General features: G+C 39.0%; 1 long non-coding RNA gene across 3 annotated transcripts; it reads right to left on the bottom strand.

Moving 5' to 3' along the window:
• Positions 1–24546: 24546 nt before the first annotated feature.
• LOC143669706 (uncharacterized) lies at positions 24547–56509 on the bottom strand. 3 transcript variants are annotated; one of them, XR_013168998.1, is made up of 4 exons: positions 56478–56509; positions 55321–55441; positions 27373–27437; positions 24547–24978 (listed from the first exon to the last, which is right to left on the bottom strand). It is a non-coding gene; the product is annotated as an uncharacterized LOC143669706 (long non-coding RNA). The 3 variants fall into 3 exon arrangements; XR_013168997.1 differs by lacking the exons at positions 24547–24978; positions 27373–27437 and adding an exon at positions 54371–54702; XR_013168999.1 differs by lacking the exons at positions 24547–24978; positions 27373–27437; positions 56478–56509 and adding exons at positions 54371–54702; positions 56103–56470.
• Between the last annotated feature and the right edge of the window lie 15580 nt (positions 56510–72089).

Raw genomic sequence — 72089 nt, 5'->3', positions numbered from 1 at the left:
TTCCAAGGCTGTCTTGCTTCCTTCAAATCTAATGCCACCTATTCATCATAGCATTTATTGAGCCCCTAACATGTTCAAGGCAGTGGATTAGGGGATGAGTGGAGTATACAGAATCATTGTAGCGAGAATTAAATTCTTGTGCACCTACTAAATACCAGGTCCTGTACTATGTGCTTTGGGTCCATGAGTCTGTTCATGCTCAGAGTAATCTGTGAAGTAGGAATGATCAGCCCATCTTATGAAAGAAGAAACAGAATCAGAGTTTAAATAGTTTTTTCAAAGTCATTGTGCCTTTGAAACTATTATGTACCCCAGAAAAGCTATATTTCAATCCCAATCCAATCTTGTGGGGCTGGACCTATTGCTGAGGATGGAGAACTTTGATTAGATTGTTTCCATGGAGATGTGGCACACCCAATTGCGGACGTGGCCTTTTGATTAGATGGAGATTCCTCCAGTAGATGGAGATTCCTCCTATTCAAGGTGGGTCTTGATTAGTTTACTGGAATCCTTTAAAAGAGGAAGCTCAGAAGCTTGGAGAACAGTTGCTTCAGGGTCAATGGAGCAACAGAGAGAGAAGACGTATGTTTGGAGATGCAGAGTCCAGCAGACAGCGCTATGTGCCTTCCCATGAGATGCAAAGCAAGCTGGAACTATAGTTGCATCCCAGAGGAGCTAACTGAAGGCCTACAGATGCTTAGAGAGGAAATCACTGGCATCAGGATTAGAAGCAATGGAACCAGAAACAAGGACCAGCAGATGCCAGCTTCATGCCTTTCCATGTGACAGACATCACCCTTTCATGAGTCATGGTATCTTTCTCTTGATGCTGTAGTTGGACATTTTTATGGCCTTAGAAATGTGAACTTGTAATTTTAAAGATTCCCTTTATAAAAGTCATTCTATTTTTAGTATATTGCATTCTGGCAGCATTTAGCAAACTAATACAGTCACATACTAGTGATTTTTGGAGGTGGAATTCAAACCCTCAACGACTGCTTTAAATTGCACTTTTTTAAAACCACCATTGATTTCTTCCCTGTCCTTAAGGAGCTCATGGCCTCCGAGAAGCAACTAATTGCTGTCTTGTTGCTTTGACATCCTTGTATCCTTAATTGGGAAAATTTTGGATCAAAATAAGTAAATAGATGGTACAATTTCCTGGATTGAGAGGCACATGGGATTATAGATATTTCTTTGTTAGTCATAATTTGTTTTTATTATAGAAGTAATCTGTTCTTACTGAAGACAATTTTGCAAATGAAGAAACTTGTTGATACAGACATAGTTAGCCATAATTCCATCACTTGGGGATAATAATTGTTAACAAGTTGATACATGCCTTCCAGTCTTCATAACATCTGATCATTTGTTCAGAAAATTGGAATTTTATTTTTGGCTTTGTAATCTATTTTTCTAACTTAATGTTATGTCATGAATATTTTACAGATGTATTAAAGAATATTTAAAATATTTGAATATTCATTAAAACACAGGTTTAGTGACTTCCTACTATCCCAACATATAGCTATCCCATATACATACTTTATTGATCTGTTCCTTAATTTCTTCAACTGGCAGGGCTGCCCTGAAATGTGCACTGCATAAAAGCTCCCTGCTGGGGAGGAATGGGGACTGAAATCCAGCTGGTGTACTGCTTTCTAGGCTTGTGCATCCACAGGCTGCAGCTGGTTAGGGTAACAACTTTTTCTAATTAGCACAAAGACTCTGAGAGGCCAGCAGCAGCCTTGATGATAGGTAGTACTCTGCTGAATTGAATACAGAAAGCGCTTGAGTGTTACCTGCTTTGGGTAGTTCTACCAGCAGAATCCATGAGCACCTGCATTAAGTTCTGAGTCTCTTTTGGCAATTTCAGAAAAATCAAATGTTTATATTACTGTAAATTACTATTTTTACTATTAATTCCAATATGCCATTTTTTACTTAAGACTATTATTCTGCAAGTAATGAGATTTTTCCATTTCTCTTTTTATTTCTATAATGCAATGCCAAGGGCATTTTAAATGTGGTTGAAACATACAAATATTAATGATTATTTTTAATAATGACAATTATTATTCATTGAAAATATACTAAAAGACTTTAAGAGTCTACACTATAATGCCAAATCCAGGGAATTAATTCTACTTTTGTACATTTGGGAATTGCAATTGCAATGCTGAACATGTACTATACTTTCTCCAAAACTGGTGTCAGCAGGGATGAAGGTTGTCATAATTTTATAGTGCTCTCCTCCACTATAGATGCTAATGCAGAATTTGAAGGGAGAAAACAGTGGTGGTTATGTTAATAATTTTTAGATTAAGAATTAAAATGACATTTATTTTGGGAAATGTTTCTCTATCTGTCTTCACCACAGGAAACTGGTTGAACTATAAACCACCCAATAAATTGTGCGTGCCCCTGAGTTTTGGCTAATGCTCTAGTCTATTTATTAAAACAAGCATTTACATGATGTAAATCTGCTCTGAACATATCTGAGAGACAAGGCACCCTGGTTTGTAGTTAATGCTGCTGTCCCAGCCAGCATTGGGGTGGGGGGTGGGGAGGGTGGACCTGGGAGTTAGTTCTGTTTTGCTTTTTTTTTAATTTTTAATTTTTTTTTAAAACATAACAGCATACAAACACGAACATTCTTATCATATGATCATTCCATTCTTGGTATATAATCAATAACTCACAGTAACAACACATAATTGTATATTCATCACCATGATCATTTCTTAGAACATTTGCCTCAATTCAGAAAAAAAGTAAAAAGAAAAAATAAAGAAACTCATACATACCACACCCCTCTCATTGATTACTGGTACTTCCATCTACCCAATATATTTTAGCCTTTGTTTCCCCTATTTTTTTCCATACCCCTTATCACTCCCTTGCATTGATTGCTCGCATTTCAATCTACTAAATTTATTCTAACACTTGTTCCCTCTATTATTTATTTATTGTTAATCCCTATGTTTTACTCATAGGAGTAAATATCATACGGAATGTCCATTCCGCAGATAAGAGGAGCATCAGACACAGGGTTTTCACAAGCACACAGTCACATTGTGAAAGCTATATCATTATGCAATCATCTTCAAGAAACATGGCTACTGGAACACAGCTCTGCAATTTCAGGCACTTTCCTCCAGTCTCTCCAATGTACCTTAACTAAAAAGGTGATGTCTATATAATGCATAAAAATAACCTCCAGGATAACCTATCGACTCTGTTTGAAATCTCTCAAGCATTGACACTTTATTTTGTCTCATTTCTCTCTTTCCCCTTTTGGTCTAGAAGGTTTCCTCAATCCCTTGATGCTGAGTCCCAGCTCATTCTAGGATTTCTGTCCCATGTTGCCAGGGAGGTTTACATCCCTGGGAGTCATGTCCCATGTAGAGAAGGGAGGGTCAAGCCCTTCTATTGGGCAAGGTCACTAGGACTAGCACTCAAGGGCCAGCATTGCTTCATGGGGACTCTGTCCCTTACTGCTTTTTCCTGAGTAACATTAAAATTCAAAATTTCAATATTTCTGCCTTTAATGATACCCAAAGGCACTGATAGCGTGGCCTCTTTTCTACTGCTTTCTTTTCTTTTCTTTTTTTGTCTCTTAGCATTTGCTCTTACTTTCCCCTTCAGGGTTGGCCCATTTCCAATTAAAAAGCTGGAAAGGAAGTAACTCACCTTGATTTCATCCTACTGTGAAGGTCATTTACTCATTGTTCTGGTTTGAATCTGTTATGTACCCCAGAAAAGACTATGTTCTTTTAATCCATACTTGTGGGTACAGCCCTGTTGTTGGGTGGGAATTTCTGATTAGACTTTTCCGTAGAGATGTGACCCACCCAATTCGAGATGGATCTTAATCCTTTACTGGAGTCCTTTGTGGAGAGAATGAAAGACAGAAAGAGACAAATCCAGAGAGCAGCGAGATGAAGCAAAGTGAAACATGCAGAGGGAAAGAAAGTGCCCCAAGAGAAGCCAGAGGGACCCACAGGAGCTGAGAGAGCCATTTTGTAACCAGAATCCAGGAGAGAAGGGCCAGCAAATTTTGACATGTGCCTTCCTATGTGATGGATGCCAGCAACCTTTCCTCAGAGCAAGTATCTCTCTCCTGGTGCCATAATTTGGACATTTTCATGGACTTGTAACTAAATTTTTAACCCAATAAATTTTTAACTCCTAATTTCGGGAGTGACGGAAAATGCTTTGTCTATTTTTTTATTCTATACCCTTCTGTACATGGATAATGTCATCATCTGATAGGGCATTTCAGTAGCATTTGTAAATAAATAGCTTTGCTCTAACTCTGTCCCATCCACTTGAGGATGCAGGAAAGCAGATTCAATCACCAGAAAGCCATATGGCCCCATCCTCTGTTTGATGCCAGCATTCATCCATGTAAGTCGATGGCAATCTGACTTCTCAAAATGCCTTCAGGAATTGAAACACCACAATCTTTTCTCATCATCTGCTGCAATGTATAATGGAAATGTGCTTCCACGGAAGATGGAAACCTCAAAAGAAGTAAAAGTTTGGAAGAAAATGTTACTTTTCATAACACCGAAAAGTCCATTTTAGTATTCTTAAGCACTTAAAGACAAATGTGTGAATAGCAATGTAAATACAGTATCTCTGATCAAGTGAAAAAAAAGGAGTGGGGGATAAAAGATGAGGGGTTCTTTCCAGGTAATAACCATTTTAAAAACCAAAAGCTGTTTGAAAAATATATGCAAAAAGGCAAGATGCAGCTGCATAACTTCAAATCCAACATTTTAGCACAAAACCGATCCATAATTTTTTCCCAACAACTGTTTGAGGACTAAAATGTTTTAGTTCAAACTACCACCTGCTCCTGACTGTAGGGTTTACAAGACCCTTAAATTATGACCATCAGATACTGGAATTTATCCTATATTTGGCAAGGACAGCCTGCAATATTGTACTCTGGATTTCTCTTAGAATGCACACATACTCATACTTGAGATTTATTGGAATATTGCCTTGTTGAGTTAGATTCTTAGGCTGATTTTTTTAATATTACTCCTGTGGCATTTTAAAGCTTTTGTGCTTAAACTGCACATTCTTCACCAAGAACAGATATTTCAAGATGAAGTAGGCAGCATTTTATTGCCTTTCAAAGAGATAGGGTAGCTAAATGATGAATGAGTGTATTTACTGTGTAACAGAGAAATAAAACAGGCCAAGATTTTCCTCCTAAAGCTGGATTTTCTTATGCTCCATAAGAAAATGTTTTCCCCTCTTTGGGATAATGCATATATAGTAGAGTATGTTTTTCCCCTTCCTTTTCTTATCTTAGGACCAGTGTAGGACAATTTGGCACTAATAGAGTTGCACATCTTGGTGACTTTGCTTTCTGCTACCCTTTCTTACCTGTTGGCATCTGGTTTATATTACTTCTGAGAACATTTTGGTGGCTTTCTTGAAGCTCTTCCTGGCCCTTCTCTATGTTTAATTTCCCTCCTTGGGCACGCCACTCAGTGACAGCTTTGAAACCTTGATGTTATTTGTTCTCATCCCCTGACCAGCTTGTAATGTTGCCAGAGGTAATCTGATGAACAGCTCAATTTGGAGAGGCTCTAACAGTCAGGGGAAGTGATGGGTATGAATACAGAGATGGCTTAGGATCTGTATTAAGTCAATATATGCAATGGGGGAGGGGACAGGTGCCAGGAAACTTGGGGCCCTATGACTAGGATTATTGGGTATTAAGCATAAAGTGTTCTTAGACTTGAACGAGAACCAGTTTTGCCTTCTCTGGTAATAATGGGAGTGGGGAGCTATCCATTGCTTCACTGGTATTACCCCCTGAAAGGGCAAGTGTTGTCTGTGCTTGGTGGTGCTGCAAAATCAAATTACCAAAGTCTAAAAAGTCCTAAAAGCAAAGTGGAAACCAAAAAGAAGAAGATATGAGTGGTTGGGATTTAAAAAGCAATAGAAAGTAACAGTGGGGTTTCTGATACAAGGTGGTCCATGATCAATTGCTGGATGAGTGCTTTAGACCTTGAATAGACCTTCCCAGATCAGCATGAGCTAGGGAAGGATCTGGGGCTCAGGATGGGAGATTCATGTGGTGGAAGAGACTTGGGAGATTCTGGGAAACAGCACGACAGCAGCAACGTAGAAAGTGCCCTAACCAGAAGTTGAGACACCTGGTTTTTGGTCTCTACTCTGTACCTCCACTCCAGCTTCCTGTGTGGCTTTGGGCAAACCACATAACCTCTCCAGGTTTCCATTTCTTCAACACGAAGTGAAAGAGTTAATGATTCATTCATTCAGGCAGTATTTTTTTTTTAGCACCTGCTTTTTATCAGACAGCTTGCTGAGCTTCATGGATACATAGGAAAGTTTTATGCCCTCAAATAGAGTAAAGCATGGAGGAAAATACAAGTAATTGGGCACTTACTATATCAGGGGTTAAGTTCTATGACAGGGAAGTGCAAGGGACAAGTATCCCAAATATACCAAGTATACCAAGGGGAAGATTTCCAAAGGAGGAGACAGTGGAACTGAATTGGAAAGGTAAATGGTGGGTGGAAGGCAAGGTGAGAGGAGGAAGCTTCTTCTGGAGGGGAGGCAGCACTCATATTTAACCAGAACTTAGAGTTCCAAGTGGTAGAATTACAGAGCTCTGACACTTGGAAAGTTTGAGAAGATCTAGTTAAGTTCTACTGTGAACACCAGTGCTACTTACTAGCTTTGTGACCTGGAGCAAGTTTCTCTACTTCATAAAACCTGGTTTTGAATCTGTACAATGGGATGACAGTGGGTCTACCTCCCTGGAATAGTGTGTGGATTAAATGAGGTGAGCCACGTTAAGCTTTTCATATAGTGCCTAGAATATAGTAAGCCCTTAAGTATTCATTGCTGTGGTATCATTATTACTATATCTTCTGAGCCCTAAGGACCTTCTCGCTCACCAGACTTCTTGCCACCAGTACACACTTTCACCAGTCACCGTGGCCTTCTCTGGGGAGCTGAAGGTCTCCATAATGCCAGCTCTCCAAGACATTGCCGTGGGATTAATTTGTGAGCAGTTGCTTGTACCAGTTTAGCATCTGTTCCATTATCTGGGGTTGCTGCTTTAGGTTCATTTCTTACCAGTGCTTTCACCGTGTTACTATGACTAGACATTTCCTACATGGAATCCAGATAAAATATTGGTATACGTAGCTCTGTCCCTATGAATGATATAATTCTCTAGCTCTATTATTTCGACACAAAGACTGATGAATAATTAGGATGACTGGGAAGCTTTAGGAAAACAATGTGCTTTTTGCTGTTTTAAAAGTTAATTTGGTCATCACATCTGCCCTTGGCACTAAGGGTAACCTTATATCCTTATCCTGTATCCTTCTCCCAAATACAGTCTTTCTTATTTGTGAGGCTTGAAAGGTTCATTCAGCCCTAAAATTTGTTCTTTTAATTCTTTGGTTATAGCAGAAGTTAATTTCTCAAGTCATTCCCATCAGAGAAATGCAGGACTCTAAAAATCTGCCTTATTCCATTCACTTCCTCTGTGTCTGCTGAAAATTTGTCGCTGTTTTTAATCGGGTATATATATTTTAAGGAACTGTCAAACATACTGTAAGTTTTGGCAGTTTTGGGAATGGAATTGTATTAAGCACTTAAAGACCCTCAAAGATATATTCGAGTCTTTATTTCCCAGCCCTCCCTCCCTGCATCACCCATCATACACTGACCTTGAACACTCCTGACTTACTGTTGAACTGTAATCCAGCAGCAGCAGAACTTATGGAATGCTGCAATAGCAAAGAGATTTATAATTGTCGGTGCCTTTCACCAGTGCCATGAATAGCATTAGTTCTGAGTGATGCTCTATGCTTCAGCAATGCACATCTGAGGGAGACTGGAATGGAATCAGACCGCCTGATCCGAGGCCATGTGTTCCAGTCTAGAATTGAGACATACACTGAATTTCTTCCAATGTGGAGAGCACGGTTTTGATATGACCCACCCTTCCTCCTCCACCTGCACCACTGCCTCCTAAATAGACTTTGGTTAAGGGCAGTCTGTTAATCCCTCAACAATGAGTAAGGAAAGCAGTGGAAAATCTGGCAAAATGAATTGCACCTAAATCAATGCCTGGTCTATTGGAAATGGAAGATGTGTAGAAATAAAAAATCCGACTTTCAGCATGTTGAAAACATTGAGCTTTATAAAGAAGTGTTCTTTTTTGCATTGTTCTTTTGGATGAATGGCAGAGGTGTTCAAGACAATAAGGGGGCATGGGTGTTTCAGTGGAAGAATGCTCACCTGCCATGTGGGAGACCCAGGTTCAGTTCCCAGCCCATGCACCCAAAATAAAGTGAATAAGTAAATAACACCAAGCGAGGAAGCACTGTGTGTGCTGGTGACACTAAAACCTTTACTTGCTACTGCACATGGAATAATACTGTGAGTTGGCCATTCTCCCTAGTGGGAGCTGAGCAGGAAACACAGGGCTTAGGGTTTCATCTGGCACAAAATGACTGAGCTCTCACCCCTCCACCCCTAACTCAGAGCCAGAGCCAATTTACCCTTGAGATCTGGTTTTCTATCTCAGTCTCCACTAGTACCCTGCATTTTTCCTCCTTTATCAGCTTGATCCCTAGACCAGAGACCTCACTGTGGTAAGAGACTAGTCTCTCCAGGAGGCTGTGCTTAGCTCTTCTTTGTTACATTTGCCATCTTGCAAACTTGGTGATGTTTGTTGGGAATAAATAGTCAGCCGTGTATTATGTTACGTATTTTTTTTAAAGTTGGCTCCATATTCTATCATGTTTTTAAAAAGTTGTGCTTTCTTTCTTTTGGAAGTTAGGAGGGGCACTATGACCTGGGGTGCATAAAGCCCTTCTACCTCCCCCCATGTTGTATTTATAACCTGTGGTCTTAGTTCATCTCTGTCCAAACCCAACAGGTACCAATTCTGTTCCAATACCCCTAATCCTAACAGTCTAACAATTAGCTCTCCTTGGTGGCTTTCAAGGCCTCTGTGCTTAGAATAAATACTTGAGCTTGGCAGATTACAGCTACCATACTCAATTACTTGTTTTATATTGTAATCAGCATAAATAGGGAGATTTTAAAAAGATAGGCATCTTCTTGGATACCAATTCTTACCCTCTGTAAGACTGTGATTATAAACTTTATATCTGGAATCTAACCTGGAGATCCTGATTCACTGTGTCTGGGATGGGGCCCAAGAATTTGTAGCTTTAACAAACATCTTGAGCGATTCTTATCAGGGAAGTCTGGAAAACACTGCTTTATTGTATCCTGAACTTCTCTGTTCCCTTTCCCATCCTGCTGAACATTTGCTACATATACATGCTAATCCTGCAATGAAGCCGCAAGCTCCCACAGCGGCAGAATTTGAATACAATATGACCATATCCAGCTCCTGCCAGTTTGTAAGTGGAATTGTACCACATCAATTATCATACATCAACAGCTTTTTTTTTCATTACTTGCTCCTTCATTAACTTCTAATTGTGAAATACCTATGATGTCTGTCTGTTTTTTTTAAATCTGGAATTTAGTTCATTAGAAAAACTTGATTGTCAGTAGCTGTTCAGAGAAGTGGTTAAATTTCTTGGTTTTTATTCTTTTTCTTTTCATTTAAAAAAATTGGGGAGGGGGGAGGAATATCTATAGGTCTAGATAAAGAACAGAAAATGCACATGAGTACCTACTAAGGTTAGATATGTGCTAACAATGTTTTAACTTTTTTGACTTATTAGATTACTTAGTCTTAGCAATAGATAAGGTCATGGAGGGTCCTAGAACCTAACTCACTTGGCTAGGGTCACTCAGTAGTAGACCAGGAATTTAACCCCACCCTGCTGAATTCCATGCTCAGGTCTTTCTGGATATCGACCTCTGCCCTGCTGGGTTTTCCTGACTCTTCCTAGAGCGTCAAAGTAGCATGAGGCACGTGCTGCACTCCCAGGCTGGAATGGCCCTTCTTCAGCCATGGCTTTGTAGAGTTGCTGTTCCACCAGGGTGTTGACTCTGGGTCTCCCGATCTTTTGGTAAGATTTAATATTAAACTTCGTAAGTTTAATGCCTACCTTTAACAATACTGAAGTCCTTCAGGTATGAGGGACTCTCTAAAGGAAGTCCAGAACGACAGAAGCCCCAGTTTTGGAATGATTTCCATGCAATTTACTGGATCACATCAGCCAATATTGCAGGTATAAGCTACACTCACTGCTTTAGTTTGCGAAAGCTGACGAAATGCAATATACCAGAGACAGACTCACTTTTAACAATGGGGATTTAGTAGCTTACAAGTGTACAGTTCTAAGGCCGTGAAGATTCCAACTTAAGGCATCAACAGGATGATACCTTCTTCCTGTAAACCAGCTACCAGTCACCTGGGCTTCTTGGTCAGATAGCAAGTCACATGGTGATGTCTACTGGTCTCTCCAGGGTTTTGTTACTTCCAACTTCAGCTTCAGTGGCTTCCTCTCTGTGCTTCTATGTTGCTCTCTTTTAGCTTCTGTCTCTCTTAGTTTCTCTGGGGCCTTTTTCTGTGTCTTCTCTTTCTTTTCTTCTTCTTCTTATTTTAAGGACAAATGCCTTTATGTCATTGTTACTTTGTTTTGTTTTGTTACATATGTTGCATATATGCTCTTTGATGTTATTTTATTTTATTTTTATAGAATATTTATTATGAATGGTCAGTGTTAAAAATGTGAAACATATGGAGGCCATTGCTTGTGAAATCATTGCATGATCTGGCTGTAGAGATGTAACATCTAGTTCATTGCTTTATATGAGTAGGGATTTTCTTCCTGAGCGATTTGATTTGAAGTTTGCTCCCATAATTTACCAGTGTCATAACAGAGAAATCATCCTTTTGTGACTGACTTATTTCACTCAGCATTATATCCTCTAGGTTCATCTATGTTGTCATGTGGTTCAGGACCTCATTTCTGCTGCATAATATTCCATTGTACGTATGTGCCACATTGTGTTTGTCCACTCGTTGGTTGATACGCACTTGGACTGTTTCCATCATTTGGCAATTACGAATAGTGCTGCTGTGAACATCAGTGTGAATGATGTCTGTTTGTGTCACTGCTTTCAGCTCTTCAAAGTATACACAAAGTATTGCCAGGTCGTAGGGTAACTCAATATTTAGTTTTCTAAGGAACCACCAAACTGTCTTCCACAGCAACCATACCATTATACTTTCCCATTAGCAGTGAATAAGTATTCCAGTTTCTCCATATTCTAACATTTGTAGTTTCCTGTTTTGTTTAATGGCAGCTATTCTTATAGGTGTGAAATGATAGCTCATTGTAGTTTTGATTTGCGTTTCCCTTATAGCTAATGAAGATGAGCATCTCTTTATCTGTTTTTTAGCCATTTGTATTTGCTCTTCAGAAAAATGTCTATGAATATCTTTTGCCCATTTTATAGTTGGGTTATTCATTCTTTTGTTATTGAGTTGTGTAATTTTTCTATATACAGAGGATATCAAATCTTTACCCAATATATGGTTACCAAATAATTTCTCCCGTTGAGTTGTCTGCCTCATCACCTTTTTGACAAACTCCTTTGAGGCACAGAAGCTTTTTTTTTTTTTTTTTATATGGGCAGGGAATCGAACCCGGGTCCTCTGGCATGGCAGGCAAGCATTCTTGCCTGCTGAGCCACCGTGGCCCACCCCACAGAACCTTTGTTTTTTTCATATTGAATTGATATTTATTTCAGGACACACTATGTCAGAGTAAAACAAAAATGTCAACCCTTGTTTTTAACAATAATATTGCATTATAAAAGCATTCTACAACTCCAAATTGTGTTTGAGATGCAGAAGCTTTTGATTCTGAAGAGTTCCCATGTATCTATTTTTTCTTTTGTAGCTTGTGCTTTGGGTATAAAGTTCACGAAGCTACCTCCTATCACTAGGTCTAGAAGATGTTTTCCTATATTTTCTTTTAGGAGTTTTATGATACTGGCTCTTATATTCAGGTCTTTGATCTATTTTTGAGTTCATTATAACTCAAAAATTTTTATATTTTTCAGTATGCTTTTTGGAGTCAGGAAGTGTTAGTCCTCCTGCTTTGCCCTTCTTTTGGGGGGATATCTTTAGCTATTTGAGGTTTCTTTACCTTCCAAGTAAATTTCATAGCTCGCTTTTCCAACTCTTCAAAATAAGTTGCTGGAATTTTAATTGGTATTGCATTGAATCTCTGGATCAATTTGGGTAGAATTGACATCTTAATGACATTAAACCTTCCTATCCATGAGCACAGAACATCTTTCCATCTGTTAAGATTATGCCAGTTTGCAACTGTTATGCACCCAGAAAAGGTATGTCCTTTTTCTTGATCCAGTTTTGTGGGGGGGTAACCATGTTTCTTTTAATCCTGATTCAGTATTGTGGGAGGGAACTTTGATTGGACTGTTTTCATAGACATGTGGCATACCCCAGTTGTGGGTGGGACCTTTTAATTAGATTGTTTCGTGGGGATGTGACACACTTAATTGTGGGTATGAACTTTTGATTAGATGGTGATGTGACTCTGTTCATTTAAGGTGGGTCTTGATTAATTTACTGGAGTCCTTTAAAAGAGAAAACATTCTGGAGAAACCTCAGACCTGACAGAGCCAACAGAAGACCCGGGTGTTGGGAGATGCAGAAAGAAAATGCCTTCAGGGGAGCTATTTGAAACCAGAAGCCAAACCACCAGAAAACACCAGCCACATGCCTTCCCAGCTGAAAGAGTTGCTCCAGACTCTTTGACCTTTCTTGATTCAAGGTATCTTACTCTGGATGCCTTAGTTTGTATGTTTTTAGGGCCTTAGAACTGTAAACTTGCAACTTAATAAATTTCCTTTATGAAAGCAAATCCTTTTCTGGTGTATTGCATTCTGGTAGCTTTAACAAACCAAAACAAAGATTTTTGATTTCCCTCAGCAATGTTTTGTAGTTTTCTGTGTACAGGTCCTTTACATCCCTGGTTAAATTTTCTTCTAAATACATGATTCTTTTAGGGGCTATTTTGAATGGAATTTTTTCCTTAATTGTCTCCTCAGTGAGGTCATGACTGGTATATAGAAACATTAATGATTTTTGAACATTAATATTGTATCCTACCACTTCACTGAATTTGTTTATTATCTCAAGTAGCTTTGTTGTAGATTTCCTAGGATTTTCCAACCATGGGATCATTTCATCTGCAAATAATGAAAGTTTTACTTTTTCCTTTCTTATCTGGGTGCCTTTTATTCCTTTCTCCAGCCTTATCATTATAGCTAGAACTTCTAGTACAATGTTAAATACTATTGGTGACAATGGGAATCCTTCTTTTGGCCCCCTTCTCAGGGAAAATGCTCCCAATCACTCACCCTTGAAAACGATGCTGGCCATGGGTTTTTCTTTCATGGCTTTTATGATAGTAAGGAAGTTTCCTTTGATTCCTATCCTTTGAAGTGTTTTCATCAGAAAAGGATGCTGAATTTTGTCAAATGCTTTTTCAGTATCAATTGAGATGATCATGTGATTTTTCCCTTTTGAATTGTTAATGTGCTGTACTGCATTGATTGCTTTTTTTTATGTTGAACTATCCTTGTGTTCCTGGTACAAGCCCACTTGATCATATTTAGTTCTTTTAATATATCATTGGATTCAATTTGCTAAAATTTTGTTGAGAATTTTTGCATCTATATTCATTAGGGAAATTAGTGTGTAATTTTCCATTCTTGTCCTGTTTTTATCCCATTTTGGCATTAGAGTGATGTTAGCTTCATAAAACGAGTTAGGTAGTGTTCCTGTTTCCTCAATTGTTTTTGAAGAGTTTAAGCAGAATTGGCATTAGTTCTTTTTGAAATGTTTGATAACATTCACCTGTGAAGTTGTCTGGCTCTGGGCTTTTCTTTGTAGGAAAATTTTTGATAACTAATTGAATCTCATTAGTAATTGGTTTGTTAAGATTTTCCATTTCTTCTTGAGTTGGTGTTGGTAGTTTGTATGTTTCTAGAAATCTGTCAATTTCATCTAAGTTGTCTAGTTTGTTGGTGTATAGTTATTCATAATATCCTCTTATGCTTTTTAAATTTCTTCAGGATCCATGGTAATAACCCCCCTCTCATTTCTGATTTTGATTATTTTCACTCTCTCTTTATTTCTTAATCAAGCTAGAGGACCATCAATTTTATTGATTTTCTCAAAGAACCAACTTTTGGTTTTGTTTATTCTATTTTTATTGTTGTTCTACAGTTCATTTATTTCTGCTTTAATCTTAGTTACTTCTCTTCTTCTATTTGCTTTGGTGTTAGTTTGCTCTTCTTTCTCTAGTTCCTCCATGTGAACAATGAGGTCATCAATTTTTGCTCAGTCTTCATTTTCAATATAGGTATTTAGGGCAATAAATTTGTCTCTCTGTATTGCTTTTGCTGCATCCCATAAATTCTGATACGTTGTATTTTCATTCATCTCCAGGTATTTATCAATTTCTCTAACATTTTTTTCTTTGACCCACTGATTGTTTAAGAGTGTATTGTTTAATCACCATATATTTGTAAAAGTTCTGGTGTTTTTTGGTGCTTGTTAATTTCCAGCCTGATTCAAAGATGGTGCTTTGAATAATTTCAGTCTTGTTATAGTTATAAAGTTGTGTTTTGTTACCCAGCATATGATTTATCCTAGCGAATATTCCATGAGTACTTGAGAAGAATGTATACCCTGATATTTTGGAGTGTAATGATTTCTATATATCAGTTAAGTCTAATTCATTTATCACATTATTTAAATTCTCTGTATCTTTTTTTGATCCTCAGTCTGATTGCTCTGTCCATTGAGGAGAGTGGTGTATTGAAGACTTCTACTATTATTGTTGAACATCTATTGCTCCCTTCAGTTTTGCCAATGTTTGCCTGATGTACTTTGGCACTCCTTGGTTGGGAGCATAAACCTTTATGATTGCTATTTCATCTTGAAAAACTGTCCTTTTTATTAATATATAGTGTCCTTTCTTGTCTTTTGTGACATCTTTACATTTAAAGCCTATTTTATTTTATGTTAGTATGGCTACTCCTGCTTTCTTTTGGTTACAACTTACATAGAACACCTTTTTCCATCCTTTCACTTTCAATCTTTTTGTATTCTGGGGTTTAAGGTGAGTCTTTTGTAAGATATAGCATGTAGCTGGATTGTATTTTTAAATCCATTCTGCCAATCTATGTCTTTTAATTGGTGAATTTTTTCCATTAGTATTCAGAGCTATTACAGTAAAGGCAGTTCTTATATCTACCATCTTATCTTTTAGTTTTTGTTTGTCAGATCTATATTTTCTTTCCCCCTCTCTCTTTTCATCCTGTAAGTTACCCTTACCAATACTCTTCTATTCTGTGCCCTCCTCCAGGCCTCCCTCTCCCATCTTTTTTTGTTTTTTCAACCCCAACAGAACTCCCTTTAGCATTTCTTGTAGGGCAGGTCTCTTGTTGGCAAATTTTCTCAGCCTTTGTTTTCTGTGAAGATTTTAATCTCACCATCAATTTTGTAAGACCACTTGGCAGGATAAAGAATTATTGGCTGGAAGTCATTCTTGTTCAGAATCTCAAATATATCATACCACTGCCTTCCTGCCTCCATGGTGCCTGTTGAGTAGTCCGAGCTCAGTCTTACATAGTTTCCCTTGTATGTAGTGAGGCTCTTTTCTCTTGCTGCTTTCATGGCTTTTTGCTTCTCTTCAAGATTTGACATTCTGATTAGTATGTGTCTTGGAGTAAGCTAATTTGGATTTATTCTATTTGGAATTCTTTGGGCTTGTTTGATTTGCACATTTATGCCTTTTAAAAGGATTGGGAAGTACCCCCCACACCACTTTTACTCTTCTGTCTGTATTTTATCCTCTTCTAAAGGACTCCAGTAAGAGCATTAAGACTATCCTGACACAATCCTCAACTGAAATAACCTAATCAAAAGTCTCACCCACAATAAGTCTACAAGAATAGATAAAAGGACATGATGTTTTCTGGGGTACATACAGCTCCAAACCATCACACCCACCAAATCGCTAAGATTCACTGTTGTCTGGTGATAGCTCCAGACTCTGAACATCAGTGGTAAACCTTTAGCCTGCAGTGGCTGAAGGCAATGTCTCTTGTGGTCCATTAGGTCTGTTGTCCTGGCTCTGTGTTGCTGCAGAACCTCCTCCCTATCCCCTGCAGGTCAGAGTCTGAACGCTTATGTTCCATGTATAACAGCATTTCTACTGATTGTGAAAACATCTCTGGAATCTGAGCACAGTTGCATGAAGTTCAGAATGTAATGTTCTGGTTATGTTAACTATTGTTCAATTGCTCTAGGAATTACTTTCCCTAATTTACTACTTAGATTTATGCAATGCCAGAACTTCTATTATGCCCTCCCTGCAAAATGCCTACCACAGCTGCCTTTTACTCAGAAACGGATTCACTTTTTCTGTCTCCTTCACGTGCTGCAGTGGTAAAAGGGGGTAGTCTGTCTCACCTTCCCTTCTCTTCACAAAGAGAGCAACTGTTACCCTGAGAGCCTCGTGGAAAATCTGCTGCACTGGACAGAAGAATTTGCCATGTCTGTGTCACACAATCACTCATGGCCTTCTGTTTCTATCTACTTATCTATATTCTGCCTGCTATGACTTTTCTGTCATGAGCTCACCTTGCATAAATCACCTCAAATCTTTGTTTTGATTTGCTCATTTATTCAACTGAGGCATTTTAATAGATACCGTACAAGATCCTTTCTAGCTAGTCATGTGTTCTAGGATTGCATTCATTTCCCCCTCTATTTTCAAATTCATCAGCCTGGGAGTGTCCCTCCTTTCCTCGGAGTTCTGATGATAGAGAACAGACATTCCCAGCAGTATTGCTGTGAGCCCTCCCCTGGCCTCTCACACCAGGCCCCAAACACAACCTTTGCCCCCACGGCCATAGATGACTTCAGCCTTTTTGACCGAGGTGGAGGCTGGAGCTTCTCTTGGGGATGTGATTCAGAGCGACAGAACCAGAACTCAGGATCGTCAAGTACTGTGGTAGTTTGAAGCTATCTATGAACTATGGAAAAACATGTTCCTAAGCTTAACCCATTCCTGTGGGTGCAGACCCATTGTAAGTAGGGCCTTTTAAGGAGGCTACTTCAGATAAGGTGTGTCCCACCTCAGTAAGGAGGGGTCTTTATCCTATTACTGGAGTACTTATTAAGAGAATGAAATTCAGACACAGAGAAAGAGAAAGCCACAGACAGAACCCGGAAGAAAAGGGAGGGGCCAGAAGAGGCTGCCATATGCCTTGCCATGTGACTGAGGAGCCAAGGATAGCTGGCAGCCAGCCTCAAAATGCTACAGTCTTCCTGAAGAAAGAATCATCTTGATGATGCCTTGATTTATACTTTCTTTTAGCCTCAAACCCATAATCTAATAAATTCTCATTGTTTAAGCCAACCCATTTCATGATATTTGCTTGAGCAGTCCAGGAAACCAAAACAAGGTACCCATCTCACTGTGACCACTATTACAAGAGCCCAAAAATACAAGCTGTCCCAATGTCCTTATTTAAGTCCTTTATCAATATCCTACTTGCAAAATGTGGTTAAAAAATCATAAAAACCTAAACTCTCCCTCACATAACTTCTATCTTCTGCTGAGACCCGACATTTTCTTAGACAACTTTTTCTTTAGTTATAATTGGATCTTGAAGAGTATTTTTTTCCCATAGAATTTTAATTTCTTTAGAGAAGACATGCTTCCTTAGCAAACAGGTAATAAAAAAGTTAAAAAATGTTCTCTCTTGCTATCTAAGTAACTCATTCTACCATATTCCTTTGAAGCCTCTGTATTTCAGATGGAGGGTTCAGAAAAATGGTGACATGAAAGTCTGTAGGTTTGGGGGTGTGAAGGTAGTTAGTGGTAGAATTCTTACCTGCCATATGGGAGACCCAGGTTTGATTCCTGGGCCATGCAAACAAACAAGGAAACCAACAAAAACAAATAATCCAATAAAAGGTGTTGCAATAATGGGCTACTCACATGGAAAAAGATTGAAATGGAACCCCTCCATACTGCGTACAAAAAAAAAGAAAAAAATCTATAGGATCACTCCAGGGTAGTTAAACCTGAGAACAGCAGGAGTCCTTAAACACCTGTGGGCCTTGGGTGTTCTTATGGCAGACCAATGGGGGATACTCAGTGGAGCCTCTTCTCAGTTAAAACACATGGGTGTGGTCACTGGGCCTTTCGGTAATGTGAGCACCATGATATTTTAAAACCAAATCTTATTTACCATTAATGTATTGTCTATCCGTTCTTCCCTTCATCTATTCCTGTTTTTTTCTTTTTTTTTTTTTTCACATTCAAATATCATTTCTGAAGTTGTATCTACCATGTGTCAGGCTCTGAGCCAAGCTTTGAACAAGGCAGGCTTTTCTTTTTTTTTTCTGTGAGTTAGAAAAGAGGGTAATAAACTGAGTAGAGTGCAATAAACTGACTAATAAATGAATGGATAATTATAGCTTGTGATAAATGCCATGAGCAAATGAATAACATGACCTGACATTATTAACCAAGCCGGGGAATCACTGGAACGATAATCTGCCTAAACCTTTAGTGTCCTGAGGCTCTACTTTCTTTTCCCTTTGCTCCTCCAAGATCAATCTTTTCCCAATTCTGGATCAAATAACTAATTATCAGAGAACAACTGTGACCATGTCTAGGGGAGCTGATTTTGTCATTGCAAATAAACCAAACCCTCCTTACCCTATTTTAATTAGTATAGCTCTTGCATTTTGGGGTTTCTTCCAAGTAGGCCACAGTTATTTTGAAAATCACAGGATCTTTGCTTTTTATTTGCATCTTTGATATATGTATAAATTATTGTTCAAAATAATTAAAAAGGAGTCTGCCCTTGACATGGCTCCATTCAAATTTATGATGTAAATTCCCTGGAATAATATTGCCAGAGAGGGTGAGAAATAAAACAAACCAACTTCCAATCTGTGGGCTTTCTGAGAACTTGATGTTCTCACCATGGCAAGAACATCTTGTTGCATTGCCCTCCACCCTTCTGTTCTTGGTTCTGGCCTGGCTTTCCAGAACTCCCAGATCTGATTCGGATTCTTCTACTGATTGTTGAACTCTGAACAAGTCATTTACCTTCCATATCTTCTGATCTCGAATTTGCCTCATTCGTGCAATTGTCACCTGGTTTAGAAAAGATAGACCTTCAAAAATGCTATTTGTGAAAAAAAAAAAAAAGCTATTTGTGTGGGTCTATTATTTTCCAGTATTATAAAACACAAGTTAAATTTGATTGTGTATTTTTGTGCTGTCTTCCATTTTCATTTTTGCTGCAAAATTATGAAAAAGTAATGAAATTTGTATGATCAAAAAATTCGACAATAAGGTTCCCCACTGAACATCCATGCCAAAATAATAAATTATAACGAGTGTTTAAAACAACCAGTTGGGTGCAGAGGAAACTGAGTGGCTCTTTTCAAGTGGAAGAAAGACAGGAGATGTTTTCTGTATTAATGAGCAGCTTGACTTTAATTCTATTGGGAGAGACGCCGACGGTATACGAGGCTGTGAGGTTGTATTACATTGGATTGCAACATCTGTCACTGGCTCACACAGCTTTTAATCTTTCATTTCATATTCAGACTTATCAGTATTCATTAAAAAGTCTCCATTTGTGCAAGTTCTTCTGGGAAAAAGTACCCTATCTCGGTGTCTTAGATTATTTTTTTTCTTTAAAAAAAAAAAGTTCAATTTTAAACACATATTTCACCCAGCAGCAAGCAGCATCTGGCAGCAGGAGGTGGGAACATGTCATACATGCTGATGACCAAACAGCTTCTCTCCAGGTGGAATTTAGCGTTGGTAGGAGAGGGGGACAAAATTTAAATTTAAACTCACCGATTTCCATTTTGGTTTCCCACCTACAAGAAAATTTAGTTGTTGGTACAAATGGCATTCTATTAGTTATCGCTTAGGAGTCTTGGCATATTTTACAAATAAGGGAGCACAAAGCCTGAGCCTGAGTCCCTGGATAATAGAATGTGCTGCTGAGCTGGGGTAGCCTCACTTACTTGGTAGTCCAGGCACATGCATAGCATCTAAAGGTCTAAACAGAAAGGTAGGGTGCCCTGCTCCAGCCAGAAATCTAATGATTTTCCATATCTGAAACAGAGAGCTAATACAGCAGGAATTGCTTCCACCAGCTCCACTTTGCAGCTACGGTGTATAATAAAAATGCAAGAAATGTATAATGTGACTCATTGGTGCTTATTTCACACATAAAAAAATTAATATTCCTTCTGTTACCTGTATAATAACTTCCATATTTTATCATACACATAGGCCCCTCCATGATTCAGAGAGGAATTAGTATACATTGAAATTTTTTCATGTAGGCAAGGATAGTATAACAAATCTATCAGATTTTGTACAAATGGAGCCCATGGGCAAAAAAAAAAAACCCCACACAAACACCCATATGAATAAAAAATTAAATATTGAGGCTAAAGTAAAGGTATTTTCATTTAGATGGAATGGTATGACCAGGCTTTCTGCCTCCAGGGAATGGGGAGATGAAAAATAAACTTCTGAAACCTCTAAGTCCCAGGAGAAATACGGCCTTGCAGGAGAACTACCACAAGAGAGAAAGATGCCAGTGGTGGGAGCCATTCTCTCTCCCTCAGCTCTCACCCCTTGCTGGTGTTGAAGGCTTCCTCAAGGCAAGCAACACTGAGGAACCAGGATCAATTTTATCTCTGACTGAAGGCTGTTTGTCTCCTCTCAGAAAACACCTCAGGGTTGTATTCCTAGTGAGGGATGAGAGCCTCGGAGTCATCTCCCCATCCCTTTCAGAAGCTTCAACTCGTGGCTAGAATCTAATAACCTAAGAATGTCTTTTGTCAGCCTGTATTTTGAAGAGACTGGACTTCATCTAGGTTTAATTGCTGCATAAAGTTGAATTTGGCCAGAAAGAAAGAAGCAAATACAATGAGAAAAGAATTTTGCTTGTTCCTGTACATATGCTTCCAACGTCTTTTCCCACTGCTTCAACAACGCCCAAGCATCCGTGTTCATTTAATTGTGCCTTGACTAGGACTGAGTCCACCTGTGAGTGATGGAGCTTAGTGACCCTGTCTGGACTCGCCAGCCTCTAGGAGCTTAAACATAGTTTTAAGTGTGCTGTAAGGGATGGAAAGAGCAAATCTAAATCTAAAGCAAATCATTAAGCTAAAAAACCACATGATAAGGGTGAAGGTGCTTTGAACACCTCTTTTTTCATGTTTTAACTTTTGGTTTTGCAATAATCCTAGGCTTACAGTTTTGTGAGTTTTATGTAGTTGTTCTAGTTTGCAAGCTGCCAGAATGCAATAACCAGAAATGGAATGGCTTTTAAAAAGGGGAATTTAATAAGTTGCTAGTGTATAGTTCTAAGGCCGAGAAATGTCCTAATTAAAGCAAGTCTATAGAAATGTCCAATCAAAGGCATCCAGGGAAAGATACCTTGGTTCAAAAAGGCCGATGAAATTCAAGGTTTCTCTCTCAAGTGAGAAGGCACATAGTGAACACAGTCAGGGTTTCTCTCTCAGCTGGAAGGGCACATGAACACGGCATCATCTGCTACCTTTCTCTCCTGGCTTCCTGTTTCATGAAGCTCCCTGGGAGGCGTTTTCCTTCTTCATCTCCAAAGATTCCTGGCTGGTGTACTCTGCTTCTCATGGCTATGTCATTCTGCTCTCTCTGAATCTCCCATTCTCCAAAATGCTTCCTCTTTTACAGGACTCCAATAAACCAATCAAGACCCACCCAAATGGGTGGAGACATGTCCTCCCCTAATCCAGTTTGACAACCACTCTTGACTAAATCACATCATCCAGGGAGATGATCTGATTACAGTTTCAAACCTACAGTATTGAAAAGGGATTATTCTACCTTTATGAAGTGGGATTTTGATTAAAACATGGCTTTTCTAGGGGGGCATACACCTTTTAAACCAGCACAATAGTAATGAATAGTAATAAATTTGATTGTGGTGAATGCACAGTTTTTTCATAATGTTATGAGCCATTGATTGATTACTTTGGAGGGATTGTGTGGTGTTTGAATATACCTCAGTAAAACTGCTAAATATATATACAACAAATTACTACTGCCCTTTGCCCAGACTCCCTGAGTTTTATACATCTGACATTATCACAGTATAATTTTCAAATCAAGAAGTTTAATTTGATACAATAACACCATCAAATCTTTAGACCTTATTCAAATTTTGCCAGTTGTCCCATTAATGTCCATTTTCTAGATCAGGAACTGATCAAGAATCTCATGTTGCCTTTAATTGCCATGTCTCCTTAGTTTCCTTAAACCTGGAATTCCTCACTCTTCCTTTTTTCTTGTATCATCTTGACACTTTCAAACCAGTTTTTTTTTTTTTTTGCTTGGGCAGGCACCAGGAATTGAACCCTGGTCTGCAGCATGGCAGGTGAGAACTCTACCTGCTGAGCCATCTGGCCTGCCCTCAAACTGGTTGTTTTGTAGGACTTCTCTCGGTTTGGGTTTGTCTGATGGTGCCTCTTGATTAGATTCAGTTGTGCATTTTTGGTGTATATATCAGGATATCACTATGTCCCAATACTGCTGATGTTCAATTTGTTTACTTGGTTAAGGTGGTGCCACCCAAGGTCTTCCACAACCATATTAATTTTTTTCCCTTTGTAATTAGTAAATATCTCACAATGAGAATAAATATTCGGTTCCTCAATATACATTATACATTCACTCACTACTTTTGGTATCCTTTGATGATTCTTACCTGTAGCAATTATTACTGTGCTATTTGCCAAATGGTGATTTTCTAAGGCTATCATTCCTTCTATATTTACTATTTGGAATTGCACAATAAGGAGGAGGTTTCTCTTTTCCCCTATTTGTTTATTTTTAATTACTTGTCTATGGGAGTATGGGTTCATAGATTCTTATTTTATTCTATGAGTTATAATCTATTATATCATTATTTATTTTCTTGCACAAGTTACCCCGTATTTGGTCATCAGGAGCTCTGTAGGGTCCTGTATCTTTCTACATGTCTCATTTTTTTTAGCACTTTCTTATTTTCCAACATCACAAGACGTTCCAGGCTCATTTTGTTCTTTCCCTGCTCCAGCTGTGGAACCAGTCATATCTTTGAGGAGCCTTTTCCCTTTTCTTGGAGAATGGTATTTAAAAACCAAGATCTGGGAGCTAGTTATTCTCATTGCTATTGGGGTGTCACTACTTCAAGGACCTCTCAGGGGACAGAGTTATGTTTATATAATGATACATGTGCATATGTAAGTAAGCACACACTTCTGTTTCTATTTCTATCAATCTATGTAAATATTAAAATTCTGAGTTCATACTATCTCCAATTCCAATCCAAATCCATAGGGCTTATTCTAGCCTTCCTCTCTCTTTCTTTTTTTTCTTGGAACATTTGCATCTATTCAGAAAAAGAAATAAAACGAAAACAGAGAAAAAAATTCATACATATCATACCCCTTACCCCTCCCTTTCATTGATCACTAGCATTTCAAATAAAATTTACTTTAACATTTGTTCCCCCTATTATTTATTTATTTATTTATTTATTTATTTATTTATTTATTTATTTTTTAACATGGGCAGGCACCGGGAATCGAACCCAGGTCCTTGGGCTTGGCAGGCAAGCATTCTTACCTGCTGAGCCACCGTGGCCCACCCCCTATTATTTATTTTTATTCCATATGTTCTACTTGTCTGTTGACAAGGTAGATAAAAGGAACATCAGACACAAGGTTTTCACAATCGCACAGTCACATTGTGAAAGCTATATCATTATACAATCATCATCAAGAAACGTGGCTACTAGAGCACAGCTCTACATTTTCAGGCAGTTCCCTCCAGCCTCTCCATTACATCTTGACTAACAAGGTGGTATCTATTTAATGCATAAGAATAACCTCCAGGATAATCTCTCGACTCTGTTTGGAATCTCTCAGCCATTGACACTTTATTTTATCTCATTTCACTCTTCCCCCTTTTGGTCAAGAAGGTTTCCTCAATCCTTTGATGCTGAGTCTCAGCTCATTCTAGGGTTTTTCTCAATCCCTTGGTGCTGAGTCTCAACTCATTCTAGGATTTCTGCCCCACATTGCCAGGAAGGTCCACACCCCTGGGAGTCATGTCCCAAGTAGACAGGGGCAGGGAAGTGAGTTTGCTTGTTGCGTTGGCTGGAGAGAGAGGCCACAAAAGAGGTTCTCTTGGGAGCCTTCCTCTTTCTTGTTTGTAACTCCTTTCTTTGACAGTGAGAACTCTGGTACTTATTATTCACAACATATTTACTTACTTGATCATTCCTAGAATACACACAAAGTAGCATAACATTTTATTTTTCATGTTCTTGGATTTAATTACCAAAGTGTTTCTATGAGAAATTTTATGTGAACTTTAAAATATCATTTAAAATATCCTCACATGGACTTCTGTGCAACTTCTGAAGAGGTCAGTCAATGTAAAAAGGAAAGTTTCTCTGGAGACCTGGCAAGTTGTTGAGATTACCCTGGGAATGGATGCTATCCTCATTTTAAAGAAAAAACAGAATTGGAAAATTGCATCTTTCTTAGTATTTCCCTGTATTCCAAGATCCTAAATTCTTGGCCCAGGCCCTTTAAGATAGGCTATTGAAAGCACTGTTTCCACATCTGCCGTCATTGTAGAGGAGCTGAGATGTGCTGAAATACGGTCAGTGTAATTTTTGCTGTGTAGGAAATAGCACATAGACCTTGGCTTTCTTTAAGCATAGGATGCCAGTCAGAGACCTGAAGCCAGGTGGTTTACAATCCAGTTTGAATGCCTCCAGGAAATTCACCAAGGTCCTATTGTTTACTCATTGTGGAGTTGATCATTTTCTGCAGGACCAGCTCTAGATAAAGTAGGAACAAGTGAGAAAATTGTGTATTGCATATATAAGCTCACCACTTTATATGCCCAAGATAAGCTGTACTCTATTTCTCTAATGGTAAGCAAAAGTAACTAAAACCAATCAATATGAATGACTTAAAGTCTCTGCCCAAACAAAAATTTTTATATTGATTAAAAAAGAAAGAATGATTTAGCTTCATAGCCATTACAAAATTCTACATTAAAAATAAAAAGCCACAGTAAGGTATAAAATAAATGGATGGGAAAAGAGATACCAGGAGAGTGTAATGTAAAATACAGCAGAATGGCAAGATTATCAGACAAAATAAAATTTAAAACAAAAGGATCTAAATGGGGTAAAATGATATGAAACACAAAAAATACAATCACACAAAACCTATAATAGTCACAAAACTTTATAGGAAAAAAGTGTATATAAGGCAACAGAATATTCAGGAAGCTAAAAATATATAATAGACTTCAAATTTGGTGGTAGATTTTAATATTACTCTTTCACTATTACATAGATTAAAAATGAATGACCATAAAATATGCGATTTTGTTCTTTACAGAGTTTTTTTTCCCAAATTCTCAATGAATCTTTAAAAAAATAATTATGTAATAAGCCACAAAGAAAATCTCAATAGAAAATTAAGGCTATTGTAGGACATATTTGACTGCAAAGTAAAACTGGAAATGAACAATTAGATGATAAAAATTTTCCAACTGGTTAAATATAAATAATCTGCTTCTAAAAATACTTCTTGAATAAATGAGAAAAGCAAATCTAAAATCCAGACTATTTAGACATTATTAAAAATAGAAGTAGCACACATCAGACCCTAGAGGATACAGCCAGAGCCATACTCTGAGAACACATTCATAGCCTTGAATTATTTTGTGGTCAAAGGACAAAGATGAAAAATTAACTAAATCTTAAACTCAAGAAGTTATTAAAAATCAAAATAAAAGACCAAAATAAAATTGGAAAAATAAAGAATTAGAAAGCAAAATAAATAAAATTAATAAAGATTTATAGCTGTTTTTTTTTTAAAATAAGAGAGATGAACTGGTGGTAAACCTGGCCCAAGGAAATATTTGAGAAGAAATAGGCAATACTATATTGAGAGTAAGAAAGAGAACTATAACCACAGATATAGAGGTGTCTAAAGTGATGGAAGAGTGATATTTATGCCAAAATTATTGACAAACTAGATAAAATGAATTACTTCAATGAAAATTAAAAATATAAAACTTGACAAGATAATGTAGGAAACCGAAATATACCAATAGTCACAGATTAAGCCAAGAATTTTGTCAAAGATTTACTTCCAGATAGTGTTATAGGAGGGTTCTCTCAAGCCTTAAATGATCGTGTAGTCCTTGTGGTTTTAAACTATAGAGCATAGGAAAAGATGGGCAATTCAATTCAATTTTTTAGGCTATCATATTCTAAATAACAAACCCAATAAAAGTTGCAAAAATTGTAGACCAAATACATTTATCAGTATAGATGTAAATATCCTAAGGAAAATATTAGAAATTAAATCCTGCAGTTACTTAAAAAAAATAGCATGTCATGATCAAGGAAATTTTCTTTCATAAATTTAGGAATCACTAAAAATGTCAGAACTGTATTAATGTTATATTTATGGGTGCCTGTGGTAGACAAACTTTAAAATGTTGCCCACTAGTCAGTGTCTACTATTATGCACAGCCTTGTATAATCTAATCCCTTGGAGTGGACTGGCTTGCTTTTAACTAATAAAATTTGGTAACATGGAGGGGATGTTATTTCAATGACAATATTATAAAAGATTCTGACTTGCATCTTGTTAGCACATACTCTCCCTTATCACTTCAGTGATGTAAGTAGTCATGTTGGGTAGGTCCACAGGGCAAAGAATTGAGAGTGGCCTCTGGTCAAGAACCAACTAGAAACTGAGGCCCTCATGCTAATAATCAAAAGGAACTGAATCCTGCCAGCTACCATGCAAAGGGACTTGGAAGTAACTCTTTCCCCAGGTGATACTTCACATGAGACCCCAGCCCTAACCAGCACTTTGCTGTCTCACGAGAAATTCTGAAGCAAAGGGCCCAGCTAAGCCAGGCGTGGATTACCGTGACATATGGGGACAGGAGATAATCAGTGTGTATTGTGTTAATCTGCTAAATTGGTGGTGATTACTTATGCAGCAATAGAGAAGTAAAACAGAGTTCTAACAGTCTTGCAACAAAATTGAACAGCCATTTCTCTAAGGGGACACCTCCATTTAGTAGGCCGCCTATTTCCAGAAAGGATTTTTTACTAGTAATATTTCAGGCCTCTCTCTGTCCCTCCCTCCCATGGCATTTCTTGGCTCTGCCCTTAGAGATGTGTTTTGGCTGTGTTTACCTGTGAGTGAAGCTCCTTTCTGGAATGCTTTCCTCCATGTGGTATCATTACCAGGGCAGCACTTCCTGTGGGGAAGAAGCCTGTCATTATCCACTTATAGCTGCGTGGGTTTATTTCTAAGGTGAAGAATTAGGAAGCTACTTGAGTCCACACATCTAAGCCATATTTTATTATTAGTTTGACCAATTAAGCTGGTGTTTGATCTGCTTCCATTCAATTCTTTTGTGCAGGATTGGTTCTAAACTCAAGATAGGAAACAGGCAGGGTGTTACTCTAAGACCTCAACTAATGCTAATAAAAATTCTTGGTATAGTAGGAATAGAAGGAAACCTATTTAATAAGGCAAAGAGTATATAGCAGGCACCAATAGCAACCATCATATTGAATGGTGACCCATTCAAGGCATTTCTATTGAAGTCGTAAAGGCCCACCTTTACTATTAGCACCCAACTTTGTTCTAGAGATTATAGCCACTGAAATAAGTGAGAAAAAGGAATAAGCAATACATATATTGAAAAGGAACATATAAATATGTTGGTTTTCTAATGATATATTTCATACAAAGAAATTTCAAGAACTCAGCAGAAAAAAATAATGAAACCAATAAATATGGCCAGTAAAACATAGAGAAAAAAGTATACAAAATCCAGTTGCTTTTCTTCATACAACAAATGAAACAGGAAAAAATCCATTCACAATAGTAACTAAACTATAAAGTACCCAGAATATGCTTAACAAAAATTATGAAAAATATTTCTGAAGAAATCTATAGAATTTTCCTTTGAAAACTTATCTTTTGGAAAGGAGAAATACCTAAATAAATGGAGAAGCAACTAGTAGAGGTCAATGACTTAAGCTCCTTGGATTGGAATATGTTAACTACATTTCTCATCAGTTAAGAAACAGAAAACCAAATAATAGTACTAAAGGGTTTTTCAGGAAATGACCAGAAAACATTATTACCACAGTATCAAGTTCCAAATTAAATAAGTTTCTGAATTATACAATACCATTCAATAATTTTTATAATTTGGGGGCTTAAATAAGGCATATGTCACACCTGTTGGCTTGACAATTTTATCAGTCTTCAATGATACTTCCTCAACCCTAAGTATCAGGACAGAATCATTATCGCTGGAACCCTGCAGAATCATTTGTGTGTATTTTCTTTTCATAGAAAATGACCGTGTAGAACTATGTGTGCACCAAAGAGGATATTAAGTAGGTTCAGCAAGCAGCATCTTCACCCAAGCCAAAGAGTGGTTCTCTTCAGGCATCAGAAAGCATCCATCATTTGCACTACATCACCCATGTGAATCAGCAACAGTTTTGAATAGCACCGAACTGCCCTATAGAGGCCAAGTCAATTATGTTGTGAGATTCCAGAAAGGTGCCAATAACAAATTAGTACTCATTTAGAGGGTCTTTGGGCTGCAAAGACCAATGGATTATTAGATTATCTGTTTTTGATGAGGAATATTGCTGCTCAAGCAAATACCATGAAATAGGTTGGATTAAGCAATGGGAATTTATTTGCTCACAGTCTGGGGCTTAGAGAAAGTCCAAATCAAGGCACCATCAAGGTGATTCTTTCTTCCCAAAGACTGGCATTCTGGGGCTGGCTGCCAATAAGTCTTGGTCCTGGGCTCCTCTGTCATAGGGCAATGCATATGGCCGCCACTCCTAGCCTCTCCCTTCTCTTTTGGGTTCCATTGATGTTCAGCTTCTGGCTGCTTCCTCAGTGACCTTTTCTCTTTGTCTAAATTTCATTCAGGGTTAAGACCCATCCTGATTGGCCTGGGCCACACATTAACTGAAGTAACCTCTTCAAAAGCTCCTACTTAAATGGGTTCACACACATGGGAATGGCTTAAGTTTAAGAGCATATTTTCTGGGGTGCATGTAGCTTAAAGCCACCACAAATATTTTGTTTATATCAACAGTGTATATGTCAAGACTCAAACCTTCAAGCAAGAAGATTCCATGATGTTTGATGATTCTCTGGAAGTCAAATATCTAATAAACTGGAGGTTTCTCAAACACATTCCTTTGAAGTAATCCTTGACTCTGCTCTTTTTCTCACTCTCCAATACAATCTCCTAGTATATCCTGTTGGCCTTACTTACAAAATACATTCTGAGTTTGACCACTTCTCACTACTTCCCATTCTGACCTTAGCCACCATATTCTCTCTTTTCTTCTTCTTCAAATTAGAATGTGCACTTTATTGACAAGGAAACTGAGGGTAGAGGGAACATAAAAACACATGAACACACTCACATACACATACAAAGACATAGAAACACATGCGCTTATTGAGCACAGATGACTTATTTTTTAAGTAATTCAAACCAAGCAATTGATCCGCTTGATCAGTGAGTGGACAGAAGCCTTAACAGGCCCATAGTTTTTCGTTTAAACCATGTCTTTTTCAGTTTGCCTCAAACACATCACTTTGCCAAGTGTTATGGTCAGACCTTTTAATAAAGGATGACGTCTTTGCTTTTTTTTTTTCCTTTCAATCTACTCAATTTATTTTAACATTTGTTCCCCCTATTATTTATTTGTTTTTAATTCATATGTTTTACTCATCTGTCCATACCATAGATAAAAGAAACATCAGACACAAGGTTTCCACAATCACACAGTCACACTGAGAAAGCTGTATCATCATGCAATCATCTTCAAGGAACATGGCTATTGGTGCACACCTCCCTCTAACCTCTCTAATATGTCTTAAACTAAAAAGGGGGTATCTATATAATGCATAAGAATAACCTCCAGGATAACTTTTCAACTCTTTTTGAAATCTCTCAGCCACTGACACTTTATTTTGTCTCATTTCTCTCTTCCCCATTTTGGTCGAGAAGGTTTTCTCAGTCTCTTGATCCTGAGTCCCAGTTCATTCTAGGATTTCTGTCCCACATTGCCAGGGAGGTTTACACCCCTGGGAGTCATGTCCCATGTAGAGAGGGGCAGGGCAGTGAGTTCATTTGCTGTTTTGGCTGAGAGAGAGATAGGCCACATCTGAGCAACAAAAGAGGGTTTCTGGGGGTGACTCTTACGACTAATTTTAAGTAGGCTTAGCCTATCCTTTGCAGGAATAAGTTTCATATGAACAAATCCCAAGATTGAGGGCTCTGCCTTTGATTTGGTTGTCCCCACTGCTTGTGAGAATATCAGGAATTCTCCACATGGGGAAGTTGAATTTTTCCTCTTTCTTGCCATTCCCTCAAGGGGACTTTGCAAATACTTCTTTATTCATTGTTCAAATCACTCTGGGATTTATCAGGGCATACCCTGGACAAACCTACAAAATCTCATGCCCTATTTAAGGTTCTATGTACTTATGGGGTTCAGTAAACCTGTCCATATAAGCTATATTAGGAAATGTACTAGTCAAATTATAAATTTTTTACCAAATAAACATTTTTTGCTTTAGTCTCACACAGAAGTTGAAGTTCTAAAATATGAATGACCATCTATTTTCAACACCTGCAACACTGACATTCCTTTGTTCTTCCTCATGCAAAAACAGTTTTTAATTTGTACATTTAGTCACTATCATTGTATGCTCTAGGCATTCCTAGATTATACCATCTCAGTCGTTATTATCTACATTTCCTTCTGGTTTCATATGTGCCTCCAGCCCTCCTCCCTCTATCCTTCTCACATTCAGCTTCATTCAGTATACTTACATTATTGTGCTACAGTCAGGTAGTTTGTGCTATCCATTTCTGAATTTTTACAATCAGTCCTGTTGCACAATCTGTATCCCTTCAGCTCCAATTACTCAATATCTACCCTATTTCTATCTCCTAATGACCTCTGTTCTTAACTGAAATTCAGCCACCATTCTCTCTTGTCTCGATTATTTCCGTAACCTCTAAATGATTTCCCTGCTTCCACCACTGCCCTCATCCTTTAAAATGAAAGTCATAGCATGCTGCTTCTTTGCTTTAAACCCTCCAATGACTTTTCACTTTACCCAGAGTAAAAGTTAAAATCTATACACTGGTCTATAAGTAGGGTGACTGTGTAAGTTATCCTTTATACAATCCAATTCTGTGAGTCAAAGGGAAAGCTATTTAAAATTATCCGAGGATAATTAGGCATAAACTAGACTATCCCAGACAAATGAGATGTGTGGTCACCCTACTATAAAGTATAATCTGCATGTGGGCATAATCTGTCTACCCCACATCTGCTACTTGTCAACCCTCAGCACTTACCAATATCTCACCCTTCACTTGGGTCTCCTAACTGTTCCTTGAGCATGCTAAGCATGCTTTTCCGTCACGTCCTTTGTATTTGTTCTTCTCTCTAATTGGAGTGTTCTTCCTCCAGACATGGGCATATTTCAACCTCCCCTTTCTTGTATTCTCTGCTCAAATATCCCCTTTACAAGTGAGGCTTCCCTTGACTATATTATAAATTACAGCCGTCCCATTTCTCCTCCTCACAACCCAATGTTCCTTATCCCTATCACTCTGCTGAGTTTGTCTTTGGTTTTATTTATCACCATCTGTCATACAGATATTTGTCTTTTATTGTTTATGGTCTGTTTTCTCCCACAAGAATGTAAGCTTCATGAAAGCAGAGACTTTGCTTTGCTTACAGTTTATTTTGCTTCAGTCCCTTGACAGCCTTGCATCTAGGAGGCACTAAGTGGGTATCTGTCGAAGGAATGAATGGGTGGTTAAGGTGAAAACACATATAAATCACAGCATTCCCTGTGGAACAGAATGAAATATTTATGTTTAATTCCGTCATGTAAAATATGAATAATTTATCAGCAGAAAGTATGGCCATATTATGTTTGTAACATAAAATCATAAACACATATGTTCCCAAACAACATCATCAACAAAAATAAAACCCAACAAATGATTGAACTAAGGATGATGAATTATTTCCAGATTTTTATGCTCATATTTTGCCCTCTTTTTACTCATGTGAGTACTCAAGATTTTAGAAATCCTGGAGAAAACCATATAATTTTGAACATCCTATCCATTAACTTGACTGTTACGGTAGAACGAAAGCCATTCCTAGATCTGTCACAGAACATCCGGGAATGTTCTGCTGACTTGGAGCTTTACAGCTGGTGTAATAAATCACAACTAGTTCAAGATAAACAGGCATTGCAGATCTCCTTTATTACATACATAAGGAAATTGGGATCCAGCACGGTTGTGACTTGTCTGAGTACACGAGGTTTCGGTAAGAGTGGACTGATTTTTTTTTCTGTGTGTTTACCATTTCTATTTTTTCTTTTGTGAATTTTCATTAATCTCTTTTTGTCAGTTTAGCTATTAGGATGTTTCATTCTTGAATCATCACAACTCTTTCTATTTGTAAGAGCTTTTATCATGTTGTAGATGGAGATTTGTCTTTTACATTTGTTTCTGATTATTTTTTGATACATAGAAGATGGACATATAATTTGCTTTATAATATTTTAAATATTTTTAAATTTTATTTTATTATCTTTAAAAATATTTTTATTGTGAAATATAACATGTTTAAAAAAGCAATACATTTCAAAGTACATTATGCTTTTTTATATTATAAAGCATTCTGTGCATGAGTGTGTATAGGAATGGGTTGTGTGTGCATATTTGTGTGTGTCTCCGTGTAGGTCTACAAGTAGGTATACTGCCATGGCAGTCATAGTGTTCTGTGCTGGGAGGCAGCCCATCCCAGAAAATTAGGAATGATGGGTTTCATCATCACATACTTTTTAATTTTTTTATCACCTTTCTTGTTCTGTCCCTTTTCCTTTCCCTTCTCCCATTCAACTTCTCCTCTCCAAGTTCCTGCTGCTGAACAAGTTTATAGGAATTAGGATAGATTTGTTATGAGATAAGTTTACTATAAATTACATTGTGAACATCCTAAAGGCAGGTATGATGGTTAATTTCATGTTACCTTGGCCAGGTTATATTGTCTAATTGTTTGGCCAAGCAAGCTCTGGCCTTATTTTGCTGTCAGGATATTTTGTAGATAGATTTGCATCTACAATCAGTTAATGGTATCTATGGCTGACTGCATCTACAATCAACAAAGGAGATTGCTCTCAGCAATGTGGGGAGTCTCCTCATTCAATCAGTTGAAGGTGCTAATAGCTAGAGTTGAAGATTTCAGTAGTCAGAAAAGAAGGATGTATGCCTCAATTTCAGCCAGCCAGCTTCCCCTGGGAAATTCAGACTCACCTTCTCCATCACATGTATCAGAATTGCCAGCTTGTGGCCTGCCCTTCAGCATTTAGACTTGTCAGCCTGCATATTCTTCATAATAAATCTCTTGAAATATGTATGTATGTATCCTTTCAGTTCTGCTTCTTTGGAGAACCCTGACTAATACAGTAGGGAATATATTTTATTCATATTTGAATCTTCAAGACCTGGAACACAATATCTACATCTACATTGTTGAATGAACTAACATAATTTCAAATTTGAAGCAAACTAGGAATTTCTCTGAGAGCACTAACAAGGTTCTTCATGTGTATACTTGACCCAATTATAATCAAAGTTGAGAACTTTGATTCAGACACAAACAAGAGTAGAAAATAAACAGTAAAATTAGCTTAAGGGGGATATTTTGTAATTTCTTTTCTAAAACAAATAAAAGGAAATGGCTCTTCTGTACTCTTTGTGCTTTCATATTGATCTTTAAGTAGGATGTTGACCAGTTCATCTCTGTAGGATCCTTCTGGATTTCTGATTCTATCCAGTTTGTTAGAAAAGACTGAGTGAGGCAAGATGAATCACAAGGGGATTTGTTCAGTCTTTACAGCACTCTCTTTTCTATCAGAGCATGTTGCCCCCATTTGTGGGCCTGAATCTACTTCTGTTCCTTCCTGGTAGTGGTCTTGACCATAGAGGCCAGAGGTGGAAGTTTTCACTACTTACATCAAATCTGTTTTTGCTGGTGACCCACCTTCCTTTGTGCACTCATCTGACAACTCATGTCTTGACCTGTAGTCTCTCTCTCTAAATCATTGTCTTGCAAAACTTGGGGTTCTGCAGTCTCTTTACAAGTAGAACTCTGTATTGCTCTCATCAGCCCATAGAAATCTTGAATACACCCTCTTCCCCACACAAGGGTTGGGTCTATGCAGCTTGCCATGTTGTTAGTCTACTGTCGACTGCCTGCTTGTAATCTACTATTGACTGTCTGCCCTTGGACACCTGAAGTTGGGGAAAGGATAGGCTTGCCTTCATGTCAATCATCACCGGCCCCAACACTAAACCTGCTGCTTGTCTGGTTTGGACTTTGGCCTGGGTTTTCATGTTTTCTCTACCACACTTCACCCTGTGCCAGTTTGAGAGTATTATGTACCCCAGAAAAGCCATGTTTTAATCCTGATCCAATCTTGGGGGAGCAGCCATTTATTTTAATCCTGATTCAATACTGTAGGTTGGAAATTTTTTATTATATTATCTCCATGGAGACGACACACCCAATTGTAAGTATGATCTTTTGATTACATGGAGAAGTGACTCCACCCATTCCAGGTGGGTCTTGATTAGTGTACTGGAATCCTTTAAAAGAGAACATATTTTGGAGAAAGTCAGAAATGACAGAGCCAACAGAAACCTCAGAGCAGAGCTGACATAGATGCTGACACTTGAAGAACAGAGAGACATGGGTGTTTGAAAATGGCTGGAGCCCAGCAGATGTCACCATGAGATGTCAAGAACCCAGAACATGGAGAGAGCCCAGGGAAGCCGTTAGATGAAAGCCAGTCCCGGATAAGCAAAATGAGGAACCCCCACAGGAACACTGGCTGAAAGCAATAGAGCCCAGGAGTAAGGGACCAGCAGATGCCAATCACGCGACTTACCAGCTGACAGAGCTGTTCCAGAGCCATTGGCCTTTCTTGAATTAGGGTATCTTTACCTAGATGCCTTAGTTTGGAAATTTTCATAGGCTTAGAACTGTAAACTTGTAAGTTATTAAATCCTCCTTTTTAAAGCCATTCCAATTCTGGTATATCACATTCCAGCAGCTTGCAAACTAGAACAACCCTCCCCGACACTTGCAGCAAATTTTCCCATCATCGGCCAGGGGCTTAGGTCCAGGCTGGTTGTGGTGTCTTCCAAACTACCCCATGAGGTGTGGCCATGGTTAACTGGACTATGTCCTGAGATGCTGTAGCAAACAAACTGAAGAAATATGACATCAGCAAACTAAAAAAAATCTACCATTGAGAGGATGCATAGTCTACAATGAACAAGATGATTTGCTTTCATTCTCTATGGTGAACGTACGTGATTTGCCACAATCTTCAACACCATTTATATCTTCTCCATTTCTTTATCAAAATCTATTCCTCTTTCATTTCAGGTCTTCTAAAGAACCATTTAGCAGAGTAAAAGGATAAGCAATTTAGAATGCTGTCAGGATGCCAAATTCTTAGCAAAGCAGGGGGAGACATATCACTCAGGCTAGGATCTAAACTCGTGAAATCTCAAAGTAAGATTTAACCCTGGATGAACCTGGTTCTCTTTGCCTGTGTGTTTGTAATTGCTCATGCTTTCCACGTTTGCAAACAACAGACCAAGATTAGTTATTATAAGCTGAAAAGGAACTTATTGGCAGAATATGGGGTAGCTCAGGGAATTAACAGAGAGGACAGAGAATCAGAGAAGTTTGGGGTCTATGTCTGTCCTGGTAGCATTACACACCCAGTGGCTCTCAGAGAACCTGGCACAAGGAATGAGGAGCATTTGTTGAATGAAAATACAAAGAACTGTCCTCTCCCTTACTGGCTGTGTGATCTTGAGGAATGAATTTTACTTTACAATATGAGTAGAAGAAATGTCCCACATTTTATTTTTGAAAATTAAATTTATTCTGCTACTCACCTCACTAGGTAGGCAGGAACTTTTATTTGCTTTTTATGGTAGTATTTTTTGTTGTTTTTTCATGGGCAGGCACCGGGACTCAAACCTGGGTCTCCTGCATGGTAGGTGAGAATTCTGCCACTGAGCCACCATCTCACCACCCTTTTTATGATAGTTTGATGGTTCCTTTCTGTCCCACCCTACAGGGTGTAGTGAAAGACTAGGGTCTTATACCCTCCAAAATCTTTGGGGAGGGCTTTGGTTCTTTGACCACATTGAGAACTAGGCCTACACTAAGGATTGTTTCTCATTGGGGTTGGTACCCTTAGCCTCCCCAGGAATATCTGAGAAGCATGCACATATGAGGTCTTGCCATCCCTGTGTGGTGGAGTAAGGTTCAGCTGATTCTCATAATTCAGGTACTCTTGTGTCTTTTTCAAGCTTGAGGAATCAAATCTCTCTCCTGTGCTCTTTGCTTTTACTCTGTCCAAGGCATTTACTTCTCTAGAGACATCTCTACTAGCTTAAGCTTTCCAAAATCAAATTCAGCAAACTCTGCTTTCAACTTGGCAACACAAACTCTTCTGAGATGAAGGGAAGCAATGGTCAGACTTTCTCCAGGTCTTCACTGGGAAGGACAAAATTTAGTGTGAATGAAACACAAATTAATATTTGTGTAGATTGTATTATTGTTCTCAGGTAGTCACTTATATTTCTGCAAGAGGATTAGATATACCCTCCCATTGCTATATGACTTGCAGTGCCTTCCTGCAGGAGGGATATATTCCCTGCCCCCACTGATGCTTTGCTTTGTCCTGTGGGATCTGAGTAGACATGACTTGATGTACTGGTCTGAGCGGAAGCTTCAAGAGTTACTGTGTTTCCTGAGACTCAAAGTTACAGCACTGAAGCTATGAAAGTCAGCATTACCCCATTCAGCAACTGTTTAAAAAGCTGAAAAAATTATCAGACTTCATCTAGAGATATGAATGAAGCTGATCTGAATAGGACTAAGGTAAGTCAGAATACTGGATAAAGGATGATATTGTCATTTTCAAACTTCAACCTCTTGCAGGACCAAAGGGAGAGATGTTTATTTGGTGCAAAATTTATATTTTGGGTAGCACATTATTTAATTTAACTTGTATGGTCAGTTACTTGGACACCATAATTATATGGAATCTTGAATAGGGTGTGAGATTTTGTCAGTTTGTCCAAGTTAGTAGGATGCCCCGATATATTCCAGAGTAATTTGGGCAAAGAATAAAAGAATAAAAAAATATTTGCAAAGTCCCCTTGGGGAACTGGGGACAAGGGAGGAAATATTCAACTTCCCCATCTGGGGAATTCCTGATACTCTTGCAAGCAGTGGGAACAACCAATTCAGTAGCTTGAGCCCTCAATCTTGGGGCTTGCCCCTATGAAACTTTTTCCTGCAAAGGAGAAGCTAAGCCTACTTATAATTATGCTTAAGAATTACTCTCAGATATCTTCTTTTGTTGCTCGGATGTGGCCTCTCTCTCTAAGCCAACTTGGCAAGTGAGCTCACTGCCCTCGCCATCCCCATCACATCGGGACAGACTCTCAGGAGTATAAATCTCCTTAACAACATAGGACCTGACCCCTGGGGATAAGTCAGGACCCGGCATCATGGAAATGGGAAAGCCTTCTTGACCAAAAGAGGAAGAGAGAAATGAGACAAAGTAAAGTTTCAGTGGCTGAGAGATTTCAAAGAGAGTTGAGAGCTTATCCTGGAGGTTTTTCTTACACATTATATAGATAACACTTTTTAGTTTATGGTGTATTGGAGTGGGTGGAGGGAAGTACCCGAAACTGTTGAACTGTGTTCCAGTAGCCTTGACTCTTGAAGAAAATGTGTAACTATATAGCTTCTACAATGTGACTGTGTGATTGTGAAAACCTTGCATCTGATGTTCCTTTTATCCAGGGTATGGACAGGTGAGTAAAAAATAAATAAAATAAAAAAAGCAAATAAATAATAGGGATGATAAAGGGTAAAAGCTGGGTAGATTGAAATACTGTGGGTAAATTAGAGGGAGGGGTAAGAAGTATGGGATGTATGAGTTTTTGTTTTTTTCTTTTTATTTCTTTTTCTGGGAGTGATGCAAGTATTCTAAAAATGATTATGGTAAAGAATAGACAACTATGTGATAATATTGTGAGCCATTGATTGTATAACATGGTTGGCCATTATGTGTGGATACTTCTCAATAAAAATGTTTTTTAAAAAATGGGGCAGACAAATAACCCTAAAGAGTAGGAGAAAGATAAAAGGAGATGGTGGATTTATACAGAGAAAGTAGAATTTAGCAAATGAGTATGGTTGCTGAATCATTACGTTGATATTTCTTTTAGTCTCCAGTGTCTTAGAGCAGCTACCAGTAAAAAACTAAAATTGTGGAATTGTAACCCATACAACTTGTTCTACAACACATTGTTGCAGTGTGCTTTGAAATGCATTGCTTTTTATATATGTTCTTTTTCACAAAAAAGGGAAAAAAAGAGGATTTTGATGATAAATGCACAGCTATATGTTCAAGTTTGCTAGCTGCTGGAACGTGATATACCAGAAACAGAATGATTTTTAAAGGGGGGAATTTATTAAATTTCAAGTCCACACTTAAGGCTGTGAAAATGTCCCAACTAAAGCAAGGCTATAGAAATGTCCGATCTGAGACATCCAGGGAAAGAGACCTTGGTTCAAGAAGGCTGATGACTTTCAGGGTTTCTCTCTCAACCGAAAGGCACATTGTGAACATGACAGCATCTGCTAGCTTTCTCTCCCCATGGGAAGAATCAAAACACTCCCAGCCAGCAATACTGAATGAAGATTAAAGGATATGACTTTTCTGGGGTCCACCACAGATTCAAACCAGCACACTGTGTTTCCACCAGCTCCTTTTACTCTTTTCCCTCTGCTGTGAGTTTAGCCTGTCCCAAACAGAGCCTGTTCCTTCAGCCTAGATTCCAAAATGAAGAAGACACGTGGAAAAGACACACAGCCAACTTGCAGCTTGTGCAGAGCCCCGATTGGAGCCAACCCACAGCCATATGTAAAGTGAATGAGAACTAAAGCTTTGCTATGGTAAGCTACTGAAATTTGGTGGCTCTGAATGTTTGTAATCATAGCAGAATCTAGTGAAAACTGACTTGTAAACAATCTAAATAATAATTATCCTTCCACATTGGAAAAGTGACTTCCTTTCTCTGAGCCTCAGTTTCATGACATGTAAGATTCGGTGGTTGGGTAATATGATTTCTTAGGTCCTTTCCAGTTCTACTCTTCTATGATTCAAAATCAATGTGCCCATCTTGCCTATCCATTCTGGAACCATAGGACTTAACCATGAAGCCATCTGGTAACCTCCTGCCCTCTCTTCCCCCATTATAACCTTTATTCACACTTTAAATTTTAACCTAAAAATCTATGACACAACAGGAAACCAACATAGCAGAGTGGAAAAAAAGCTAGCTCAGGGCATGAACAAACTCAGTCTAGTCCCAGGAACCACTTACCATGTGTTTGAACATTGGTAAGCTTCTGTAACCTCTCTGAGTTATTCTTTTTCCCATCTGTTGTACAGGATAATGATAAGAATTTTGAGGATGAAATAAAATAGTACATTTAAGGTTTCTAATACAGGACTTGCCACATATTAAGTATTTAATATATGTTAATTCCCTATTCTTATTCCTTTTAAATGTCTTTAAGGTTTTCTTTACCCAAGAGGATTTGCAACTTAATGGAAACTACTAAACTAAGATAAAAGGAAGAAATTCTAAAAATGCATTTCAGCAACCAGTTTGTAGATGGGGGATGTGATGTCAGGAATTCCTGAGCTCCATAAATTAAATGCATGGAGAGTTGTCACCTCTGTCCTGAATAGAGGGGTATTTGGGATTGCGTAGTGGTGTTTGAGAGCAGGAATAAAGAGTCTATCTGGAAAAGCACATTTTATTGACTTCAAATTATCCCTTGGATTCAAATTTTCATTTCTAACCAAGGAACACCATCCTAGCTGCAGATTGTTTTGCCACATCTGCCTTACCACTTTTTCTGCTCCAAATGAATTGTGCATTTCCTTTGTCCATAAAAGTTACTTTGAGGTTCTTGGGTTTCCAGACTTTTATCTCACAGGTCGAGCAACCTCAGGACATCAGTGATTGCCCTCCAGGCCATAAAGAATGAGATTGGAATCTAATTCTAGATTTTTGAGAAGGCTTCACCATCCCATGTCTACTGAGAATTCCAGTCTGGATGACTAATCCAAAAGTGAATGAAGTCCTGAATGTTTGGGTCAGAAATGGAAAGGGGTAATGAAGGATGTTTTCTTTTGCTCGGCCAGTTTTGCCTTAATTGCAGAGGTAGGGAAGGACTCTCTGAAGATATATAATTTGGTGCAATCCCTAAGTGGTGTGGAGGAGCAGCCAGGCAAATAGCTAAAGAGAGACTAATCAAGACAACAGAACCAGAGCACAAGCCCTGAGATGCGCAATGAGGGACAGAAAGCAAACTAGAGAGACTGTGATGCAGAGAGTAAAAGGTAAGTGCTGGGAGATGAGGACACAGATGAAAACAGGCCTGAGATCATGTGGAGGCTCATAGACCATGGGAGAATAGGAGCATTTGGAAGTTTCTTGGGAGACAAGTCACATGATCTGATTTCCACTCTGAGATTACTCTGCTATAAATGAGAATAAATGGGAGATTGTGCTGGTTTGAAAGGTTTGCATGTCCCCTAGAAAAGCCATGTTTTAATCTAAATCCCATTTCATAAAGGCAGAATAATACCTACTTAATACTGTATGTTTGAAACTGTAATCAGATCATCTCCCTGGAGATGTGATTTAATCAAGAGTGATTGTTAAACTGGATTAGGTGGCGACATGTCTCCACCCATTTGGGTGGATCTTGATAAGTTTCTGGAGTCCTATAAAAGAGGAAACATTTTGAAGAAAGATTCAGAGAGAGCAGAGAATGCTGCAGCACCATGAAGCAGAGAGTCCATCAGCCAGCGCTTTGGAAATGAAGAAAGAAAATGCCTCCTGGGGAGTTTCATGAAACAGGAAGCCAGGAGAGAAAGCTAGCAGATGATGCCATGTTTGCCATGTTCTCTTCTAGCCAAGAGAGAAACCCTGACTGTGTTCGCCATGTGCCTTCTCACTTGAGAGAGAAACCCTGAACTTCATCGGCCTTCTTGAACCAAGTTATCTTTCCCTGGATGCCTTTGATTGGATGCATCTATAGAATTGTTTTAATTGGGACATTTTCTTGGCCTTAGAACTGTAAATTAGAAACTTATTAAATTCCCCTTTTTAAAAGCCATTCTGTTTCTGGTATATTGCATTCTGGCAGCTAGTAAACTAGAACAGAGATGAAGGGGACAAGAGCCCAATTATGAGATTACTGTGGTTGCAGAAAAGAGGGGATGGTGTCTTGGACCATTGTCCTCTTTAACAGAGTTGATGGTGAGAAGTGATCTGATTCAGAATATCTTAGAGCAAGGAATGTGCTAATAGGTTGGATGTGGGGTGCACAAAAAAGAGAGGACATATAATTGACTTCTGAGTTTTTTAACTGAGCAGCTGGAAAAGAGGCCATTTATTGAAATGGGGAAGAGTGAGTAGGAGCAAGTTGTGGCAGAAGGGCATCAAAAGTTTTGTTTGGGACACATTGATTTTGAGAAATATAAGAGTCTAGAGCAGGACCCATAAAATCTTTTCTGTAATGACCTTTGTAGAGCCATGTGTCCCTGTTCCATATTCTCCTTTTTTTTCCCCCAACCCTTTAAAAATATAAAAACCATTCTCAGTTCTAAGGCCATATAAAAACAGACCACGGGTTTCATTTGTTTGATGGGCCATGGTTTGCTGAACACTGATCTAGAGCTTGATGCAGAAGGCAGGGATAGCAATGTGAATTTGGGTACCATCAGTATATAGATAGTCTTAAAAACCCTGGGACTAGAGGGGATCATCCTGGGAGAGAGATTAGATAGAGGAGAGGGGAGGAATGAGGACAAGACTCTGAAGTCTACCACCTTTAGAGCTGAGGCAGAGGAGTGGTCAGGAAAGTACTTGAAGTTGGAGGAAAACTAGGAGAGCTGCATCATTCACATTTCACTCTGTTATTCTGTGGTAACAAATAGTCCCCACATCTCAAAAACAAATACATGCATTTCTCATTCATTTACATGTTGGCTGCAGTTTGGCTCTGGCTCTACCCCACATCTTTTTCACTCTAGACCCAGAATGAAGGAGATGTGCCTATATGGACAGGCTGTGATGGAGGGAAAACAGCAACGGTAGAGCCATGCAAGGGCTCTTTACAATTCTGCTGGGGCAAGCCTCTGTCCCTTCCCATCCCCTTCAATGGCCAAGCCTCATGTTACCAGGGCCGGAGGTGTAATCCCCTACAGGGAGGAAGCAGGGAACTATTGGGAACAATAGTGCAACTATTACAAGAGGTGTGATGTTAAGGAAGCCTATAGAACAAGGTAATCCAAGAAATAGGGAGTGGCTAGCTAGATCAAATGCTGCTAAGAGATTGAGCAAGATGAGGTCAGGGAATTTACTGTTGGATTTGGAACTACAGTGGTCTTTTGTTCCATCAGTAACTCATTCTGCCAAGCTGGCAAGATTAACATGTCCCTTCTGTGCAAGAAGCACGTAGTAGCAATTCTGCTGTCAACTGCCCCTTGAAGAGCAATTTTACTACTTTCATACTCTTAAAATGGAGCTGCTTAAAGATTTGTGATATCTTGGAACAGTTTATGGGCTTAAAATCCAAGGTATTTGGTTAGAAGTACATGGTATCCTGAATTTTGATTTGCACAGTCATGTTTATATGCATTATTAGAGAGGAGTCTTTGGCTAAACATCTAACAAGCCAAAATAGAGACAAAAGGAAGCACTGACTAATAAGTTTGTACTTCATAGAAGACCCTCTACTCTCCCCCTTCCTTTTAGTCAGATTTTTCTGGGCCAACCCTCACACCTTCTCCCAGAACTCTTTGTTTGTCTCAGAAGAATCTGTGTATAAGTTTGAAAATGTGGGGGTGGGAATTGCTGTGGTGAAGCCATAGCAAAGGTGTTGGACTGGAATGCTGACTCCATGTGTTCTTCTGTCCTCCTGTCAGATTGGATAAATGTTCGGGTTTGAGGACACCTGCAGGAATCATTTGGTATTTGGCAAGGTACCTGAAGAATCTGAAATTTCTCCATGTGATTTATATCTGCTTTGACATTTCTGAAGAATTGTTCTTTTAAAATGTAAATCCTAACCCTTTAAAATTTTACACTTTAGAATGCCAGGATTGGAAAGGCTATTTAAAAGGTTTTGGGGGTTCAACTACTAAAAAAAATAATGAGAATCTCTATAACTCTGGCAAAGTTAGTCTCCCTTTGCATATATCCAGAAATGAGAGCGTTCAGTCTTACTTCCCAAGAGAAAAGATGATCCTTCAAATGATGTAACTCTAGTTTTGAAGAAGTCTTTTTTGATGTTCAGTTAAAACTTGCCTCTTTATAGCTTCCAACAAGCTGAAGCCTGTATAGGATAAATCTATCCCACTTTGTACATGTGAATATATATATTTTTTAACATGGGCAGGCATCGGGAATCGAACCCAGGTCCTCTGGCATAGCAGGCAAGCATTCTTGTCTGCTGAGCCACCATGGCCCGCCCTACATGTGAATACTTTTAAGTCCTCTCTCTGTTAGGTTGAACATCTCTAGCTCCTCAAACTCTTGTATGAGATAATTTATCATTAGCTCATCATATGTATCATCCTTCTCCATTACTTAGCAGTCACTCTAGTTTGTCAAAGTTCATCTTAAAAATATGATACTCAACATTCAGCACATTTCTGTAGATATAGCCTTAAAAGGACATTGTGGGTACCCTATAAAGGTTAATAATTTTTTTAACTTATTTTATTTTATTTTTTAAATACCAAAAAACACCAAACAAATGCAGACATTCTTATTTTGATCATTCTGTTCTACATATATAATCAATAATTCACAATATCATTACTCAGTTGCATATTCATCATCATGATCATTTCTCGGAACATTTGCATCTATTCAGAAAAAGAAATAAAACGAAAACAGGAAAAAAATTTATACATACCATACCCCTTACCCCTCCCTTTCATTGATCACTAGCATTTCAAACTAAATTTATTTTAACATCTATTCCCCCTATTATTTATTTTTATTCCACATGTTCTACTCGTCTGTTGGCAAGGTAGATAAAAGGAGCATCAGACACAAGGTTTTCACAATCAAACAGTCACACTGTGAAAGCTATATCATTATACAATCATCTTCAAGAAACATGGCTACTGGAACACAGCTCTACATTTTCAGGCAGTTCCTTCCAGCCTCTCTGTTAAGCCTTAACTAAAAAGGTGATATCTATTTAATGCATAAGAATAACCTCCAGGATAACCTCTTGACTCTGTTTGGAATCTCTCAGCCATTGACACTTTATTTTATCTCATTTCTCTCTTCCCCATTTTGGTTGTGAAGGTTTTCTCAATCCCTTGATGCTGAGTCTCAGCTCATTCCAGGATTTCTGTCCCATGTTACAAGGAAGATCCATACCCCTGGGAGTCATTCCCATGTTGACAGGGGGAGGGTGGCAAGTTTGTTTGTTGTGTTGGCTGGAGAGAGAGGCCACATCTGAGCAACAAAAGAGGTTCTCTTGGAGGTGACTCTTAGGCCTAATTTTAAGTAGGCTTGACCTACCCTTTGTGGGGTTAAGTTTCATATGAACAAACCCCAAGACTGGGGGCTCAGCCTATAGCTTTGGTTGTCCACACTGCTTGTGAAAATATCAAGAATTCAACTTGGGGGGGTTGAATTTTCCTCCGTTCTCACCATTCCCCAAAGGGGACTTTGCAAATACTTTTTCATTCACTGTTCAAATCACTCTGGAATTTATGGGGGTATCACTCTGGACAAACCAACAAAATTTCATGTCTTACCAAGGTTCCATGTACTTATGGTGTTCAATTAAGCTGTCTACATAAGTTAAATTAGGAAATGCTCTAGTCAAAATATAAATTTTGTACCAAATAAACATTTTTTTTTGCTTTAGTCTCACACATAAGTTGAAATTTTTAAATATTAATTACCATCTATTTTCAGCACCCTGCAGTAATGACATTCCTTTTTTCTTCCTCAGGCAAAAACATTTTTAAAATTTGTACATTTGGTCACTATCATTATACACTCTAGGCATTCCTAGATTATACCATCTCAATCTTTATTGTCTTATTAGAAAGGTTAATAATTTGATGCCCCTTCAAACTGATAAGAAATAACTATTTATCCAACTTTTACTTAGGGTTAGCTGAAAAGGCTGTCTAGCAGCAGCTCTGGATCTCTTCTCTGCTGCCCCAATCAGTTTGGTATTGGCCCAGTTGTGCATAATCTACTCAATAAATTCAAGTCCTGTACATAACTACAGCCCCTTCTTTAAAACCCATTTAGTGTGGACTGCTTAAACTTTCTCACCTGGGAGATTTGTGATACTCTCTTAAGTATCAGGGACTCCCAAGTTCATAGGCCAAGTCTTTGTTCTTGAGGGTAGCTCTTATGAAATTCATTTCTGTAATGGGGAACCTAAGCCTACCTATAATAAAGCCTAAGAGTCACTTCTGGAGAACCTCTTTTGTTGCTGAGTTGTGGCTTCCCCTCCAAGCGAACTTGGGAGGTGAACTCACTGCCCTCTCCGCTATGTGGGACATGACTTCCAGGAGTGTAAGTCTCCCTGGCAGCATGGGACGTGACTCCCAGGGTTGAGCAGGACCTGGAATGATGGGATTAACAATGCCTTCTTGACCAAAAAAGGGAAAATCAATGTAACAAAATAAGGTTTCTGTGGCTTAGTTTTAGTGAACTTAGGAGAGTTCAAATAGAGTCGAGAGGCTATTCTGAAGGTTACTCTTATGCAGTCTTCAGCTAGAGATTTCAAATTGCCATGGTATACCAAGCCCCAATCAACAGTATTCCTGAAAACCCTAAAAAAAATACCTAAGGCTCTGTCTGAGATGCCATAATAGTTTCACTCAGTTTACTTTACAGAAACCTAAAACCTCCAGATGGTTCCTATGCCATATAAGCCCTGAAACCCAGAGGTACCAGTCTCTCTAAGAATATCAACTAGTTGCATCCCCCTAACCCATAAAGTTGACACCCCTTCTCAACATGAAGAAGTTAGAATGGCCATTGCCCAAATATCTCTAAAGATTGAGAGAAGGATCAAAGGAGAGGAAGAAGTTGTAACAGAGAAGATAAGATTTAACAAATGAGTATGACCATATAATATCATTATATGGATATTTTATTTTAGAGCAGCTAGAAGGAAATACCTGAAATTGTGGAATTGTAATCCACACCATACTTTGAAGTTTGTTCTACAGCTACTTGTTAAAGTGTACTTTGGAATCTATCACCTTTCTGCATATATATTTCATAATAAAAATGTTTTTTTAAACCAGTTAGCCACCCTCAATTATAATTGAAATACGCTCCTCAAAGAGCTCATCCCTTACTCCAATGAGCTTATCAGAAAGAATCATATTCAATTGAGAGTTCCAGTAAATATTATTTCCTCCTTCTCCTTATATTTCCAGTGATAGTGAGCATCTCAGAGTTTGGAGCCCTGAACACCTGCATGTCTGACCTATCCTTTAATTAAATTTTTTGATGTAGGTTATTTAATTAAATTTTTTGAAATAGGTTATTTTATTAATTGGATCTATTTATAATCATGTCATGAAGTAGTTCTTAGGAGATTGTGGTTGATTTAAGAACAGATTTTCCCCCACATGAATTGCCAAGTAAGTCTCCTTCATTCTATATTTATATGATTTGTTTCTTTGAGCCCATGCTAGTTTTCTAGGGCTAAACATCTGAAATTAAGGTGTTAGCAGGGCCATGGTCCCTCTAAAACCTCTAGAGAAGACTCCTTTCTTGCCTCTCTCTAGTTTCTGGTAGTTACCTGTAATCCTTGATTAATCCTTGATTGTTCCTTGGCTTGTGGAACAATCCAATCTCTGCCACTGTGTTCACAAGGATTTCTCCCCTGTGTCTGTCTTTTGTGTTCAATTTGCATTTTCTTTTAAGGATACCAGTCATATTAGATTAGGGCAACCCTAATCTGTGTATGCCAGTTTGAATCTGTGATATACCCCAGAAAAGCCATGTCCTTTAATCCTCATTCAATAATGCTGGGTGGAGATTTTGACTGTTCCCATGGAGATATGACCCACCCAATTGTAGGTGGTAATTTTTGACTAGATGGCATCCATGGAGATGTGTCTCAACCTATTCAAGTTGTGGTTGCTTACTAGAGCCCTTTAAGAGGGAACCACTTTTGCAAAAAGCAGGACAGCACGAGAGCCACAAGAGCCCATGCAGCCAGAGACCTTTGGAGATGAAGTAAAATGCCCCTGGGGGAGCTTCATGAATCAAGAAGCCTGGAGAGAAAGACAGCAGATGTTGCCATGTTCATCATGTGCTTTTCCAGTTGAGAGAGAAACCCTGAATGTCATCGGTCTTCTGGAACCAAGGTATCTTTCCCGGGATGCCTTAGATTGAACATTTCTATAGCCATGCTTTGATATTGGACATTTTCATGGTCTCTTAGAGCTGTAAACTAGCAACTTAAAAAATTCCCCCTTTTAAAAGCATTCTAGAAGCTAGCAAATTCAAAAAGTATCATTATAACTAATCACACTTTCAAAGACCCCATTTCAAAATAAGGTTCCATTCTAAGATACTGAGGCTCAGGACTTCAATACATCTTTTTGGGCGATACAATTTAACCCATAACAGAGTCTAGATATAGAATTTTACGTTTATCCTAGTTGACTTTCTTTGTAATTTCAACAAAGATTTCAATTTGTCAAAAATATTTTGAATTTGATTCAAACATGTCAGTATAGAATATTTTAAATGATTGAATTGTCTGCTTAGTAAAGAGATAGAAATAGAAAATTGATCAATATATTAAGGAAATTTCTCTCTTCAAACCCTAGAATTGAGCCATCCAAAATGATAGCCACATATGGCATTCAAGCATTTGAAGTGTGGCTAGTTCAAATAGAGATGTGCTATAAATTTAAAACAAACTACTGGATTTCCCTGGGATAAGCTGGGACTTGGCATCAAGGGATTGAGAAAAACTTCTTGACCAAAAGGGGAAGAGAGAAATGAGGCAAAATAAAATGTCAGTGGCTGAGAGTTTTCAAAAAGAGTCAAGAGGTTATTCTTATGCATTATATAGATATGCCCTTTTTTATGGCATATTAGAGGGAAGTACCTGAAACTATAGAGCTGTGTTCCAGTAGCCATGTTTCTTGAAGATGATTGTATAATGATATAGCTTTTGCAGTGTGACTGTGTGATTGTGAAAAACTTGTGTTTCATGCTCTTTTTATCTATGGTATGAACAGATGAGTAAAAAATATGCATAAAAAGTAAACAAATAATGGGGGAACAAAGGTTAAAGTAAATTGAGTAGACTGAAATCCTAGTGGTCAATGAGAGGGAGGAGTAAGGGGTATGGCATGTATGAGTTTTTTCTTTTTTCTTTCTTTTGCTGGGGAGATGCAAATGTTCAAAAAAATGATCATGGTGATGAATACACAACTATGTTATGATATTGTGATTAATTGTATACCATATATAAAATGTTGGTATGTCAAAAATGTATGTTTGTAGGTTTGTTTGTTATGTATAATAAAAATATTTAAAAAAATAAAAATATGCTACTGAATTTTCATGAATAAGTTTAAAAAAGTATGTAAAATATCTCACTAATTTTTAAAGTATTAATTACATATTGAGATGATATTTTAGATATATTGCATTAAATAAAATGCTTTTAAAATTTTCACCTGTTTCTTTTTACTTCTTAAAATGTGGCTAATAGAAAATTTTAAATGACATAGGTGGCTCACATGATATTTCTATTGGAATATAGGTTGAATTGTCCCCTAGCATCCCTATATTATAACTGAATAATTAGAGCAAGTGTGGGTGAGGCAAAAGGTAGTGAAACTTATTTATGAGGCCAAGAGTATTGTGTATGGACCAGGTGAGGTTAGGAGGTAATTGGGCAGCCGAAGAGCAGTGTAAGTATTTGAGAAGCTTGAAAGGAGGCAGGAGGTGAGATATGGGGTCCAGCAAATAGGAAGAGGACACCTAATTCAAACTGCAATTTTCTACAATTCCCATGTGTTCTGGAATGTGATATATCAGAACTGGAATGGTTTTTATAAAGGGGAATTTAGAATTTAATAAGTTGCAAGTTTACAGTTCTAAGGCCATGAAAATGTCAAAATTAAGGAAAGGCTATAAAAATGTCCAAATTAAGGCATACATGAAAAGATACCTTGGTTCATAAAAGCCAATGATGTTCGGGGTTTCTCTCTCAGATGGAAAGGCACATGGTAATGTTTGCTAGATTTCTCTCCAGCTTCTTCAATGGCTTCCCCAGGGCTCTGTCTTTTCTGTTGGCTCTGTTGGTTCTGTTGGCTCTAAAGCTTTTTCCAAAACGGTTCTCTCTTAAAGAGCTCCAGTAAGTAACCCCACATTGAATGTGTGGAGACACATCTCCATGGAAACCATCTAATCAAAGATTACCACCCACAGTTGGGCGGGTCACATCTCCATGGAAACAATCTAAAAGGTCCCTCCCAGCAATATTGAATGAGGATTAAAGAACTTGGCTTTTCTGGGGTAGACAACAGATTCAAAATGGCACACCATGGAATATGTTACCACTGTCTGGGTTGAATGAAAGCTTACCCACATAACTCACACCACAGCAGCTCCCCAAATCTGCCCAATCAGAAAAGTCTGGGCTGTTTCAGGGTAGCAACATGGAAATAGAGGTGTGTGCCCTTTTGTATCCCCTTCTCTCCACCACCCTTTTCCACCAAGATCTTTCCTTCTTTTAGCACCAGGAAAGCATTCTCCAGAAAGTCTGTTTCTGGATATCTGCCAGTTCTTTAATTTCAGATCCTTCAATATTATCATGCAAGTGCAAAAATAACATTTCATCAGAATTCTTTTCTGCCTTAACAGGATCCTTGGCATTTTTTAAAATTTTTTATCAGAGAGTAAAAATCCTAGGTCCTTTCACTGGTAATGGGCTGGAGTCCATCCCAGGCAGAGCAGGTGTTCCCTACTTGGGTGCAGATAAGTGGCTGAGCATCCTGTCTCTCAGAGGGGCAAAATCAAGCTGTAGTTAATGCAGCCAACTGCTGGTATCTGTGGCTCTGATTGAATTTTGGAAGAATAAAGTTGAGGAGGTAGATATGTACACTAAACGGCCCATGTATTTTCATTAACTGTAAACCCCTTGCAAGCTGGAGGTCTTCCTTCCATTTAAGATGGGAGCCATGAGAATTGCAGAGGTTTCCTGAAGGTTGACTATGGCTCTGACGTATTTTGTTTGGATCTCACAATGTTTTAAAAAGTTGCACCAACTGTGGGAAAATCAGTACATCATATAACTCTGGAGTTTGAGCTTCTTTTGAACACTTCAAAGATAACTCTGGGTCAGGTTATCAGTGGGCTGAAGTGGAGTCACAGGAGTTCCACCACCCAAGGCTAGAATCCCCTGCCACACACACACACAATCTGTGTATGCATAAACCAAAATCCACACATCGAAGTTGTCTAGCTAATTTATGGAGTAAGCATGATTCCATCATGGTACATTTTCCTAATTGGAAAGCCAGAATGAAGTATGCCATGAAGAAAGCAGCATGAGGCAGGATTCTGTATGTGTGTATGTTGGGAGGTATAAGAGTTAAGTGAAGTTGAAGGCTGTGGAAGGATGAGATTAGGTTCCTGGATCATTCAGCCAACTCAATGTGCTTCCAAGAGGTAGATCACATAGAGGAGAAAGGGAAAGTGAACGGTTATTGCAGGGAAAAGTCTCACTCGTATTTTAAATTCATCTATATTTTTCCTTTACTTATCCACTCTGTAAAGCTATGAATAAGGAAACCTTGTTAGCCACCAACCAAAAGCCATGCAATTGGTACAGCTTCTTTAAAATAGTGGATTTATCATTTAGAAGCATGTATTTTCCCTACAAGTAAAATGAAAAAACAGTGTAGCAATAGCATGGGGTCTGGGTGAGTGAGAAGAGGTTGTACACTGAGTTGTTGGCCCAGCCAGCTGAATGAAGGGACAATCTGCTCTGTCAGCATAAATGGAAAGCAGATCATGCCCCCATGTACTCACACATGTTGAGGTTCAAAGAGCAGATCAGTAACATGTCCCATGTTGGGCAGCCTGGGGGAGAAGAACCAAAAAAATAAAACAACCTTCCTTGCTTACAACAGTCACCTCCTATGGCATCCCCATATGTTTGGGTGTTATTTTAAAGTAACAATTTAAAAACTAGTGGAAAAAGAACGGTAACCCGAATCTAGCAGAGGGTTCATATTTTTTTAAAAAGCAAATTGTATAAAAGGATATTGTTTAAGAAAGACCTAAGTATCCTTCACATTCCTGAGGTAGAACTTAGATATCTTTTATAAACTTAAATCAGCTCTGGTTGCTGTTTTTGGCCTAGTTTCCCTTTAGAGCAAGAAAAGACTTTTCAGAATCCCTCAGCCTGTGGTGTGTTTTCTCTCTTAGCAATGTCTAATTCAGGAGGCCAATTTTAGCCACAGTGGGCAGATTTCTGAAGGAGGGTCAGGTCTCACATGCCCTAATGACCAGTTTATATTGAGGACCAAACTAGGCCCTTTTAAATTATTGTGCCCCTAGCCAAAAAGTAGTTTCCCATTGACAGTGATGGGAGTGTGAACTATTCATTAAGTCATATGTTTGTCTATTTATTTGGAATGGGGATGGGGCTGAAAGGAAGATCTGTTAGAAACTGATAGATGGACTGAAAATTGTATTTTATGGTAAGTGTGTTCAGTGCTTTTCTCCTGAAAAACAAATTTTATAAATGCAATCTAAAACAAACCAATGGAAAGTAAGCAAGCAAACAAACAAAAATGGCTGTGTCTGTCCCTGATGGGAACTCTCCTAGTTCTTCAATCCAGGAAGTTACATTTTCCTTGCTTCAAGCCAGTCTACAGGGATGGCTCTGAATTGGCAGCCTGCAGTTCTGAAGAAGGAAGTGTAATTTTCCTTTAAGACCCTAGTGGCCATTTATATACCTTAATCCCATGATAGCCTTTGCATTGCTCTCTGAGTTTCATGGTGTTGTTTATCCTTGAACTTTATATGTCGTATGTGTATGAATTTTCTGTCCAGCTAAGTTCATTGAGAGTAGTGGGTGTGTTTTGTACCTTGTAGCTCTCAACATGGGGCTATGCCCACGTGAGTTCTAAGAAAAAGTCTGCTGAACAAATAGCACAGTGATTGGAGTATAGAATCAGTACAGAATGGTGATTATCTTTGCCCTTGTTACAGGTTAGGGCAAGGGATGGGAGACTTACTCAAACAGTAACTCAGTATCAGTATTTCACCTTTATAGGGTAGGCCTTCTAAATACAATGACCAAAGGAGAGTGTGTTCTCCATGACAGTGCCACAGCATTTCTTTTGCTTTTCCTGGTCCTATGTTCCCTTCTTTGTGTACTCCTACACACACACACACACACACACACACACACACACACACACACACACAGAGAGACAAACACAGCCCCATGTAGACTTTGCATGTCACCTCTCTGCTTTACTTCCATATTCTTCTTTACCTTTCCTTCTCTGGAAATACTCATTTTTGTAAAAAAAGTTAAAGTCAGTGCCTAAGGTCAAAAACATTTGGGTGATATTTCCCAAGAACCCCAAGTTGTTGGGGAGTGGGTTGATATTAAGGTCAATTTTTAAAAAGTCTTTTAATTAAAGCGATATCTAGAATTCAAGATCATCAAGGCTTCAAGCTGTACATATTGCTTCAGCTTTTATACTAATATAAATTTTACAAGAATTGGAGGAGCCAAGAAAGAAGGCATCTTTTGGGAAGAGAAAGTCTATTACAGCATGCTCTCTGAATGCCCTAGGCTGTCTGGGACATCCTGAACAATGGAGGCAATTGAAGAAGTTAAATGAATAGGTGATCTTCACATCTTTACAAGGCATCTCCTGGAATACCCCAGCACTGAAGTTTCTGTGGGCCCTGAGACTTCCTTCCTCAGGCACAATTTTCCCATCATGATGGGCCAGAGTTCAAAACCTTTACATGACACATGCCCATGCAACATTTAGGTCCACCTCCCCCCCCCCCCACCTAAAATTCAACAAAACACCACTACTGGTTTTCTCAACATCTATGAGAAAATACTCATTTTTGCAGATACAAACTACCCCATGAAAGAACATAGCCAAAACTATCAGGCTAAACAGAATTATAACAATTAAGTTTTTCAATGTACAGTCCAATACTTTAAAAAATCCACTTCACATTTAAAGACTTATTCAAAACAACACATTTATTCTTTTAGAACAGAAGTTCTCAACCACAGTTTCATATTAGAAGGAACTAAGGGAACATAGGAAAAAATTACCAATGTCTGGCCTGGATGCATCCCCAGTTTCTGAATGACGGGTTTGTGTTGGACAATAATACTCCATCCCAGGTGATTCTAACGTGCAGGTAGGACTCAAGCAAATCGCTCTAAAAATCAATGCTTAGAAAAACTCTGAGAATTAAGTTTATCAAAAAAAAATCATTCTAATATTGAACCTTTAAAATTTCAGATATTCCAAATCTTTGTATATTGTTTGATAGAAAATATATTCCTTACTCCAACTATCTCTCCATCCCTTCAGCCTCCAAATTATTACATCATGTAGAGAGGACAGAAACTACTGAACAATTTCACCACTACTAATCAATGCAAGTTACAAAATGGCAGTAGAGTTTTTAAGGGGGCATTTAAAGTCTCCAGGTTTCCAGTGATCTCAAGTTTCAAATAATCCGTATCTAGAAGAAATTCCATTGGAAAGTGGTGCTCTGCAGACCATATTACCTTAATTAGCAATTTAGCTACACAAGCCCTGTAGAGAACTGGCCTAATTTGGCAGAGCTGGGTTGAGAGCCAGTTCTCTGGAACTTGGCAGCAAGTGAAAGCTCTATGGGTGCCAATTAACAGGAGTTGCCTTCAACCCCTAGCTGCTTAGTGAGGCTGTTTAATGTTTGTTGGTTTTTCATTAAAGATTGATCCGACTCTGCTGATTTCTAATATCCTTTTATTTGGTAAGTCAATCCCAGGCTGGCACTGCCACATTACACAAAGTGTTTAAAAAAAAAAGTCTTGGCTGAGAGTGACTTTCAAAATGCAGCTCTCTAGTTTCAGAAGAGAAGGCAAAGAAGAAGAAAAAAAAGAAGGTGGAGTAAAATGTAAAGCCCTCTCTCAGAGCAGTGAAAAGTTGGTGTCTGTAGCTATCCATGGGCTCTGGGAAAAGGAGATGGAGAAAGGTGAGTGAGAATCTTACCATCATTATACCCATGGGACAAAAATCTTAATGTTATCTTATTTCTACAACAGCTTAAGGGTTATTACTACCGGTCTTTAAAGAGATGCAAAAGAGGGTGGTTTGGCCTTTTGAAGAAGGGAAGTGAGGTCACAGTAGTCATTCAAGCCTCACTTTGACCCTTATTGCCAGCACCTCCACAGTGGCCAGATTGAACAAAATAGAGTCTACCAGCCTCTCGAATAATCTGATTGGCTTAATGCTGTAACCTGCCTAACCAATCAGATGGAGCTTCTCTGAGGCAACGTCAGACTATTTGGAAACTAATTCTTAGGACTGGCAAGATTCACACTGCCAATTAACTTGCATTTAATGAGATACCTGACTAACATTTCTGGCAGCAACAAATAATGAAAATACTTGATAAAAGCTTCATTCATAACCTGTCCCAAATAGAACTATGTGGAGTCAGTTGCTGCAATGGTGCATTGTGGGAACACAGATTCACGGTACAACAAAAATTTTCAGCACATGATCCCTTTACTATTGGTACAGTATGAAGAGTCCAAAAAAAAAAAAGCAGATAATCTGTCACTTACACAGCACAGTGAGTCCAAAAGAACAGGGGAAGAAATCTCATCACAGCTTGTCTCCCACATTGGCTGAAAATTGCCCTGGGTCACGGTTGGTAGATGGTAACTGCACTCGCTCTTCTTGGTGCTGGAGAAGAGAGACAAATCCCATCTGTTTGGGAGTGGTTTTTATCTACTTGAGAATTCCTATTCTGATAAGCATCAGGGGCTGCTTTTTCCCAGTTTCTAGATTTAAGGTCTGGCTGGGACTTTTTGTTAGCTGTAACATCTCTCCCAGGTTATGGAATGGCACACAATAGAAAAGGAGGTAGGGGTAATAGAAAGCAGTAGCATGGCTGCTGAGTATATGCTTGTGACTTCCCCGGAATAGGAGGGGGGATAGGTGAGGGCCAGGTGACGGCTGCTTAACAGGTGTCTTGTGATCTCTCTAAAAGACTGTTCTTCCACCTGTTAAGGCAAAGGTTGTGTCTTAGGTTGTGACTGAGGGGGGCTGATAGTCTAAGGAGTTGTCCCACCTTCCAACATGACCAAGCACATCAAAGAGTTTAAGACCTATAGTCCAATCCTCTAAAGGATAGTTGATATTTTATTTAATATGGCTTATGTTGTTCTTATATTTGAAAAGTCCTGCTCCCAGGGGTTCAACAATATGTCTAGTAAATACCAGATTATTTCAGTTTTCTAAAGCTGCTGAAATGCAATATACCAGAAATGGAGATTTATTAAATTATAAACTACAATTCTAAGGCCATGGAAATGTCCAAATTAAGGCATCAATAAGGGGATACCTTCACTGAAGCAAGTTGATGGCATCCAGGGTTCCTCTGTCACGTGGGAAGGAATATGGCCTACCTCTTCTGGTTCTTTGCTCATAGGTTGTGTTGCTTTCAGCTTCTGATTCCAGTGGCATTCTCTGTGAGCTACTGTGGGTCCTCTGTGAGCATCTGTGGGTCCTTGCTTGTTTCTCCAGGGACACCTCTTTGTGCTCTGTGGGTCTTCTCTTAGTGTCCTGGGCATTTCTCACTCTCTAATGAACTCTGTATTGCCTCTTTCTAAAATGTCTTTGGGCGTGTCTTTTCTCTCTAAATGTTTCTGGGCTTCTCAGCTTTTACTGTCTTTTTAACCTCTCACAAAGGACTCCAGTAAAAAGGATTAAGACTCACCTTGAACTGGTTGGGTCACATCTCCATGGAAACAACGTAATCAAAAGGTCCAAACCACAGTAGCTCTGCACTCACAATGGGTTAAAAGAACTTTTCTGGGATACATAACAGATACAAAACAGCACACAGGTAAACTGGTATTCTTGGGGAGGAGTGTCGTAGTTAATTACATTTGCTTGTTAACTTTGGATTCACTAGAAAATACATGCTAATGCCAGCTTTATTTTCATTATATATATATATAATTATATGACATATATAATAAATAAATGTGTGTGTATATATGTTTGTTCATGTGTGCATATGTATTTGCCTGCCTTATACAGCTTACTCTTAGAAAGCATAGCTCAGAAAATGGAGTTGGACCTTTTGTTTCCTTACCCTAGGCCTTGTGGCTCTGTGGGTTAATTCTACTCATCATTTCTTACGACAGGAATAAAGAAGGTCAAAATTTGACAGATACAGCGTAAAAGTTACTTTTTGTCCTAAAATCCTGATAGAGTTATGTTTTCTAGTTATTTTTCTCTTTCTTCCAAAATAAGAATGCCACAAAACAAACACTATATAAACCTAACCCAGCCATCAACAACTGAGACCAGTGGATGACTGAGCTGCTATAATTTGAGAATTTGCTGCATTTGTTTCTCTGCTTGCCTTTTGACATTTAGTTACTGGACTATCTTCTCATTTCTTGTTTTTGCATGTCCAAGTTGTGGACTCATATATACTCATCTTAAAATGGTATCTTTCTAATTCCTGAAGAACCAGCTTCATTGCCAATCTCCCTATGACTTTTTTCCTGAGAAGGTTGGGAAGAAAGAAGGACGCGGGTGGTAGGATCACTTTTAAACTCCACGACCAACTGCCTACTCAAATCTCCACTTGGAAAACTAATAAGCATTTCAAGTTTAACCAGTTCAAAACTGTTATCCACAAGACCTTCTGTAAAATCAGGTCCCTCCTCCATTTGTCCCCTTCTCAGTGACAGGCAACTCCATTCTCCTGGTTGGTCAAGCCCCAAATCTGGGATCATCCCCAACTCGTCTTTTTATTTCACATCCCTTCCTTTTAGCATTCCCTTCAACATAATTCTAGAATTTGACTATTTCTCACCATCCTTAGTGCCATGGTCTGGGTTCAGCCTTCTGTTCTCACCTAAATAGGTAAATGCTGTCATTTCCTACCAGACCTCCTTGTTTCTGCTCTGCTACCCTCTGTCCTCTCTATTGCAGCCTGAGTGGTCCCATTAAGATGAAGTCAGATCCTGTCACTCCTCAGCTCGAAAACTCCCCTGGGTTCTCATCACACTTGGAGTAAAAGCCCGAGTCCTCACTGGGACCCAGAAGGCCTTGCATGATGTGGCTTCTCATCCTCTCTCTGACCTCATCTCCTCATGTTCTCCCTTACTTCCCTCTTCTCTAACTCACTGTCCTCTGTGATGAATCTTTAACTATGCGAGGCATTTTTCTACTTCAGGGCCTTTGCATGTGCTTCTTCTTCTGCCTGAAATACTCTTCTCCTGGATCTGTGAATGGCTCACTCTCTGACTTCTTTAGGCCTTCACTCAAACATCACCTTCTCCTAATCTCTCCATTGCTCACATTACCTGCTATAATTTTTTCTCCTTAGTCATTGTTGTAATTTGCTAGCTGCCAGAATGCAATATACCACAAATGGAACAGCTTTTAAAAAGGGGAATTTTTAAAGGGGATTTATTAAGTTGCTAGTTTACAGTTCTAAGGCCATGAAAATATCCCAATTAAAGCAAGTCTATAAAAATGTCCAGATTAAGGCACCAACCAGAAGTTACCTTCACTCGAGAAAGGTTGACGAAGTTCAGGGTTTCTCTCTCAACTGGAAGTGTATGTGGCAAACATTGCAATGTCTGCTAGCTCTCTCCCCAGGCTTCTTGTTTCATGAAGCTCCCCCAGGAATGTTTACCTTCTACATCTCCAAAGGTCTCTGGTTGCGTGGGCTCTCATGGTTCTCATCACTGTGTCATAGGCTGCTCTCTTGGAATTTCAAGTCTTTTCCAAAATACTTCCTCTTTTAAAGGGTTCCAGTAAACTAATCTCCCTTTAATCCAAAGTTAATATCTATAATTGGGTGAGTCACATCTCTGGAGATAATCTAATCAAGTTTCTAGCCTACAGTGCTGAATAGGGTTTAAAAGAATCTGCCTCCACAAGATTGCATCAGGATTAAACCTGGTTTCTCTATGATATATAATCCTTTCAAACCAGCACAGCCATTATCACTATCTATTGCACTGTACATTTCACTTATTTGCTTTTTATGGTCTGTCTTACCCCCTAGACTGTAAACTCTATGAGGACCAAGATTTCTGCATAGCTGACACATTGTAGACAGTCAATAAATATTTGCAAATATTTGCTCAGTGAGTAAATTAGCATATATCTATTGAGGGCATTCTCAGTTTAAAGTCCCATGCTCTTTGCTATGAGGGATATAAAGACCTGAAACATAGCTTGTGTCCTCCAGGAGCTCCCTCACCAGTTGACAAGGAAATGAGAGCTGACAATGTAAAAGAGTTTAGCAAGCCTCAACTGAACAATCCAGATAATAATACCGACATTATAGGAGGGAGAGATTAGGAAGGGCATTGTGGATAAGGTAGGCCTTGAACTTGATCATAAAAGAAGAGGAAAGTATTAGATGCCCAGAAGTGGGAGGGCATTTTAGGTGGCTCTGGGCACTGCATGCTGCCTCCTTCAATAACTTTGCAGATAAGACCCTCAGTGCTGCAGGTGCAAATGCCACGTGGAAAGCCAATTGGGTCCCCACCTTGGCCTTTGAGCCATGTGCTAGAGTCGTGTGCATCTGTACTTCAGAGTATCCTGGGCACCTTTGGGCTTGGAAAGCATGTGATACTTCTTTTGCCATCTAAAATCCAGGAGGAACACTCATGCTTCCCTGGTGCTGGCTTCTTGGGGGAGTGCATTTTAGGAGACAAGGAGTTTAATTTAGACAAACATGTACACAACACAGTTCAGTTAACCCAGGAGTTTTAGCTCTATGAACTCTATGAATGACACTTCATCTACAGGCATTTCCAGGTAGTGAGTAGTTTCGTATAATTGATATTTACAGATGACTAAAGTCTATTGTTTTTAAATCCTATAGTGTGCCTCTCTTTTTTTCCCTAATTTTTTAAAACTTTTCAAAAATTGTATATTAAAACATATATACGAAGCAAAGAAAGAAAAAAGCAATAGTTTTCAAAGCACTCTTCAGCAAGTAGTTATAGGACAGAGCAGAGTTTGTCATGGGCTTCCATACCATCATCTCAGATTTTTCCTTCTAGTTGCTCCAGAACATTGGAGGCTAGAAGGAATAAATATTTTTTTTATCATCACAGTCGACTTCTTTTGTGTGTGAAAAATGGCGTATATACAAAAAAGCAATACAATTCAAAGTACAGTGCTACGATTAGTTATAGAACAGACTTCAGAGTTTGGTATGGGTTACAATTCCACAATTTTAGGTTTTTACTTCTAGCTACTCTAAGATACTGGAGACTAAAAGAAATATCAATTTAATGATTCAGCATTCATATTCGTTTGTTAAACCTTACCTTCTCTATATAACTCCATCATCACCTTTGATCTTTCTCCCACTCTTTAGGGGTATTTGGACTATGGCCATTCTAACTTTTTCATGTTGGAAGGGGCTGTCGATAATATGGGGTAGGGAGGTGGAACTAGCTCTTGCCTTGTTTTAAAAACATATCTCCCTGTTGATGCCATTCTTCCCCTCTGAGGACAACATTGCCTTCTCAGCCATGGTCCAGGAAACTAGCCCTCTGACCTTGTGTTTGCTCCCTTAGGGGTTCTATGTGTCCTTGCGGCTATAGTTTCTATTAATGCATGGCCGTAGATTTTATTAATGTATGGCTGGCACACTGCGGGAGGGAAAGGCTGGAGTAGGGAGACTGGTTGACTGGAGCACAGACGTATCAGGTGGGCCCTACAGCCTGGTGGCCCTGACTGCTGGGAGTCCCCGGAGAGAGAACTTCTCTGAGGAGGGAGAAAGTCGACCAGCAAAGCTTGGCCTAGTAGCAAGGCTATTTGCCCTTTGTCTCTTCTTGTCCAACCCCTACAGACAAAAGTCTGAATTCTGTGCAGAGGGTGGGTGAATGATAAAAAATGGAAAGCATTTTCTCACACAACTCTTCAAAGCTACTAGGGTTCCAGAATGTGCCTCTCTTAAGGAACTATTTTATAATACAGGGTGATTGAGGCTAGGTGGACTGTGAGTTGCTTGCTGAATGCCCCCTGAGCCCCATGGATTTTCCAGATTAAAAAGCTGTTTTAGCAGCTTTCTTTTTGTCACTATCATTCATTTCAGCCTGTGAGGTATCATTTATCATTCTTGGTTTTTGCCTCTGATTATGTGTGGATGTGAACTCCAGATGAAGTAATTTATTTTAATTGCTATTTAAACTTAAGCTTTGGTCAAGAGTCTTGAGAACTCTCCTCGCAGTAAAATACATACCCTGCAGTGCTTGGGATTCTAGTTATTGCTGTATTCCACTAAGACCCCTGTCTCTTCTTTGTTAACCACATTACATTCTGATATTTAGCTATGGTCAAGATGAGGAAAGTTACCAGATTGTTAATTTCTGGATGTGTGAGCTGTTACTATGGCTATATTTCTAGGACACCACAAAAAAACAGCATGGGTCCTTTACTATGCCAATGGCATCTTCATTGGTAGGTGCCAACTGAGAAATAGATTTAAGTTCACAATGTTTGTGTCAGTTATTTCAAAAAATGGAGTATTTCTCATAGTTATCTACCTCACGTACAATATTTTTTAAAAGATTATAAGAAGAATTGACCCATCCCAGCAAGGAAAGAAGTCCTCTGAGACTGTTCTTTGCTTGAGGAGAGATGGAGCTGTGGTCAGGCAATGGAGGCAAGACCCCAGGGGTCTTTCACAGTAGCACAAGGGAAAGTGCTAACAGCTAGGAGAGAGGGCACCTGGAGTTCATTGTTGGCAGTCAGTGGCAATCCATCACATAGAATAATTGAGCCTAATGACAAGTATCCTTCCTGCTGAATTCAGCCAGTTTTGCAAATGTGCAGGGGGGAGACAAAGAAATGATTTGCTTCATTGGAATTCATGATAATTATTGTTTTGGTTTGCTAATACTGCCAGAATATCAGAAATGGATAGTCTTTTACAAAGGGATATTTATTAGGTTACAAATGTACATTTCCAAGTCCATGAAAGAGTCCAAATTAATGCATCAACATGAAGATACCTTCACTCAAGAAAGGCCACTCATGTCTGGGGTTTCTCTGTCACATGGGAAGAGATAGAGTGATGTCTTCTGGTCCTTCTCTCCTGGATTGATTTAAAAATGGCTTTCTCAGCATCTGTGGGTCCTTCTGGCTTCTGCTGGGGTGTTTTCTTTCTCCAAGCATCCTTCACTTGGTTTCATTTCTCTGCTCTTTGTGTTGGCCCTGTGCTCTCTCTCCATGTTTTTGTTTTTTTTTTTTTTTTTTTTTTTTTGCCTTTTATTCTCTTCATGGAGGATTCCAGTAATTTAAGACCCATCTTGAATTGGGTGGGCCACGTCTCCATGGAAACAACCTAATCAAAATGTCCCTTCCAATGATAGGTCTGCCTCCACAAGGTTGGATTAGAAGGACTTTGCTTTTCTAGGGTACACAACAGTTTCAAACCAGCACAGCTGTCATCACTGCCATCACTGTAGAGCATTACCTGACACTGATAGTTTATCTGTCACAAAAGGTAAGTAAAGGGACATGGACATGGGAAAAGCCCCATGGAGGAAAAGAAAGAATTAAGAATATCTTAAGGATAATCATCATTTGCTACTATGTACAATACACCCTTTTTCTTCCCCTACAATGTTAGTAATAATGTTTTCATTTTAGTTTTTTGGCTGCTCAGGCAATCTGACCCTGAAATGGGTCAGGTTGAACATGGTTTAGCTCATGGTTGTGAGCTAAAAGAAGTTCAAATCAAGATAGCATCAAGGCAGTGCTTTCTTCCTAGAGGCTGGTATTCTGGGGCTACCTGCTGGCGATCCTTGGTCCTTGACTCCTCTGTCACATGCCTATGCACATGATGGCCTTCACCAGCCTCTCCATTCTTTTCTGGGTTCCATTGAATTTCAGCTTCTTGCTTCCCTGGCTTTCTCTCTGTGTCTGAATTTCATTCTGCTTATAAAGAACCCCAAGAGTAGGATTAAGACCCAGCCTGATTGAGTTGGGCCTCACCTTAACAGAAGTAACTCATCCAAAGATGCTGCTTACAATGGATACAAAGGACTGGATTAGACTTAAGAACTTGTTTTTCTGGGATACATCCAGCTCCAAACTACCACAGGTTCTTTAGTTGAACCTAGATAAGAAATGGGAAGGCGTGATTCTCACTGTCATAGGACTCACATTCAGGAGCAGACATGCTGCCATGGATTCCCCACCAATACCACCATGATAAGGGGTTGACAAAAAGCCCATCATTCAAATGTTTTATGACTTAACTGCTACAGGCCAACACCTGAATTATTAGCTACTACTCTAGTTTGCTAGCTGCCAGAATGCAACACACCAGAGATGGCTTGGCTTTTAATAAAGGGGATTTATTTTGTTAGTTCTCCAGAGGAAAGGCAGCTAACTTTCCACTGAGGTTCTTTCTTATGTGGGAAGGCACAGGATGGTCTCTGCTGGCCTTCTTTCCAGGCCTCTGGGTTCCAACAACTTTCCCCGGGGTGATTTCTTTCTGCATCTCCAAAGCCTGGGCTGAGCTGCAGGTGCTGAGATGAGGTATACTGAACTGCTTGGGCTGTGCTACGTCGTACTCTCTCATTTAAGCACCAGCCAAATAAGTCAAACGTCAATCATTGCAGCAGGCACGCCTCTCAGCTGACTACGGATGTAAATCAGTAACAGATGAGGTTCACGTATCATTGGCTCATGGCCACAGCAACAGAACTAGGTGCCTTCACCTGGCCAAGTTGACAACTGAATCTAACTACCACAGCTACCATAACAAAGAGATTCCAAATGCCATGGCTTTGACAAGATAGAAATCAATTCCTTGCTTATCTAATAGTCCAAGGTAAATGCTCCAGGTCAGGAGGAGTCTTTGTCCAGGCAGTTGTTCAGGAGCCAAGGTCCCTTCCATCTTATTTGTTCTCCATCATCTAAACCACTGTCCTTGTCTGCACAGTGGCATGTCCAGGTAGCAGCCATCAGGAAGGAGGAAGACTGTGGAGGGGCAAGCTGGCAAGGTGTTAGGCTTGTGCGGAGGGGGCATACTGCCGCCCATTAACCAGATGTGATCACACAACCATGATTCACTACAAACAGCCATGGAAGATGTGGTACTTTTCTGGGCAGCAGTAACAACTCTATTGTTGTGGAAGAGTGGGAGATGGATTTTGGTGAACAATCATCAGACTTATGTTTTGATCTGGTGTTTCTTTCTTTCTTTTTCTCTTCTCAAAAAAGATCTAATGATAAATTTGCACAATTCACTTATTTCTGATCCCTTTGTAGTGAGTGTATCCTAGCTTTGCTTAGTTTTCTGAAATCTCTTTCTTTTTGTTTCCTCAAACCACTGCCCCAAATTTTTTTAAAGAGAAAATATATTCTTTATTTTTTTCTCCAATTTGGATAAATTGGTATTCCCGGGAGATTTTCTGAACACCCTTGAGATAGCTGGTGTCTACGATTGGAGATTTCAGGTTTGAAAATTTGGGAAAGAGTCAAGTGGCTTATGGAAGGGAAGGAATTCCCGAGCTGAGAAAAGGAGGATTGAGAGGTGGTGGAGGTGGGACAGCGAAAATATGCAAACTCCCCACTAAATGGGGACTCTACAGGAATATGGGATTTTATTTTTCATGGTCTGCCTCTGTTATGTTGTGACTGACTCTTTTGCCCAAAATGCAGGGCACTGGCTGGTTAACGATGAAAATTAAGATTCACAACACAAACCCAGAAGAAGGGCTGGAGGGGAAACTGTGCTTCAATTTAGGATAATCCTCACCAGTTAACACTTCTTTTTTTCACTCTCACACATTAATAATATGAAATATTTAGGCTGGGCCACAGTGGCTCAGTGGCAGAGTTCTCACCTGCCATGCCAGGGACCCAGGTTTGATTCCTGGTACCTACCCATGCCAAAAAAAAAGAAATATTTGACAAAGGTAAGATGAAAATGGGTGAGTCTTTCCACCAACCCCAATGTCCCCCAAATGTGGGATCTCAATTCGAAAAAAAAAAGACCTAACAACAGCAACAAAACTTTACCGAGAGTTTTAAATTCCAAGGTGAAAGATTTCTCACTCCTTTGTGTTTGCCTGGGTTCTGACTCCATGGGAGAAAAGACAGCGTATTTGGAGACAATCAGTACTGTAATCCCGAAGATTCGCCCCCCTCTTCTCTGGTAGGTTCTTAGAAGCTTCAAGTTTATTTGAATCTTAAAACTAACCCCTGTTGTACAAAGTATAATCAATCTGGGAGGTTTTTAATGGAAATATACAATCTGAGGGAACTGATTCACACTGTCCTTCAATGCAATTCAGGAGCTTCACTCACACCTCTCTTAACATACACCCTCTTGAAGAGACACTTCCAAATCAGTCGTTTGCCATTTAGCAAGTGCTTTCTCTGGCCTTGTGACTTGCTTCTGTTACGTTTAAAGTACACCCTACATTTGCTCCTTAAGGGAATGACTAAGATTCTAAGTCAGCTCTCTTGGCCTGTTTACAGGGAATTTTTGCAATAAAAGATTAATTGCTCAGTAATAGCTGAGTAGAACCAAAACAGTCAGTGCAATTACCCTTTGGTGCATTTTTGGGCAAATGATATTTAAATCAATTTGACTGGAAAAGGAAAATAAATGTCAAACCAAATACCAAAGAATAAATAACCTACAGCAAGTTTGTTAGAATCATAAGCAGTTTCTTGTTCTCTAGGATTGCCCTGAGAACCATGTCAATATACTAGTCTCATGGTCATTAAAGAAATTGAAAAAGCCAATACATAGGTTGTCAAAAACTTGACTATAAATCCATCTTGTCCTATGAACAAATCAACACAAAGTTCTGATTGTGCTCAAACTGGGGCAGTTGTTACCAAGTATTCTCAATTTTTCTGTAGAGAACCTTGAGCTAAGAAACTCAAAGTGCTAGAGAATCACGAAAATTGGAAAGAATTTGAGAAACTATCTAATTCCTTCATTTTTATAGATTTGGAAACTGTGACATAGAAAAGTTAAGTGACTTGTCCGTAGTCATAGTCTGACCTTTGCCTCTTGACTAGCCCATTGATTTTTTTTTATTGTATAGTATAATATATATAAAAAGCAAAGGAATAAAAAAGCAATAATTTTCAAAGCATTCTTCAACAAGTAATTACAGGACAGATCCCAGAGTATGTCATGGGCTCCCATACAATGCTCTCACATTTTTCCTTCTAGCTGCTCCAAAATATAGGAGGCTAGAGGGCTTAAGTATTTTTTTATCATCTCAATGTACTTTTTTCCCCTCTTTTTTTTGTGAACAATAACATATATACAAAAAAGCTATAAATTTCAATGCACAGCACCATAATTACTTGTAGAACATATCTCAGACTTTGGCATGGGTTACAACTTCACAATTTTAGGTTTTTACTTCTAACTGCTCTAAAATACTGGAGACTAAAAGAGATATCAATTTAATGATTCAGCATTCATATTCATTTGTCAAATCCTATCTTCTATGTATAACTCCACCATCACCTTTGATCTTTCCATACCTCTCTTTAGGGGTGTTTGGGCTATGGCTATTCTAAATTTTTTGTATTAGAAGAGTCTGTCACTAATATGGGGATGAGAGATGGAACTATCTAATGTTCTGGAGAGGCTGGGCTAGGTTTCAGGACTTATCTGGATCAGGGACCCATCTGGAGGTTGTAGGTTTCTGGAAGGTTACTCTAGTGCATGGAATCTTATATACTGCCCTAGGTGTTCTTTTGGATTGGCTGGAAAGGTCCTGGTTGGAGGTTGGCAGGTTATGATAGGGAGCAAGGTCTACCTGCAGCTTGCATAAGAGCAACCTCCAGAGTAGCCTCTGGACTCTATTTGAACTCTCTCTGCCGCTGATGCTTTATTAATTACACTTCTTTTCCCCTTTTTGGTCAGGATGGAATTGTTGATCCCATTCATCCCTGGGAGTTATCTCCCACTTCACCATAGCCCAGTGATTTTTAAATTAGCTTCTCTGGATATCCTCATCTTAGATGTCATCCCAAACCTCCCTCCCCTCATTCTGTTGTAAAACAGCCCCTTCCTTAAAAATTATTGTGAATTTTAGAGAAGAGGGAAGTGTTAAGTTTTCTGTATTGAAATGTAAGTAAATGTTAAATAGAAATCACCTTGGCTTTAACATGGAAAGTAGGATGAATCTGCAACTTTACAGGCCATAAAACTGGGCCTTTCAGCCAGGCCAGATTAGCAGGAGAACCTCAGTGAGAGCTTGATGAAGGCTTATGACATGTTCAATGAAAAAAAGAAACAGTCCAACAGTGGTGGCTTCAGAAAGCAGAAACACCTAAACAGGAGTAAAACAAAACCAATAAAACGGTATCCACGAGCCTTTAGATGAGCATGTCAGAAGCCAGACCACTGGAGATGGGAGAAACTGGATTCCCAAAACAGAAAATGGAGAAGGACACCAGCAAAGTGTGTGTGGGTGGCGACCTCAAAGATGATGGGATGGAGTTTAAAGGCTGGGAATGAAAGGCAAACAAACACTTGATACCAAACCAGTTAGGTCAATGGAGTGAACCAGCTGACAAACTTTTAAACTCCTAGGATTATGTAGGGACTAGTGGAGAAAGCTTGATCCCAAAGTAGAGGCCCAACTCGAGCTGTGATTTGCCTCATTCATGCATTCATTCATTCAGCCATCTAATATTTATGAGCACCCACTGTATGCCGACAAATAAGATTGACGTACTTCCTTTGTTCACAAGTTTTACAACCTGTTGGAGAGACAGACACCAAACGAATCATTACACGAACACTTATTTACCTTTGTGTCAAAAATCATGGAGGGAAACAGTGTGTACAATGCAAACTCATAAAAGGGGCACCTTTATAAGTAAGGGGAGATGTTTCTTTAACTGTTTTAAAAATGGTAACAAATATTGAATGAGGGTCAGTTAATTTGCATTTGATATTAATAATTATATCAACTGTTATTAATTAGTACTTTCAGTGACTAGTATCAAACACAAGTGTAAGCCTGAAATGACCTTGTGTGCTAGAAACCCAGTGATGGTGGTGAGAGGAAGGGATTTCCCTAGAGAAGACAGAGAACACAGGAGAGTTGAGTCCCTGATGCTAGTGAATGACAAAGGTGAGGCACTCCTCCCTTTCACTTACTCTGAAGCCAAGTCCACACCCTATAAGGAAATAGGTTGCTGAACTTTAGTAAGGCTGCTGTTCTCCATGAAATCAGTCTCTGACCTCAGTGCCCAGGTCCAGATTCCTGACAGGAGTTTTGGTTTCCCTGTCACTGAGGTCTGCTGTACACCCTACTTTCTTAATTCTTAACCACAAGAACCCAATCTTTCTGCACCATTACCAGATTTCTGGATATTGCTTACCTTTGTGTTGGGATGTTTGCTGGTAAGTATTTGGATGGAACAATGTATGGGCTCTGAAGAGATAATAAATGTGCTTTGGTTATCACAAAAAACATTGACTGATTCTTCAGTCTTTGGTTTATCTGTGTATTCACACTTCCATGGTCAAACCCCATAGCCTTGCAGAAATCCCAAGAATGTCCATATCTCTAGGGTCAAATGCTAGAACTGTCTGCCCCTGCCACCTAAACTGGATTTCTTAGAACTCCATGACTATGTATCACCAAGACCTGCTCTAGAATGAGACACTAATGTTGCCCCAGATGCTGGCTGATGTGGAAACATCAGAAGCAGTTGTCCAGAGCCCATCAGGATGGATGTGGAACACACCTCTATGGAGTCAGACTCCCAAAATGTTCAAACTCTGTGGTACCCACCTATGAATGGGAGGGTATTGAAAAGGACTGAAATTTCATATGACAGTGAACATTACGAAAGACATTTGTACAACCTGGTTGCCCAAATGCCTTGAGCTGCCCTAATAGAAATACAAAGTGAGGAGTATGGTGGTGTGAAGTTGTATGAACCCCAGAAAAGTATGTTCTTGTATCTGGTCTATTCCTGTGGGTGTGAGCCTATTGTAAGTAGTACCTTCTGATGAGGTTACCTCGGTTAAGAACGTGTGGCCCACCTCTGTCAGAATGGGTCTTTGTCCTAATACTGGAGTCCTTTATAAGTGGCATGAAATTCAGACAGACAGATTAGAAACTACAGGAAACCAGAGGTGGGGAACTGACAGATGCTGGAAGAGAAGAGAGAAACCGGGAGACACTACTATGTGCCTTGCCATATGACAGAGGAGCCAGGGTTCGCTGGCAGCCAGACCCAGAATGCCAGTCTGTGAGAAGAAAATATCTCCTGGATGATGCCTTGACTTGGACTTTCTTTTATCCTCAAAACCACGAAGACATGCGTTCCCATTGTTTTACTAGAACCTTTTCATATTTGCTTTAACAACCCTAGGAACTAAAACAAGGGGTTATTCCCCTAAGCTGTTTTAAAGAGTCGAAAGCATAGTAGAAGGTATCTGCATTTCTGAATAGGGCGTTTAAGAAGGATTTAGATAAACTGGAGAGAATGACCAGGCTAGGGAAGGGGCCTAAGATCATTCTCCTAAGAGAAAGTGAAAGCAAATTGATGTTTAGCCTGAAGGAAAGAAGAGAGCTGCGTTCAGAGAGTTGTAGCAGGGGAGTTAGACTTGCTCTGAATTGTCACAAGGGCTAGCAAGCAAACAGGGACACAGATTTTCAAACCAATAAGCAGAGTGTTCTAGTAGTCAAATTCTAATAGAATTGTGCAAAAGAAGTTGGCTGTTGTAGGAGACAGAGCTTTCCCGACTGCTGCAGGTGTTTGAACACAGAAGGACACGGTTGCTGGGATGGGGTAGAGAGGGTCCCAGCATCCGATGGACTAAAGCTTCAAGATGCTTATTAACACTGAGATTCTGAGTCCAGACTCTCCCAGTCTGACCCATCTAACTGCCACTCAAACCTTGATTCCAACATTTTTCCTTATGCTCCTGACAATTTGGCCAAGGAAGTCGCCTCTACAGATAGTAAACTTGCTGCTAGCTGGGGACACAATGTGAGACTGACTTGAGCTTTGGGAGGTACAGCTCAGCTTCCTAGGCCGATGGGGCTTGGACTTCAGGGGCCAAACAAAAGACTCATTTCTCATTTGTCATTCTATGTCCATCCACAATGGAAACTTTGGGGACACACATTTTCCATTCTTTCTGTCTCTGTGTGTGTGTGGGGGGGGGTGTGAGAGAGAGAGAGATGTTTACAAATGAGGACTTGCATTCTATAGATACTAATACTCTGGTTGAAGTGTTTCCCAATTGCCCTATTGAAGGAAACTTGCTTTGAGCTGAGAATAGCCACTAACTCTTTTTCTCAAGGGAGAAATTGATTTTCCTAAAGATCATGATTTTCTTAAAGTAGCTTAGAATGCGTTTCGCTAAAAGCAAAACAAATACAAAATGCAGTTATTTTTCCTCAAAATCTCTTCACTGCATAGAAGAATCCTTGGAGGATGCTTTAAAGTTTTTAAGAGTGAGAAGGATGGTAAGAGATATAATAAGAGAGAGCTCACATAAAAGGGTTTGACAAGTGGAAAAGTCTGTGAAAGGAAGAACGCTAGTCTAGTAAAGGTACTGTACATGCAGCCCTGTCCCTAGAATCATGCTTACCTCTGATAATTCTAGTGGCACAGATTCTAGCTGCTTTCCTACTAAACCTACATTCTTAATGCAGGCTGCCTGCATTACGTGGGTCATAACCCTTTCCTTCATCTTCAAATCTAGCGGTATAACATCTTCCTGTCTCTCTGACTACAACTTCTGCCTCTGCTGTCACATCTTCTCCTCTGACTCTGGCCCTCCCTCCTGCCTTTCTCTTATAAGTACCAAAGGGATTATCCAGGCTGATCATCCACAGCTCAAGATTCTTAACTTAATTATATTTGCAAAATCTTTTTTGCCTTTTGCCATGTGCGATGACATATTCTCAGTTTCCAGGGATCGGATTTGGCCATCTTTTGGAAATGGGCAGTATTCCATCAACCACAGTTGCTATCCATTCATGGAAGATTTGTTCATGGAAGTCCAAGCCAGACTTACACACATATCTATTCATGCTAAGCCAATATTTTTAACCACTATGCTAGCTTTCCATTAGTAATCAAAGCTGTTAATACAGTGATTAATAAATGATTAATACTACAGGAATGATCTATTATTGGATCATGTCCCAGATCAGTGGTTGTGATTTGGGGTTGCAGACTATGGTCTCTGGATTCAAAATGCATTTCTCTATCAGAAAACAGAAGTAGAGTTGCAGTCTCAGTGGGACCTGCTGTCCCCAGTGGGGCATATGCAATTGAACCCAGGGCTGAGAAGGGCCAGGTTGTTTCCAGGGTGGCCAGCATGGCTCTTTGCATAATTTTACACAGGCAACCAGAAGTTAAAGTTCTGTCCCTGGTCTCTTGGATTCTCAGAGCCCTGGCCAGGCCACAGCTTTGAATAGACAAGTTCTGTAATTCACAACCTGTGACTGAATTACAACCTTTGGAATTGCGTGAGATAACGAAGCTGCTGAAACTTTGAGCCAGGGCAGAGTAGCTTTTTAGCTCCCAGGAAAACTGGCTGTTCTTTGAGTCTCAGCCAGCATAGGCCATCCACTATCAGCTTTGCATCCTCACACAAAGGACCTGGAAAAAGGGGCCACATGCCACACTGGCATATTTTGTGTGTATGTGAATTGACTTTACTTTAGCGATTAAAAAAAAATGCCTCTATTTACTTATGCTTAGATAAGAACAACCCTGGAGTTTGTTATTTGGACCAAAGTTTCTCTTCTCTTTTTCTTATATAATAAAATTAAATATAGTTTAATCCTGGAATGAGGGAAGAAGCAATAAGCTGGAAAACTCTTTGCCAACTCTAACGTTGGGATGAATTTTTTTTTTTAAAGCAAGATTCCAGTTTTTTTCTCATATGAAAATTTCAAGTTTCTTACCTCAACTGTAGCTTTTGCAGAATTGTAATGTGTCAGTTCTTTGAGAAGATCTGCTTCATGTTCCCACCCCCAATGCAATCATTCACAGATTTACTTTAAAAAACAACTTTTTATTGTATAATATAACATATATACAAAGCAAAGAAAGAAAAAAGCAAAAGTTTTCACGGTACTCTTCAACAAGAAATTACAGGACAGATCCCTGAGTTTGTCATGGGCTACGATACCATCATCTCAGATTTTTCCTTCTAGTTGCTCCAGAACATTGGAGGCTAGAAGAAATATATATATTTTTTATCATCACAATTGACTTTTTTTTTCTTTTTGGTGAAAAATAAAATCTACACAAAAAAGCAATAATTTTCAAAGCACAGTGCAACAATTAGTTGTAGAACAGACTT

This window comes from Tamandua tetradactyla, chromosome 26, assembly GCF_023851605.1.
Source record: "Tamandua tetradactyla isolate mTamTet1 chromosome 26, mTamTet1.pri, whole genome shotgun sequence".
NCBI lineage: Eukaryota > Metazoa > Chordata > Mammalia > Pilosa > Myrmecophagidae > Tamandua > Tamandua tetradactyla.
The sequence above is the reverse complement of the archived record's forward strand: the minus strand, read 5'-3'. Positions and strand labels throughout refer to the sequence as shown.